This window comes from Equus przewalskii, chromosome 30 (genome assembly GCF_037783145.1).
Source record: "Equus przewalskii isolate Varuska chromosome 30, EquPr2, whole genome shotgun sequence".
Lineage (NCBI taxonomy): Eukaryota > Metazoa > Chordata > Mammalia > Perissodactyla > Equidae > Equus > Equus przewalskii.
In genome coordinates, this window is record NC_091860.1 from 16,629,824 (window position 1) to 16,699,056 (window position 69,233).

Consider the following 69,233-nt stretch of genomic DNA (forward strand, 5'->3'; position numbering starts at 1 on the left):
TATATAAGTCTACATAAGTATATATATACACATATAAATGAGCTATATACGTAAACACACGTAATCAAGTACATTGTTGCTATTATTATTTTGAACAAACTGTTATCTGGCAGATCAAATAAGAATAAGAAAAATACAAGCTTTTATTTTACCTTCACTTATTCATTTTCTGATGCTCTTCTTTTTTATGTAGATCCCAGTTTCTGACCTACATATTTTTTCCTTCTCTCTAAAGAATTTCTTTTAACATATCTTGCAAGACAGGGCTACTGGCAACAAATTCCCTCAATTTTTGTTAGTCTGAGAAAGCCCTTATTTCTCTCATGTTTGAAGAATAATTTCACAAGGCACAGAATTCTAGGTTGGTAGTTTTTTCTCTCAACCCTTTAAATATTTCACTCCTCTCTCTTCTTTAGATGGTTTCCAAGGAGAAGTCAGACACATTTCTTGTCTTTGTTCCTCTATAGGTAAGGTGTTTTTTTCCTCTAACTTCTCTTAGGATATTTTCTCTATCTTTTATTTTCTGTAATTTGAAAATGATACACAAAGTGTTATTTTTTGGGCATTTATCAGGCTTAGTATTTTCTAAGCTTCCTGGATCTGTAGTTTGGTGTCTGACATGAACTTGGGGAAATTTTCAGTCATTGCAGTCGTGCACCACATAACAGCATTTCAGTCACCAGCAGATCACATACAAGACAGTGGTCTACGTAAGATGAGTACCATATAGCCTAGGCGTGTAGTTGGCTATACCATCCAGGTTTGTGTAAGTACGCTCTATGATGTTTGCACAATGATGAAATCACTAACAACACATTTCTCACATCATAGCCTCATGGTTAAATAACATGACTGTGTTGTTCCTAATATTTCTCCTACTCCTTTCTCTCTTTACTCTGCTTCTAGTTTTCCTATTACTCATATACAACACCTTTTGTAGTTGTCGCACTGTCCTTGGATAGTCTGTCCTGTTTTTTCAGTCTTTGTTTTCTTTGCTTTTCAGTTTTTGAAGATTCTATTGCTATATCCTCTAATGCAGCAATTCTTTCTTCAGCCATGTCCAGTCCACTAATAAGCCCATCAAATGCAGTCTTTATTTCTGTTACGGTTTTCTATGTCTAGTATTTTCGTTTGTTTGTTTTTTCTTGGCATTTCCATCTCTCTGCTTACATTGCCCATCTGTTCTTGCATACTGCCTACTTTATCCATTTGAGCCCTTAACATATTCATCACAGTTGTTTTAAATTCCTCATCTGATAACTCCAACATCCCTGCCATGTCTGATTCTGATGCTTGTTCTGTGTGTTCAAATTATGGGTTTTTTGCCCTTTGTAATGCTTTGTAACTCATTCTTGATAACCAGACATGATGTCCCAGGTAAAAGGAACTTCTGCAAATAGGCCTTTAGTCATGTAGCGGAGCTGTTGGAGGGAGGGGAAGTGTTCCACAGTTTATGACCAGATCCCAGGCTTTAACGAGCCTGTGTCTTTGGACTGTGAAATTCACCAGAGTGTCTCAGTTTTTTTCTCCTCCCCACCTTACGTGAGACAGGATGGTTAGAATGGGCTGGACTTCGGTATTTCCCTTCCCCAGGTCAGTTTGGCTGTAATACCCCAGCATGGTAGGTTCTAATTAACTAGTTTCGCTGAGGGCAGACTTTGTCAAGAACAGAGGCTCCCCCTCCCTTCCCACTGGTGGAAGCCTGAGGGGATTTTTCTCCTCTATTTACTATGGAAACCTGGTGGAGATCCTGGAGGTCAATCTCACAGTATTGTGGGGAACCCTTATGACTAGGTCCCTCTACAGCTTTTAACTCAGAGTTGTCCACACAGAGCCTCCAGCAATTAATCCATTACAGCTGAGGTTTTCCTACCAGAGTGCTGGTTCCATGGAGGTTTCAGCTGGCGAGTCTCTGCTCCAGGAAGCTGTGACTCCCCGTATTCACCTGTCTGTCCACTCTTGGGGGTAGCAGTTTGCCCTGTGTCCTCCCCTCTCTTATGGATCCCAAAAGAGTTGATTTTTCAGGCTGTTTAGCTTTTTTCTCATTGTGAGGACAGAGTGGTGACATCCAAGCTCCTTGCATGTAAAATGGAAACAGGAAATAGCCTAAACTGCTCTTTAAAGTAATTTTGCCAATTTTGCCAAGACCATTTTTGTGGATTACTTAATCAAAAAATCATACTTAGTCTATAATAGGTACTCAAATTTGATATGTGAATTAATGAAATGGTCGAAAAAATAACCTTCAGAATAAATATGGGAATATAAGTAAAAGCTCTTGTAAATAGTCAGTTGTTTACAAATCTTTAGTGTTACTAAAACTACTAACCACAGGTACTTCAGTTTCATATTCTTGGGGCCACTGCATAAGGATGGGCAGGTTGCACACTGCTCAATCTGAAGGGGTGCCCTTCCCATAGGCTACGACAATCATATACAGCAGCCCCAACAAATACATGGGGCAGCATAATTTAGAGTTCATGAACTAATGTCTCTTTGTGAGGCACTGAAACACCTATCTAATGCAAGTGGATTTGGCCTTGAATATTTCTGTGTGTGCAGGTGTGCGTATCTCTGTGTTTATTTTTTTCACCTCTCTTGACTCTGCTGTTTGTGTGCTCGGATCAGATTACTAAAAAGCTGTGAAGGTACTTGAGAGATAGATGGCTAAGAAGCTGAAAATTGAGCAAGCATAGGCTTCCCAATGAAAAAGGCATCACAACAAAAGATAAGCTTAAACGCAGAATTTTAACTGACGTGTAAAAACAACCACTTTGCAAAATAAAATGGCTTCAGCTGTATGTATTTGATGGTTTTTTTCATTTATTATGTACTACATCCTTCTCTGTGGAGTATAAGTAGCTATTTTAAGTCCTATTGCTTCTAAGTAGTATATTGTTCTTTTTGTAAATTTAATTCTATATATATATTTTTTTCAGGAAGAGTGAAATGGGGCCCAAATAAGAAAAACAGGACTATAACTTTCACACATTTTAATTTCAAACATCAACTTTTAGAAAGAAAAGGCACTAAAAGGTCTATTAAAGGTATTAGAATTTTATTAAAAATTATTAGGTGTTACAATAATAGGGTGAACATAGGTGAACTTTTTTAAATGTATCTTTCCTACAGCGAACTTTATTTGAGCCTGACATTACATGAAGACAATTATCAGTTGGGCTCCAAATTTTACTGGGAATAAAATACCACATAGCCTATACATATCCTGCCATTTTTTGCATGTATACTTTCATACAGCAGAAAAGGAAACTTTTTATAAGGACTCAAATGCTATCTGGGCCTTAGTACCAACAACCATTAGAAGCTACGAAAATTGCAATCTAATTTTAATACTACAACTTTTAATCACACAGTGTAGGGCCATCCATGTTTCATTAGCATAATTTGCTGCAATGCCTATTAAATGTCATAGACTTGAACTTTATAAACATGTGTACATTCTTAAAATAAAATATTAAATTAAGCTAGGTGCTCAATAATTTTCCTCCTACATGTGATCTTTTGTACGTGCCTTCATTATTTGTATAAAGTGTTGTGACTTCCCAAATTATCAGGCACATCCATATAGATACAGAATACATTCTAAACACAAATAAGTAATACTTTTCTGTTTATCTGAGCACTGTTCACTCATAAAACCCAACATGAAGATAAATATAAATGTATGTAAAATACTTTCCTATTGCAGAATATTACAAATCAACTACTTGGTGACAGGTTTTTCTTAATAAAAAAGATTATCATGGCATTATTTGAAAGAAATTATTTGTATTATAAGTTTTTTAGAGTTATAAGTATTGTAAATTCCTGCTGGATTGACAGATGAAGAGAAAGATGCATTGTTAAACAAGATATGCTCAGGCCTCACTTTAAGGAGTGTAAAGATTAACAGGGAACTCAGGAAAGTAAATGCAGAATGAAAGTCTTCATACAGTGTTATGATTAAGGATCTCTGAGAACTCACAGGGAGACATTTGAATCCCTGATAAATAAATACCTCAACTCTAATCGGTGTATTCATTAGACTGCTCACTTTTGAACATGATACTACTTAATGAAAAATTATAGTCTGAGGTCGCCTTAAGAGTTTACATATTATTTTTCACCAATGCACGGTTTAAATGATTATTCCCAGAGGGTCAGCAGGGACGCAGAAAAGAATAAAACAGGAACATTAAAACAATGCATTTAGCTACTTGTTTCTCTGGGACTTGGTGCAATTAAAAGACTTGGCATTTATCAAGTTATAATTGTTTGCCAGACAAAGGGATGAGAACACTGCCCATCTCATTGAATCCTCTCAACCGCATTAAAGTGCGATTTAACCCTATGAAAATACTACTACCCTGCTCATCTCCTGGATGTGGAAACAAAGAACGTGCCCCAAGTCATAAAGGCAGAAGTCAAGCTTTTAACAACTGTAAGTAGAGCTTCTCTCACAGTGCGAGGAAAAGCCGCCAAGCACAGGGGTGAACGATGTGGGCCGATCTGTGGACCGCAGGGTGGCGGGAAAGATGGGTTATCCATTCTTAAGCTATTTGTTCCCGCAGATCATTGAAGAGACTGACTATATAAAAACATTACTCTGCACCCAATAAGCCTCTTACAAACCTATCCAGCATCTGAAAAATTCATATAGAATGGAAAGCCCCTGGTATGAATATCCGAGAATGTCCCAGCATAGCAAAGGCAAATTACATAATTAGGTACCTAATTATTTAACATCAAGGTATCCATTATATGTTATCACGTAAGACACTAAGGCATATGCTGTTATATTTGTAAGTGTAACTTCTAACTTTAAACTGGTTTTAAAATGATTATTCTTATGATGGTTTCAAATTCCACAAATAAAATAATCTTTTACTTTGAAATGCACAATTTCAATTCATGGCTTCTTATTATAAAACTGTATGTTGGGGCGGGGGGGGGGGGGGGCGGGCAGCCCAGGGCATAGTGCTTAAGTTCACGCACTCCACTTAGGAGGCTGGGGGTTCACAGGTTCAGATCCTGGGTGCAGACCTACACACCATTCATCAAGCTGTGCTGTGGTGGCATCCCACATACAAAGTGGAGGAGGATTGGCATAGATGTTAGCTCAGCAATAATCTTCATCAAGGAAAAAGAGAAAGATTGGTAACAGATGTTAGCTCAGGGCCAATCTTCACCACCAAAAAAAAAAAAAAAACCCCACATCTTTATCTAGGTTTTACTAATGTACCTTGACTTCATTATATTAAACAATATTTATGTTAATACTTCAGTGCTGGGAAAAGAACTAAACCTTAAACTGAGCCAAATATCTGTTAAACTGACTTGTCTTTATACTGAAATCAGTCAATTACATAAAGGTCATTTGCAACAGTGGAATTAAAAATATAATTCCATGTTTGAAGGAAACTCTAAAACTACAATTCAAATTTCCAAAAAGTCTAATCTAAAAATTATTCAATAACTTCAGGTGTATTTCCTAATAATTAATTTTAACTAATTCTTGTAATGTTCTTTAATTTATATAAATGATAAAAATCTCATTCTTGGACTAACTTAATGGGAAAACACATTCTCATTTCTTTTAAAGGCTTTTTTGAAGTGTTTTCAGAAAAAGTGCAGTATACATAACTAACTAAAATTAACTACTAACATTTTCTAGAGATCCAGCGGAGCCAACTTGTAAGAATATAATTGCTTAGATTTAGCACCATTTGTATACATTAAAAAAATAATATGCTACTAAAAATAGTAATTCTCTACAATCTATTTTTCATTTCTTTATATAATGCAAAAACTTATGCCCTAGAAACAAACAATTAAAACGTGCGCACATGCATAATAAAGAGGTTTGCCTGTCTTACATTTTCCTTTTAAAATGAAGATACTTCAAAGGTAGAGAAAACCCTGAATTTGGTTAAGTAATTGAAATAAACATAAGAGAGAGTCACTAGTATGTTTTTACAAAGGCCCAATACGGGGGTGACAGTGCCCAGGGCAATGATTAAACTAAGTCGAACAAAAATAAAGGGTAAATCCTGGAGCAAGACGCCCAGGAAACCGAGAAGAGGGTTCTGGGGGGTGAGTATAAGTCGCAGGAGAGAAATATAGCTGAATATGTAGACCGGGTACAGCCAGCGTGACTTGTAGACGGCGGGGTGACCGGCCACGCGCACCATTTCTATGGTGTCAGACCACAGCAGAAAGGCCCACAGGAAGATGTCGGCGCGGACGTCCCTGCGGGCCAGCATTCCCAGGACTCCAGAGTGAAAGGAGGGCTCCTGGGGTCCCGCCAGCCCAGGAGCAGCGCTCTGTGTCTCGGCTCCTGGTGACCAGGACGCCTCGGTCCTCCCGGCTGGCTGCGGAGGCACGGGGCTGTCTTCATTTTGCCTCCCTTGGTCTGTCACAGTTCTTATCTGTTGCAGAGTGGTCTTATGGTTATGCCTATCTTCGTTACCTGCAATAAATCGATTTATTGAAATTTTTAAAATTTTACTTAAATTTTAAATTTTTATTTAATTTTTTTACTCGTTAGATTTTATTTAAATTTTTTGCTAAGTTTTTATTTAAATTTTACTCAAATTAAAAATTTTTAAATTTTATTTAAATTTAAAAATAAAATTGCAAGTGTTCTCTATTTGAGGTCTGTTTTACACGTGGAACTTCAATGGAAATCACACTGAAAAAAATACACAAGCAAAGGAGGCTCTTTATGTCTTTCTATTTTCCTGAATACAGATCCTAAGTCATTTTTACCATTTCATAGAAATAGCCATTATTGGTTACTGAGCTAAGCACTGTCACACATTATTGCATTTAACCCTCAGAAACAAGCTGGGAGATAGGGGTGACTATTCTGCTTTATAAATATGGAAACTGGGGCCCAAAGAGTAGATGACACCCAAATTCAAAACCACAGTTAGTAATGGGCAGAGCTGGAATTGACATCCAGATTTGTTTGACCCTAATTGACAATCTCTTAACTTTATGGCTGCTATTACCTGTCTAGAGGCAATATAACGTGGTAATTAAAAACTTAGGAATACCATAAAATTAAATCAATCCAAGAGGTCAATGGTCCAATCTTGTCATTTTATGAGAAGCAGAGGCCCACAGGGATCACTACAACCCAGACCCCTAAGACTGGAGTTTGGTGCTAAGAAGGAATCTTTTGACCATGAGAGAGTCTTGGTGAAGGGTGACACACTGAACCCAAGATCTTTAAAATGTTCTTTCCCCAAAGTTTTTGAACTGGTCAATGCAATTGGTTAGCATCTTCTTTGTGGCCACGAGGCTATGCTTGGTCAACACGCCAGTCATCGGAATGAGTAGGGCATTTTCTTATCAACATGTTGTGTGTGTTTGTGTGTGTGTGTGTGTGTATGAGAAAGAGAGAGAGTATATGTGTGTGCCTCTCCATGTACGTTTGGGTGTTGAAGTTGGAAATGACGAAGGAACCCTCAAATATCATGACTTACTAACAGTATTGATGGTATGGTTTTTACACATGAGAGGTTTAGCACATTATTTTTCAAACATTTATCCACTTAAGCACCATTTTGGTTGCTAAGAATTTATCAGACCTTGACAAAGTTTATGCAGCAAATGTGCTGAGCTGCCATATTACTTGATAAGACAAAATTTAAAGAAAGTCATTAGACTAAATAGCTCTAAAGGTTAAAAGTCAATAAAAATTTGTTGAATTGTATTGAGCTGAAGTGAAAACATTTTAAAATAAATGTTATTGTGATTAATGACTAATAAAATGATTACTATCAATAGAAGTTATTAAAAGATAAATAAACCTTGGTTTTCTTTTTATACAATTAACTATTTCAAAATCTTAAGTATGAATTGAGTATATTTAGAAACTAAAAAGATAATCTAATTCTTGATGAAATATTACTTGCTTCTGGTATAAATCATTCATAAATAATTGGTAGGACCCATAACCCTTAGAAACTTCTTTACCAACTTTACATGCCACAATGGCATGAATGAGTATCATTTTAATAAACAATACTCAACCCAGCTCTGATGACCTAGTGGTGAAAATTTGGTGCACTCCACTTTGGTGGCCCAGGTTCAGTTCCCGGGCACGGACCTATACCACCTGTCTGTCAGTGACCATGCCATGGTGGCTCACATAGAAGAACGAGAAGGACTTACAACTGGAATATACAACTACGTACTATGTGCTTTGGGGGTAAAAAAAAAAGAGGAAGATTGGCAACAGATGTTAGCTCAGGGCGAACCTTTAGCAGAACAAAAACCAAACCCACAAAGCTTAATAAATATTTTTAAAAAAACAATACTCAAGTAAAAGAGAAAATTATATACTAATTGCTATTATTTTAATACTGACAAAATCACCTCTCTTAAACTCAGATGCTCACTGGGTCAATTATATCTCTCATTTTACAAACAAAAATTCAATATTGAAAATATGTTTCTTAGTGTATGTTATGTCCTAGAAAACTCTCCTTCACCTCTCTTAGTAGATAAAGCTGCTTGAATGAAAACTCAAATTCCTTTGTCAACATGAAGAACACACTGCATAATTTGGGCTTTCGGAGAGATTTGCAAATTCAGCATTGTTGCCACGCCAGGAAGTAACAATCTAAGAAGTGACACATTAACATTTTTAAACAGTCAGTAAGAATCTTAGTATCTGTGGATTCGCACTGTGGGATGAACAATGAATTCTTAGCCAGAGTATTTTAATCAAATACTAAGGCCTCAATCCATGTGCATCTGGTGAAATCAGGGCTGGGAGCTTCCCATTTCTTCACAGCTCAATAGAGACGAGTTTAGACTTGGGGGTACAGTGACTCTGCTGTCCTCTTTCCAAGTAAGAAGCACTAGAACTCTTAGCCGGAAGCCTCTGCTGACCTCTCAGAGGGCGAGATGGAGTTGAAGCTGTTGAGAAGTCATTCGGTCATTAGACAGGACCCGCAGATTCATCTCTGAGCAACGTAAACATCATGGATTCAATACTATTCTCTTTGTCTCCATGATCACTTTCTCTCCAAATTTATTTTTTAAATTTCCACTTGCAGCTGGAACTCTTTTTTGTTGTTGTTGTTGGTGTTAGTCGTTAGTGTTCTCTTTGGGTAGAACGATACTTATTTGTGCAAAATCCATAAAAGATAGAAGCATGAAGAAAGAGATCCACTCACTTCCTTAGAGGTTCACATTGTGCTGTAAAGAGTAAAAATAGCAGCCGTTCTGTGCATTTCCCCACAGCTGACGCCCGTTGCTGAAACAATTTTTTCCCTTCACTGTGCAAGCTAAATAATTAAGGAAATGTAATTTCCATCGCAGATAAATGTTTAAGTAGGTAACTCATACCTATTTTACTTTATTATTTCTTTATATTGATGTATTTCTCTCTCTAACTTGTTCCCCAAAAGTTTTAGTCAGCTTACATAAATCAGTACTGAGGAATTTTCTAGAGTGAGCACATATTCCTCTTGCAGAGAGAAAAAGAAAGCACTAAAAGTTATTCAAATGAAAAGAGAGAGAAAAAGAAAGAAGAATCACAAACAAAAGCACCTAAAAACAAGACTGAATTGACACTAAAAATTCACTACTTAGGGTCCCAACTGTCTGTTATGAGCAGGCAAATTTTAGAGTGCTGTATCAGGCTTAGTCTGGACATTGAGAATGGTGCGGCCAATAAGGGGGAAATGGTCCCTGCCTTCACCGCTCTGTCTCCCTGACCACATCAATAAATACAGAAGAATCAATTGTGGCAGGGCTTTAAAAGGAAGGTAAGTTCTGTGATAAGAAACTGTCACAGGGGGTCTAAATTCGATTCAGAGTCAATTCGGGTCATCTGCGAAGTGACAGTTAAGCAGAAACCTGAAGAATCAGTAGGAGTGAATTAGGCAAAGAATGGAGAAAGGAACTTTCCAGGTAGTAGGAAGAGCATGTGGAAAGCTCCTTTAAAAATAAAGAACACGGAACAAAAAGACACCTGTGGCTCTGTCCTGACACATTGGTTCATTCTTTACTGGACTTCTTCCACGAGATTTTACAAATCCTTTACTGGCAATGGATCATCACAGTGAAAACAATAAAAAGCTACCATTTATTTAGTGCTTTCTTTATGCCAGGCACTTTGCACATATGTGACTAAATTCACTCAATGCAATATAAGTGAAAGTGATTTTTGCAAATTAGGAAGCATTGGTAAAGGAAGGGGATGTGCTCTTTCTCTTTGCTCCTTTCATTTGACTGGAATGTGGGTGTAATGGCTGGAGCTTGAGCAGCCATTTCAGTTAATAAGGAGAAAGCCTCTGTTCAGAAGCTCAGTGCAACAAGACAGAAAAGGTCTGAGTCCTTGATGTTCAGAGTCATCATATCATCCTGAGCCACCATCCTGGACTTTACATGAGAGTGAAATAAACTTCTTTGTTTAACCCCCCCCCCCCAAAAAAAAGAGATCTTCAGCCACAGTGAATTGAAATAAGGAGAGTTTGGTGAGGGGATGGGGCATCAGAGAGGGAAGAATAGGAGAGAAGGTAATATTTATTAAGTGCTTTCTGTATAGGAGACCCTGTTCTAAGCCATTTCTATGCATTAATTCACTTAATCCTTAGAAAAACACTATGATGTAGATACTAGTATTTTCCCATTTTAAAGATGAGTAAACTGAGGTACGGGGAGATGAACAATTCTTTCAAAAGTGACACAGCTAGCAAGGAGAGAGACTAGAACTTGAACCTCAAAGACTTAACCATTAGACACACTGTCTGTGGCAGGGTCAGGCTATGTAGAACCTATGGGCCATGATAAAGGTTTTGGACTTTATTCTAAGTTCAGTGGAAAGCCACTGAGGGTGAGGAGAATGGAAGGCAGAGGAGCCAGCGAGGATGCGGAGACACCAGCAAAGAGGTTCCTGAGGCCACAGGGCGCTGATGCAGAACGAGATTGCTCCTCGATTCGCAGCAGCCAGAAGATCAAATTAAAGAATTATTCAGAAAACGTAGGACGAGTCTTGATTAGCTGTCCTTGAAATCTGTTTTTCCCGACAAGAAAATATTCTAGAGAAAGCAAAATGCTAACGATTTAGACAAAACATTCTCAGAGAAAATCTGGAAAAGAAGAAAATTCACAGTCATGAAGATTTTTTTAAAACATGTTAAGCACATGAAGCACATTTAGTCATAATACTCTTAGAGAATAAGAGAAAAAATGTAACAAATTAAAATACACATCAGGGCACATTATAAACGTTATTACTTTGACACTATCTACTGGGTAAACTCACCTTACTATGTATAGTTTATTTGCTTTGAGCAGCAAATTTGGGGTGGGGAAGGTAAGTAAGGTGATTGCCAAGTAATAAATGACAAAACCCAGCACCCATCTGACAGGTGTTTATGATGTAGGAATGAGTCAATATTTGTAAAACATTTAAAATGGTGCCTGACACATAGCAACAGCCATATGTGTGTGAAATAACTAAAAAGTGGCCATCGCTAAACAATTATTGTTTTAAATGAATTAGAATAGAAAAGAAAATATCAGCAGGCAGTAAGTAGTACTAAGGGATTACAGTTGGTTAAATTTTTATTATAATTCCTCTTGCCCAGTACCCTATATTATCAGGAGAGGTCACAAAGTTTGAGAAATAGCGTTAGACTACAGAGTCTTAAGGTCATGAGTTTAATTCTCATATTTGCCTGTTGATATCGCAAAGAAAAATGCCACCGCACAGATAAATCCTGTGCGGGCAGAGACAGCTTGCACCAGCTGACAAGAGCCTATCGTGTGCACCCCTTCCCAATGCCATGCCGCGTGTGCAGTGACATCAACTCGAAAGCTTGAAAATTGTCATGCTAGCATTATTTACACCAATGCTACAAATCAGGGCTCCAAGCCCCCTGAGAGACAGCTGCCTAAACACTGACCCGCATACTATTGCCTGTGTCCAAAACAGGACATAAGTTTCCACCAAATAATAATAGTCAATAATATTAATGAGTATAGGACAAATATTTGATTCATCATCAGTTCCAGAAAAGCCTGTGGGCATACCTCCCCAGCCGTGAGTTAGTTTTGCAACTTTATGAAAGGCATTATGTTTTCATCCATTAAATTCAAAAGCCTATCAGTTTCAGTTCCCCACCAGGCATTCCATAAATATGGCAATAAATAAGAGAATCATTTCTGGATCTTAGGCAACGTCAAATATCAAGACTATTCTTTTGTCTGACACAACTGGAAGGCTAGATAGTTTAAAAACCATCTTCCCCTCCTCGTTCTTCATAAATTCATCTGACACTGGACAAGAATTGCTAAAAACTGATAACATTATCAATTATAAAATATTCCATTTTTGAATATTGAGAGAACTTTCTAATCTAAATTTTCTAACCTTCAGCTTTTCATTTGGGATATTCTGGCCCTTCTCCTTAGTTGAGATATATTTAGACTAGAGAATGTGATTTAATTTACAATGTATAAATAGAAAAATTGTTTTCTATATTTACATTATTTTATAGATATAACATACAATTGTATATAAAATATAATTTATATTATATTAATTATACTAATACTTAATTTACTAATACTGCAATGAATAATTATATATGTATTAACATATATGATAATTATATAGTATATATATATAATGCAATAATATAATATTGAATATATTTAAATAAAACATAAATAGTAAGGGAAAATGTTGCAAAGCATACAGTTATCTTATTTCCAAATATTAATAATTCTAGACTTTGCAGTGGTTTAAAACACCTCTACTAATAAGCGCTTGGATACAGACCAGGGCTAGAAATGCCAGCATGAACCCAAGCTGGGTGACAGAAGTGGACACGTAGGAACGAGCCAGACTCATTGTCTGCAGAGCACCCACCTCAGCTTTCATTGTACACATTTGCTAGTGCCGTTTATTCACGTGCTGTTTTGCCCACTAGACCTTGAGTTCAATGAAAGGGCCAGTCTGCCTGTTTTGACTCACCATTGCACCCCCAGCACCCAGCGGAGTGCCTGGAATGGAACAGATCCTACAAAAAGATCTGCTGAATAAAAGATGGCAGGAATTCCTGTTCTGGAGTCTATTAGCATGAGGCAGCGATGGGCATCCTGGGAGGAAAATCTGCACCAAGCAAGTCAGCCAAAGCATAGAACCAGGCCAAAGAACACCCACCCCTGCCAGCCGCCCCCTCCCCCATTCAACGGGAAGAAGGACTCTGGAGTCTACCACTCAGATGGCCGTCTGGCCCGGGGCCTAGAGAGAGCCCTTTAAGCAAGTCCATTGGACTGATTCTGCTAACAAGCCCTGCAAGATATTAAGAGCTCTTGCCTGCACAGGCTGGGGCCCTGCATAGCTCAACGGTAAGAGAAGACGTAACATGGCTTTGGGCCCAGCAGAGCCACCAGTGCAATGTGGCCCTTGCCTAGCCCAGCAGGACTTGGGCAGACGTCAACAGGATGGCACCCACAGCAGCAGCAGTGGTTCAAGGCATGTCAAAGGCTTCGCAGGCACAGCAGCATCAGGAGTCACCAGGCAGGGGACAAGAGCGCAGGTGTGTGATTCTGAGCTAGTTCATAGGGTACCACCCCCACCCAGAAATGGGGGGACTGGGGGTCTTGATAGCATGTGGAAGCAGAGTCTGGGCAAAATGGTGTTCCTATACAGAGGAGCCCACTACCACCAAAAATGACCAAGAATGGCTGCACGTTATGCAGGCCATCAGCTCAACAACCTATTTCACTCTCTTCAATTCTAGACAAGGAAATCTAGTTATTGAGGGGCCGGCCCAGTGGCATAGTGCTTAAGTTCACACACTCAGCTTTGGTGGCCCAGGATTCATGGGCCAATCCCAGGCACAGACCTACACACCTCTCATCAAGCCATGCTGTGGCGGCGTCCCACATACAGAATAGAGGAAGATTGGCACAGCTGTTAGCTCAGGGACCATCTTCCTCAAGCAAAAAGAGGAAGATTGGCAACAGATGCTGGCTCAGGGCCAATCTTCCTCACCCCTCAAAAAAGTAAAGAAAATCTGGTTATTGAAAATCAATGACCTACACCTTTACATTCAACCTGGGGCCATAAACTTTTGCTGGTTAATAATGATATGGAGAACAAGGCTTGGTATTATAAAGTAACGCATCCTGAATTCTTTATGTTCCCTTATTCCTGTCAATCTCCCTGAAATATCTATTTTCAAAATATCTTGCAACTCTCAAGAATCTCTCTTTATATACTAAAATTGTCCAGAAATATTTTCCCCCGTGGAAAAAAATTAACCATTAAATGCCCAATTGTTGAAATCATGTAAAGCTGTCATAACGAAAGGGAGCCCTAACTCGAGATTTGATAGCACTTGATGTCCTGTCTTTTGGCACCAAGATCACTGCAATATAATTTCTGGCCCAACCCTCAGTGACCTAATCCTGACAGCTGGTACTTCATTAGAAGGTATAAATCAGAAATTCTACCCCTCTCTTACACACACTGATAAATGGTTACTCATTTCTTGAGAAGGGGGAAAAATCCTATAACTGACATACTTTCCTGAAACTTCCTTCTTTTAAAAACCAAGAGGAGGGTATGAAAGGAAATGCTCCCCCACCCCCCTTGGCATGGCCCCAAAAGTCATGTTCCTCTTATGTGCTCTCTAAATACATTGCAAAACACATTATGGAAACCCAGCTCGCACACAGCCTCATCTTGTATAATAAGCTGTTTCTTAAAAAGAAACAAAGGGGAACTCGAAATGCCATTTATTTTATTCTGAGGAAAGCAGCGTCCCTCTTTTTTTTTCCTTTACCTTCTGTGACATCGCTTCCACTCTATTTGGCTCAAGGGTGATGAGCTCCATCTCAAGGAAATCTGGAAGGGAGGTTCCTTTGGGAATTAGGACGTGGTCTCTCAAGCCTCTAACTTGCTATTGGTCTCAGTTCCTAATACTTCCTGTAATCAGAGGCTCTCAATCCGAGTGGGCATCAGAATGGCTTGTAGAACTTTAAAAATATTACAGAGGCCAGGCCTTAAAACCCTGCATACACTTTGAGCAGAAATGGCACATCCAGGCATTTAATCTAAAGAAATAATCCTCTATGCTGCTGGGGACCCTGCAGCACTTGGCCCAAGTCCCTGGGTATTAAAGAGACTGCACAGAAGGAACTGGACTAGGGCCACTGAGAGCAGATTTATTTGAAAACCTGATGCTGCCAACATCATACCTGGCACCTCTCACTGATATGCAGTGGAAACGACCTCCTCTGCAGAGCTCTGCTGTTGTCCACTCAAATAGCCTGTTGATCTCTCTTCTAGCAAGTCGTCTCTGACTATGCAGACACCCCTCATATAGGCAAAGCATCTCACCACCCGCTTTGTCCATTCCCTGTGACCTCTGCATGTGCCTGCGTGTGCAGCCCATCCATAACAGGCCCTTTCTTCTGGCAAGCAATGTTGCCAAGGAGGCCGGGCATGTGCAGATGCTCAGGGTCTTCTGAGGACACTCTGCAGTCATCATCCTGATATCATTCGGCTGTCATCCAGTGGCAGTTAACTCTCTCTGTCCTCAGCCTCTGCTTGGCTAGTCACCTCACTGAGAGGCTTCTGCCTCTTATACACAGCGCAGAGTTCCCCTAAACACGGACCACCTGCATCATCCACGTGCGTGTTCAAACCATGGCTTGTCTCCCCACCCAACTCAAACACGTATGGCCTTCCTCATTCTACCCACATCCTTGTCCTTTTCTTCACAACTCTTTTCACTTCTGAACAAGAGTCATAATGGCAGTGTTTATAGTAGTTAAAATCTAGGGGGAAAATCTAGTGGTCCAACAGCAGAGGGTTCGTTAATAAAACATGATTCATTAACATAATGGGATATTATTCAACCAATAAAAATGATGCAGGAGAAGAAGACGTAATAACAAGAATGATACCCATCATATGTTGGTAAGAAAAAGAAGTTACAAAATAGGTTTTCTTTAGTGAAGAACAGCCATCAGGATGCTATCAGTTATAAATCTCTACTGTGTAGGATTATGGTTGATTTCCATTTTCTTTTTTGCTTCCGTCCATTTGATAACTTCTTGAAATAAACATGTATTATTTTGGAAAAACAGAGACCAGTAGAAATAAAACAATTCAAAATGGAATGTTACAAATGTTATCTGGTTTTTATATCTGTTGGGCCTCAAACCTGTGTTTACTCTACGTGGATAGGCCTGCTCTACCCAAAGCTGAATTGTATTGTATTGTATTGTGTCGCATCCCATCCCATCGAATCCCATCCCATTGCATCCCATCCCACCGCATCCCATCACATCACATCTCATCTCATCCCATCCCTTCCCATCGCATCCCATCCCATCCCATCCTATCCCATCCCATCGCATCCCATCACATCCCATCCCATCCCATCGCATCCCATCCCATCCCATCCCAACCCATCCCATCCCATCCCATCGCATCTCATCCCATCCCATCCCAGGGCAGCAGCCGTCATAAGACTTTGAGCACACTTTCTCTCTAGGTGGTGCAGTGTCATGATTCCTAGGGAGTCAGGGGCTGGAGAGGTTGAGAATTGGCCACCTGAGTTACAGCACTGCCCTGGAAATAGATATAGCCTACAATTCTAATCAAAGGCCTAGATTAATGATTTTCAGACATTTAGCAGAACCAGTTTTTCAAATGCAACCTTATATAAAATACTAAGTCCTAAGCAAACAAAAATTGTGTTGATCTGGTTGAAGTAGGAATTGGGGCATCCAGAGACTCCAATTCAGCCTCCCCTTTCTGCATTCCCCACCCTTGGAAGTTTTCACAGTAGCTCTTGAAGCAGCTTTGTAGGTTTCCAAATTGACTATTTGAAAAACAAACAGTAGTTGGTTTTAAGAAGGCAACTTCCATTCTGGCAATAGGTTTGTCCATTCTGGGTGTGAAATCCAACTGAAGTTATCTGGAATTCCCAAACATGCCCATTTATTACATGTCTGCCTATGAACGCCTACAAATTCCAAATACTCCCTTTAGTCTTTTCTGACCTTCAACACCTTAGATAACACGAAATGTTCCTTCACCTGCGGCCCCATCGCACTTTATTACAGTCTATTATACCACTTTGCAACATGGCGCCCAAGCTGGGCTCATGTGACTCAAATGAGTCCTGCAGGGGAGACTGGATGTTCACACCCTAACTGTGGACTTCCTTATGTGTCTGTCTGCATTCACTTGTTTATATGAGGGTTAAGGAATCTAGGCGGGGGCAGGGAGGGGAATCTAACAATGATCATGATTTGGGATTCAGATAATAAAGGTAAGGCTGATGTAAGGAGAAACTAGGAGAGCCCAAGGATTAAAGCCACATCAAAAGAAGGATTCTAGCTCTACCAGAATTAGCCACAAGATCCAGTGGTGGGAGGGTAAATGGTGGTTTCCAGTGGAGTAGAATGGCCATTACTTGAAATCATTAAAGCCCAGCTGATCTGTTAGTACATATACGTTCTGGAAATAAAAGGCTTGTGTTTCCTAATGAAAATAGCTATTCTGTTACTCTGTTCAGGACCTCTCTAGAAAAGTAGAACTCAGTGGAGTGAAGTCCATATTCCAAATGGCAGAAGAAAGGACATCAGTGTAAAGCATCAGCAGAACATCAAACTATATCCCACAGCTAAGTAACAGTGGTACAAAGAGTGTTGAGAACAGAGTCTAGCAGGAGTGGTGGGAAATAGCATGCCAAGTTGTTCGTGCATGAGAATGAGGACGGAGAGGAAAGCAGCAGCACTGGGACATTCAACAGTCTGGACCAACAAATGAGACCACAGGAGACCCACCTTGGGTCTGGTTTAAAAATGGGAGAGAGAGGGAGAGGCAGGACCAAGATGGCAGAGTGAGTGGTCTTCTTTGTCTCTCACTCTTCGAATCTACAACTAATTGGACATTCACCGATTAACAAAGGATATCCAGATAGCATCTCAAGACGCCTAAGAGACTTACGCTGCTATACATCGGAAGGCAGACGGACTTCCCCCTGGAAAGAGGTGGAAATAGGTGAAAACTCTCGGACCCCCAACCCCCAGACAGCCTAGTACCTGCAAGAGGCTCTCTTCCAGCAGACTCCCCCATAGCATTGCCACACACCAAGGGCGGGAGAGTGCACTCTCCAGCAGAGCGACGGTGGAAACAGGTGACAACAGCGATTACATCCAAGGCCAGGGGGAATCTCCAGGGTCCCCCACCCACCAGCAGGGAAGGCCTCTGCTCGCCATTAGCAGGGAGGCGCCGCCCAGAAACCAGAACAAAGGGAAGCTCCCAGCAAGTGGATTCCCCGGCTTGGCACCAGCCCACCAGCTGCTGCTGGGCCCATGGTCTCCGGCCACGCACGGGTCAGTGCAGGGGGTGCCCGGACTTCCCATGGACGTGCTTGGGGACTGGGTTGGAGCTCCAGTGCCTGGTTCTGCAGCCCAGGGGGAGGCTCCAGGGTCCCGCACCCCCCTGGCAGGGGAAGCCTCTGCTCGCCATTAAGAGGGAGGCCCTGCCCAGAAACCACAACAAAGGGAAGCTCCCAGCGAGTGGATTCCCTGGCCTGGCACCAGCCCGCCAGCTGCTGCTGGGCCCATGGTCTCTGGCCATGCACAGGTCAGTGCAGGGGTGCCCGGACTTCCCGTGGACATGCTTGGGGACTGGGTGGAGCTCCAACACCTGGCTCTGCAGCCCAGGGGGGCGCTCCAGGGTCCCGCAGCCCCCCAGCAGGGAGGGCCTCTGTTCGCCATTGGCATGGAGGCACCACCCAGCATTCAGAACACCAGGAAGCTCCCTAGAGCAGAATTCCCCACAAGGCAGCAGCTTACAAGCCACCACCAGGCCCACAGACTCTGGCCATGTCCCAGACAAGGCAAGGGGCTCCCAGAGATCCCATGAGAGTGGAGTGGGGCAGAGTGGAGCTCCGGTGAAACGGCTATGTAGCCCAGGGGGATCTCCAGGTTCCTACAGCAGCCTCAGTGAAAGCCTCTGCACAGCACTAGTGGAGAGATCCCAACTGGCAATCGCAAGGCAGGAAGGCCCTGGGGCAAAAGTAGCACAGCTAGGTGAGCTAATGACAGACTGCAGAAGATACTCATAGCTCTGCTGGGACCTATCCAAGTGTGATCTTGTGGGCTCTGTTAGGGACAAACTGGCAATTATAGGTGATCCTGCTCCAGGCTGCTGGGAAAGCCGACAACACCGCTGCAGACCACAAGGAGGGAGTACGTCTAAGTGGGCTGCAACAGAAGGCACCAGCAGCCTGAGGGACCCCACAGGACCACTGTGACTACGAGGAGGGGTCCAGGTCCAGTCAGTAACAGCTGACAGGGTTCCTGGTTGGTGCAGTCTAAACAGCTGCCCCCACACACACACCAGTCGCAACAAGTGGAAGCAGCAACTAAACCCTATCTCTATGCGGAGGCACAAATCCATGCCATCAAGCAGTATGAAAAAATACATTAAATCTCCAGAACAGAAGGAAAATGATAAGCACCCAGAAAACAATCCCAAAGACAATGAAAGCCATAACCTAAATGATGATGATTTCAAAACTGCCATTATTAAAAAACTCAACGCGTTAAAAGAGAATTCAGATAGACAACTCAATGAGTTCAGCAGCTACGTCACTAAAGAGCTTGACACTATAAAGAAGAACCAATTAGAAATACTGGAGATGAAGAACACAATGGAGGAGATTAAGAAAAACCTGGACTCTCTGAACAGTAGGGTTGATAATATGGAGGACAGAATTAGCAATTTGGAGGATAGGAATATAGAAATGCTGCAGAGGAGGAGAGAGAACTAAGACTAAAAAGAAATGAAGAAACTCTCTGAGAATTATCCAACTCAATTAGGAGATGCAACATAAGGATTATAGGTATACCAGAGGGAGAAGAGAAGGAGAAGGGGGCAGAAGGCCTGCTCAAAGAAATAATAGCTGAGAACTTTCCAAACTTGGGAAGAGAGATGGAACTTCATGTGACATAAGCCAATAGATCTCCAAACTTTATTAATGCAAGAAGACCAATCCCAAGGCATATAGTAGTAAAACTAGCAAAAATCAACAACAAAGAGAAAATACTAAGGGCAGCCAGGCAGAAGAAAATAACTTACAAAGGAAACTCCATAAGGCTATCAGCAGATTTCTTAGGAGAGACCTTACAGGCTAGAAGAGATTGGAATGAAATATTCAAAACTCTGAAGGACAAAAACCTGCAGCTAAGAATACTCTACCCAGCAAAAATATCCTTCAAATATGATGGAGAAAGTAAAACTTTCCCAGATAAACAAAAGTTAAGGGAATTCATCGCCACAAAACCTCCTCTTCAAGAAATGCTCAGGAAGAACCTCATTCCTGAAAAATCAAAAAAAGGAAAGGGGTTACAAAATCCAGAACAAAGGAGATAAGCAGAAGGACAATAACACAAAGTAACAGCTCTCCATCAGGACAGGTTAGCAAAAGTTAAATAAAACATTAAAGATAAATGGAACGGAAACACCAAGAATAAATATAACCTAGTCATTTTAACCACAAACTCACAACACAAAAAAGAAGAAGAGAAAAAAAAATCTGACAATAACAACTTAGAAGGGGAAGAGAAAAGCGGTGGAATGTTTTAATTTAAGGAAATAAGAGGCTATCGGAAAGAGGAGTATCTCATCTACGAAATGTGTTATACAAACCACCTGGTAACCACTAAACAAATAACAAGAATAAAGAAACAAATTACAAATAAGAAGAAAGCCAATACAGAAATTTACCTACTTGAATTAGGAATCCAAAAATCATGTGACAAGAAACAAAGGAAATGCAAAAGAACCGGAAAACAAGCAATAAAATGGCAACAGTAGGCCCCCACGTTTCAATAATCACTCTAAATGTAAATGGATTGAACTCTCCAATCAAAAGGCACAGAGTGGCAGGATGGATCAAAGAACAAGATCCAACAATATGCTGCCTCCAGGAAACACACCTCAGCCCCAAAGACAAACACAGACTCAGAGTGAAGGGATGGAAGACAATACTCCAAGCTAATAATGAACAAAAGAAAGCAGGTGTTGCCATACTTATATCAGATAAAGTAGACTTCAAAGCAAAACAGATAAAGAAAAACAAAGAGGGGCAGTATATAATGATAAAAGGGATGCTCCACCAAGATGACATAACACTTATAAATATATATGCACCTAACACAGGAGCACCAAAATTCGTAAAGAAACTATTAACAAAACTAAAAGGAGACATCAACAGCAATACAATAATAGTAGGGGACCTCAACACCCCATTAACACCAATGGACAGATCATCCGGACAGAAAATCAACAAGGAAGTTATAGAATTAAGTGAAAAATTAGATCAGATGGACCTAATAGATATATATAGGACACTTCATCCAAAAACAGCAGGTTACACATTCTTCTCAAGCATGCATGGAACATTCTCAAGGATAGACCATATCTTGGGAAACAAAGCAAGCATCAATAAGTTCAAGAGGGTTGAAATAATATCAAGCATCTTTTCTGATCATAATGCTATGAAACTAGAAATCAACTACAAGAATAAAGCTGGGAAAGGGGCAAAAATGTGGAGACAAAACAACATGCTACTGAACAATCAATGGATTATTGAAGAAATTAAAGAAGAAATCAAATATTATCTGGAGACAAATGAAAATGAAAACACACCGTATTAACTTATCTGGGACACAGCAAAGGCAGTCCTAAGAGGGAAATTCATTGCAATACAGGCTCACCTCAATAAGCAAGAAAAATCTTACATAAACAACCTCAAATGACACCTAACGGAATTAGAAAAAGAAGAACAAACAAAGCCCAAAGTCAGTAGAAGGAGGGAAATAATAAAAATTAGAGCAGAAATACATGATATTGAAACAAAAAAGACAGTAGAAAGGATCAATGAAACAAAGAGTTGGTTCCTTGAAAAAATTAACAAAACCGACAAACCCTTAGCCAGACTCACTAAAAAAAAAAAGAGAGAAGTCTCAAATAAATAAAATTAGAAATGAGAGAGGAGAAATCACAACAGGTACCGAAATACAAAGGATCATAAGAGAATACTATGAAAAACTATATGCCAACAAATTGAACAACCTAGAAGAAATGGATAAATTCCTAGACTCATACAGCCTCCCCAAACTGAATCAGGAAGAAATAGAGAATCTGAATAGACCAATCACAAGCAAAGAAATAGAAACAGTAATCAAAAACCTCCCCAAAAATAAGAGTCCAGGACCAGACGGCTTCTCTGGAGAATTCTACCACACATTCAAAGAAGATTTAATACCTATCCTTCTCAAACTATTCCAGAAAATAGAGGAAGATGGAGCACTCCCTAATACATTCTATGAAGCCAACATCATCCTGATCCCCAAACCTGACAAGGACAACACAAAGAAGGAAAACTACAGACTAATATCACTGATGAACATAGATGCAAAAATCCTCAACAAAATTTTGGCAAACCGAATACAGCAATACATCAAAAAGATTATATGCCATGATCAAGTGGGATTTATACCAGAGACACAGGGATGGTAATAAAAAAAAAACACAAAAAAAATGGGAGAGAGAACAATATGGGAGAGGAAGAAAGATGGAGGTCAAGTCATTAATAGGTTGGGACTGAGCTAGCAAAATTCAGAAGAAAATGTTAATGTGTTCTCATCTGTACCCACACACTAGAAAGAGCTGGGCACACGCAGGCTCTTACAATAATAAGAATCCTACGATAATAAGAATATTGTACTCTTATATTTTGCTCTCATGATGAGGGCTTGACATTATTGGGCACCATGTATACCTGTGAGACTGCCATGCCTCAGAGATCTATGTACCAGAAAATATTCCCAAGTGAAACGATGCACTTAGATGTTCTGGCAGGGTAATCACTTGATAAGAAGGTATTTCAACTGTTAATAGGAAGTTAGCAGAAAAGATTCCTTGGTCTGGTGAAGATTGTTTTAGGCATAAGCATATGTCATATACAGAATAACTTTTATCTAAAAATTTAGAAAAGGAAAAGCTGCATAAAGATCAAACTTTGGTAGCTTGGCATTAGGATGGCAGGACAGTGCAAGAGTATTCATAAATCCAAGCACTGTGGATTTCCTTAGTTTCATCTAGTTTAAGGTCAAAACTGCTACAAACCGACAGATGTATATGCATTTCAAACTATCTGGATAGAGCACAGAACAGACTATATTCTCTTTCCCAACATTTTTGAAATGGAATCAAATTATTCTAATATCTTGTTCATCATCCACCCCTACCTGAGCTCTTTGATTCTGCCATACCTCATGCAGTGAAACCATGCATACTTGCTTTATGTGTTAGGTTCCAGAGGATAAATGAGAATACCGCATGCATTTAAAATTCCCATAATTTATTTCATTAGTATACATGTTAAAATGAGTATAGGAGACTATTTGAGTTCAAAGTTTGCGTAAAATTAACTGCACGTATAATTAATACTTACAAAGGTATTTTGAGTGAATGCCAGTTTTCTAAAGAGTGACTTTATTAAACAGTGGAGTTATTAAACCAGACATTAACCCTCCTAAGTTTGGGCAGAGAAGAACTCAAGAAAGAGGGTCTTCAACTAAGAAGCAGCAGTTGTACGAGATGTTCTAGATTCTTCCCCCAAGACTCACTTCTTCTTTGGGGTTGTTTCATTTTGATTCTCAATGTCATTATCACTTCTGGATACAGGGAAAATTCCTCTTTAAAAATCCAACTCATCTTTTAAAAACATAAGATGCCAATAATTTATTCCCAAAAATATATGTGTGCATTTTTTTAAAGAGGGAGCTTTCACTAAAAACTTGGACAGAAAGTTCACGTGAACATGGAAAATACAGACTCATTAAAGGAAGGCCAATTTCTAAATAGCTTTGTGTCATTAAGGTGTCTAGAGAAGTAGCAACTGGTTTGGCTCCTCAGTTTAAGACAAACACACTTGGCTCTAGACTGCAGAGGTTACTAACAGGGGAGTGCCTTTTCCTCAACAGATGGCCGCTGGCTGCCGTCATCTCTACCTTGTCACCTGTGTTATACTAAGAAGAACAGCTCATCTCCCACCCAAGGACAGAGTGCAAACATGAAGCTCACAATCTCAGATTAACTGGTGGCTGCCAACTCAATTTTGCTTTTCGATTTGAGGAGCAAGGGTAACTGGAAGGGTGGTGGCTTATGGTCCATAAATGGTCCTCTGGTGTTTTCCTTCCTGCCGATAGTAGTCATCTCTGTGACTACAAGGCCCTCTCCTATGACACACTCAATATATGCCATCCCCTCCGTTAGGAAGTAACTAGACAAAACCTACTCATTTCATATGAAAAATCTTAGTAATACATACAATAATGATTGCATGCAAATGTTGCAAATTAAACACGGATACTCCCACACGAAATTAAATTTGAGGAAATTGATGACTGACCACCTAAAATATTCAATTAACAAAATACTTTTTTTTAAGGCCAACCTATATTTAGTTTTGACTGATGCCTTTGAAGGAATGTGGCATACCTTGGTTTATCAGTGTGATCTTTAGCTTCTTGACAACTCACAATTAAAAACGCACCATTCACGAGGACATAACTGCAGTAGTCATATTAATTCCTGTAGCAAAGGTATCCAAACTAAACTATTTATTTATTTATCTAAATTAAGGTTTTAAGAGGCCAAAACTACAAATCTAGAATAAATTACTTAGATAATTTTCTTGCTAATTAAACATTTAGTAAACATTAAAGTTTTTGGTATTAAATATTTGGTAACTTCATTCATTTATCAGTGCTATCAAAATGCAAATAAGAAATAAGAACAACTGTCTAGCTATCAAAGTAGGTTTAAAAAATAACTATATTTAGATATCTTCATTTGTGACCTTCTATCTCTAATGTTAGCTCTAAGAAAAGGTATCGTTAAACATATCAACAGACAACATGGTGGCAGAAAGGTGAAAAATATGTCAAACTTTAAAAAATATTTATATTTAAAAGAATACTTACTCTTTTGCTTGCCTCTAAGAGGATATATCCTGAGTTTTTCAATAATATCAACCATGATCAAGGAAGTCACAACCAGAGAGACTGCCAGGTCAGGTAATGTATCAGGTAAAACATCAGCGGAACCATTAATACTCTTTTGAACCTGTTTTCAGAAAGCCATTCAGAAGCATTACATTTTTGTGGTTTCTTGTTCAAAATTCTTTTAATAGTCTGAAAGTGGCACTAAATTAATTATCAATACATTTGCTAAAAGACTAGAAGCTTGGTTTTCAGTCTCTCAGGTGTTCATCCCCACAAGGTTTTGAACTATTTCTAAAGAAGTAATAAAGATTCATACGAATGTAAGAGCTTTCATTTGAAATAGAGCTTGGTAAATGCATGTAAAATATAACAGTAGGCTCCTGGAATGGTGGGATGGGGAATTCCTTCCAACCCCGCTGCTAAGCGGAACCTCTGAGAGTCCCAGCTCAAAGAGGTAGGGGGACAAATACTGGAGTTTAGGATCTTTGAAGAAGGGAGAGCCTGGGTAAAGCCAGCTAAGCTTTGGAGTACTTCCTTCATCTAATTAAGGTATCTACAAAGAAATCTATGGAAAGCATCGTGTAAATGGTGATACATTGAGAATTTCCTTCTGAGATCAGGAACAAGACAAAGGTGCCACCATGACCATTTCTATTCAACATTGTACTAGAGATCCTAGCCAGTGTAATAAGGCAAGAAAAAAACAGTACATGTATTAGAAGAAAGAGAAACAAAATATCATTATTCATAGACAATATGATTGCATGTGGATAAAATTCAATGCGTTATTTCTACATATGAACAACAAAAAGAAAATGAGATTTTAAAAAAGATATCTTTCAATTAAACCTCAATCAGAATTCCAAGTTTTTGTGGAAAATAACAAGCTGATTCTAAAATGTATATAGAAATGTAAAGGTCAAGACATTACAGAAGAAAAACAAAAAAATATGAAGATTTACTCTTCCACATGTAAAAAGCTATTATAAGACTACAAGAATTATCATAGTGTGGTGCCAGCACAGGAACAGAAAAGTAGACAATAGGATAGAACAGAACTCAGAAAGAGACCACACATATACACACCTGATTTATAACAAGGGCAGCACTGCAGAGAAATGTGGGAAAACAGACTTTTTAATAAATGGTGCTCAGTCCATTGGATGTTATTTGGGGAAAAAAATAAATAAAACTTGACTCCTTCCTGCACAACATACACAAAAATTAGTTCCAGATGGACTGTGAATCTAAAAGAGAAGGGTAAAACAATATTGGCTGCAAATTATAATATAGGAGAATATCTTCAAGACTTTGAGGTCAGGTTCACAATATATAACATCTTCTCAAGCAAGTTACCAAAAGAACTATCCATAAAGGACAGAAATTGATAAATTGGACTATTTTTAAATTAAGAACTTCTCTTCATGAGAAGAAACCAGAGTATTAAATCACAGAGTGAAGATGTCTGTAATGCATATAATTTACAAAGGGCTTGAAATTTGAATATATAAATGTCTTCCCAAATCAATTTTTCAAAAAAAAGCAACACAATTTAAAAAAATGAGCAAGATGAAAAAATGCTCCATCTCAATTATTAGAAAAATGTAATTTAAAACTACAGTGAAATTCAAGACTATACACACCAAGATGGCTAAAATAAAAAGACGTACAATGCAAGCACTGGTTAGGATGTGGAGCAGCAGGAATGTTCATTCTCTGCTAGTGGAAGTCTAAATGAGTCTATTCTCTTTGGAAAACTGGCATTTTCTATTAAAAGTGAACATCTGAATATGTTATGACCCGTCAATTCCACTCCTGCATATTTAACCAACTAAGATGCTTGCACGTGTGCCCCAAGAGATATATTCAAGGATTCAGCAGCATTACTTGTAATAGTAAAAATTGGAAACAACTGAAATGGCCATCAAAGGGAGAGCTGATAAATAAATTGTGATATATTCATAAAATGAAATACCCTACCAGAATGAAAATGAAGGGAATGCAGTTGTTCACAAAAAACATGAATGAACCACACTTTTGAATAAAAGAAGTCAGACACAAACTAGACAGACAGGTAGAGACATATTATATATCATTTCATTTCCCTTTACAAAAGGTTCAAAAACAGATGAACCAATCTGTGGTCCTAGAAGACAAGGGAGAAGTTACCTTTGGGGAGGAAGGAAAGGCAGTCATTGCACAGAGTATGAGGACGGCTTTTAGGGAGCTGGCGAAGTTCTATTCTTTGACCTGAAGTGTTAACATAGGGATTTGCTCGGTGGTCTTCCATTCATATTGTATATTTTATGTTTTGTGTACTTCTCTGTTTCTGTGTTATACTTCAGAGAAAAATTAAACTAAATTAAATTTTAAAAATATGCAACAGAGGGTGAGACATAATGGAAAAGAACCAAAAAGGGCGATCAAACTACAGATACACCATCATTTTATGAGTAGTCTTCCTTAAAGGTTGTAAACTGAATTTTTAAGGCTCTTGGGAACCTCCAAGAACTTTATAAGGTATTTGTGGAGAGGGAAGAGAAAATGATACATCTAGATGAAAATATTCATGTACTGCCGCTTGATACAAAGCACACATGTGTGGCCTTCTGAGCTTATGCTATGTCTTCATATATTGTCCTAATGTAGCATCTAGGACGTATTCTAACAATTACGTCGTTTCTTTCTTTTTTTTTCTTTGGCGAGGAAGATTGGCCCTGAGCTAACACCCATGCCAATCTTCCTCTATTTTGTATGTTGGATGCTGTCACAGCATGGCTTGATAAGCAGGGTGTAGGTCCGTGCCTGGGATCCAAACCCACGAACCCTTGGTTGCCAAAGTGGAGTGCATGAACTTAACCACTACGCCACCAAGGCAGCCCCTGACAATTAGGTAATTTCTAGTGATATCTTATATTATCTCACACTCACCTCTCTCACAACACTTATCATACTTGTTCTAAATGACTGTTTATTTTTCTGTCTACTGTCAATAAATAATTACTGAAGGCCCTAAATTTCCTGAGCACTCTATCCCCAGTACCTGCTCCCTATCCACTAGCATATAACATGATCTTAGTGAATAGCTCCTCAACACAGAAAAGAAATATCACAAAGTAACTCAAGTTGTGCACTTGGGAGAAGTGAAAATTACATCTTTCACAGGATCTTGCAAATTAATAAGATTAGTAGGGCATTCTTCTTTGAACTTCTTGGATAATAAAGTTTTTACAGCCTGAAAGTTCTGCCTATATTATTCCTGTCCTTCAGATGTCCACCCACCAGAGTCCTTTTGAAGCTACAGTTACTTGAAACATAAATTCAAAGTTATTTTCAAATAAATACCATGTGCAAATTATTTGTCAAAGGATATATTATCAAAGGTCTTAAAGTGGAGTGGTTGCTCCCTAGGATATTGTTCTATTCCATTTAGAACTAAGGACACTCATGAATAACATCAGGATAGAAGAAACAAATGTGGCTCTACATTCAAATTCCTTGCTTTTTTATTATTTTGAAATAACATTCTCATCTCTCACATACAAACATATAAGCAATTTTTTAAAAATCGGCTGCTGGACTTTCCTCCACAATCACAGAGGGAATAACGATTTAGTACTTTAAATATATATACTGCAACATGGAAGAAGACCGGACAAAATAAACTTTAAGATATTTGTTTGGCATACTGCTCTATCAAACCCCAATAACAGAGGAAATTTTAAAATCTCAAAATCTTGCAGCAGAAGAAATTAAAATTCCATACCTCAGTCACTGCTATAGAAAAGCTGAAGCTGGGAAGCGTTGTGAGTACTACACACATCATCGTAACAGGTCTCCTAGCAAAGGAGAAAAAATAAGCAAAAGCAATAATGTACCAGATCAACAGTTCCTGTTATTTTGCTAATTTTGCAGTTCCTCTTCCATTCATCTATAGTTTTTCTAAGAAGCTACTGCTTCCCTATTTCCATTTCCCAAATGTTCGAGTATGGCAAAGGGCAACACGTGCAAAACCCAGAGTCCTTTTCTGGAACAAAAGGAGGAGAGATTTCCAAATAGTTAACAAACCATAGATGACTAAAAGCATCACAGGGCACAGTGCAAGACAGTCAACATTTTCACGACTCATTCATCAGAATCCTGCCAAACAGGTCGGGATCTGAGGACCAAGTGGAAGAACAGAGGGACTTTCTCAAGTTCTACTATGCCCCATGTTATAAAATGAATTTTTCAAAAAATACATTTAGAAGTGATATATTAATAGGTACTTTAGGATGACAAAGTGAAAACATTTGGATATTTTTGACTTGAAGGAAAAAAATCATATGTACATAAAAATCAGGTAATTTTTTAAAATTTGGTTTGGGGCTACTTCTTAAACCTTGCATGATCAATTAATCACATAGTTATTGAGATATAATGTGTATATAATATTCTACCTTACGACAGAGAGAATTAAAATGCATGTTCAGCATCATCAATTTAATGGGAAGACAAAATATACTCCAAGGTTTTCAGTAATGAAATATTTACCTCCTCTTTCCTTAATTGAATACATATTATATGAATTACATTTATGGGATAGTTTGTGTCTAAGTACAAAGAGTGTTGGAGTCTCTCAAATAGAATTTCTCCGTGGTCCTGCCATGCCTCCCTGCATCCCAGCCCCTTCTTAGATGTTCTAGGTACAGGTACAGACATAACATAGGGGGTGGGATAGCTACTCTCACAGCCAGACCCTCTATGACCTGCTAAAACCAGAGGTATCCTGGGATTTAGAATGGGTAGCTCTGCCTCCTTTTCTGAGCCCAGATCCAGGTACCTACAGCAGTTGGCTCTGTAAGATGGCTAGAGCGTCCAGAATCCTCTTCTCACCTTGACCTTGAAAAGATGACAGTAGAGTGCCCTTGCACCTCTTCGTCATCTATAGTATAGTATCTCCCTTGATTATCTCAGCCAATCCCATGTCTTTAAATACCACCCACTTGCCCATGACTTCCAAATATATCATTATATATAGTATATATATATATGTTATATATATATAATGGCCTCTATCTTGAGCTCTAGACTTGTACACCCAGCTGTCCATTTGACATCTCCACTTGGATATCTAGCACACAATTCAGACTTAACATCCCTGAAAAAGAACCCACATCCTTCTCCATACCTGTTCCAATCATCATCAATCCTGCCTGATTTACTGCCAAAATACATTTCGAATCCTTCCTCTGCTAACACCATGGTTCATCCACTATCGTCTCTTGTCTGAGGTTGTTCCTAACCGGTTTCCTCTTAGTGTTTCTATTCTTGTCTAGCAGCATTTTCTCCCATGAACAAACCATCATATTTTTAAAATGTAAAACACATCTGGTCACACCCTGCTCAAAAATCCTCAATGCTGGGAGGAATGGGGAACAGGGGGTTATTGTTTAATGGGAACAGAGTTTAAGTCTTGCAAGATGAAAAGGGTTCTGTGGAAGGAGGGTGGTGCTGGACGCACACTGATGTGAATGTACTTAATGCCAGGGATCTGGATGCTTCAAAACAGTTAAGATGGTCAATTTCGTGTTATTTGTATTTTACCACAAAATACATGTATTTGTGTATTTTAGGGATTTGTAAAACGCTCTAATGGTTGACTAATTGAAAGCTATTACCCTAGCCTACGCGCTCTACATGATGTGGTTTTTTTCATTTCTCCTACTGTCCTAACTTGGAATGACCTTCCTCCCCCCCAACATCCACTTAACTCCAGCCATACTGGCCTTCTGGTTATTTCATGATCACACCAAGCTTGCCCCACCTTTAAGTCGTACACTGGCTATTGCTTTTGCCAGGGGCTCTCTACTCCTGGATCTTCAATGTCTGGCTCCGGTTGTCATCCAAATACATATGTACATATATATTCTTTTTTTTTTTTTTTTTTTTTTGCAGTCCAATGACTACCTGAAATTCTGCTGCTGATTTCTTTACTTGCTGTTTGTCACATCCCTCTTTGCCCATCCCCAAGGTAAGTTCCATGGAAGCAGGGACCTTATTGGAGTTGTTCCCTACTTAATCTCCAGCATTCAGAACAATGTTTCTGACCCTTTTTTGTGCAATAAACATTCTGGGGATCTGGTAAATCCTATAGACACTTCTCAGAATAGAATTTTTAAATGCATAAAATACTTAGACTCAAAAAAACCAAAGCAATTATGTTGAAATACAGCTAATTCTTTTAAAATTGTGATATAGAAATATATATGCCTATCTAAGAATACATTGCCTTCTTATTTCCTTTAGAGTATTCAAGATCTAGTGGAAACTGTAATCATTCATAATTTCAAAGTATTGAAGATTATAAACCATATTCTGAAGTATCTGCAACAATTACAATGTGACATAAAAAGATCTGTGACATGCAATATGAAAAATCTATGTAATAAATTTACCGGTACTGCTTATACTAGTGTGGTTTGTTACCAACATTCATAATGGAAAGAAGTGTTAGCTCAGTTAGAGATTAGTGAAAATAGAGATGTAACTTGTTTCTCATCCATTCAAGTTCAAGAACCCCATAACACTAGAGAATGTCTGGCACACAGTAGGAATTCAATAAATACTAAATGAAGGGATAGAATAGTTAATAAATGAACACTAATCTAAGCCTGCATTTTATTTAACCAGAAATGATAACCTGCATTTGAAAATTTTGACTTATTGCTAACATATGCTTGTAATTAATGAGTGTCGTGGGTTGAATTGTGTCCCCCCAAAAAGATATGTTGGAATCCCAACCCCCGGTGCCTGAGAAAGTAACCTTATTTAGAAATATGGTCTTTACTGAGGTAATAAGTTAAAATGAGGTCATTAGGGTGGACTATGATCCAATAAGACTGGTGTCCTCACAGAAAGGGGTAATTTGAGGCAGATTTGTATAGAAGGAAGATTATGTGAAAGACACAGGAAGATGCCATGTGAAGATGAAGGCAGAGGTCAAGGTAATGCATCTACAAGACAAGGAATGCCAAAGAGCGCCAGCAAACTGCCAAAAGCTAGCAAGGAGACCTGGAACAGATTCTCCCTCACAGCCCTCAGAAGGAACCAACTCCACCATGACCTTGCCCTTGGACTTCTAGCCTCCAGAATTATGAGACAATAAATTTCTGTTGCTTAAGCCACTCAGTTAGAAGGACTTTATTATAACAGTTCTAGGAAACTAATACAGAATTTGCAACAGGGAAGTGGGGGTACTGTTGTAACAAATACCTAAAAATGTGGAAGTGGTTTTGGAATTGGGTAATGGATAGAGTCTGAAGACACACGATGGAAAAGGTTAGATTGCCTAGATTGTCAGTGGAAATATGGACATTAAAGGAGTTTCTGGTGAGAGCTCAGAAAGAAAAGGAAGAGCAGAAGAGAAAGCCTCTCTCACCCTAGAGAATACATATATTGTCGTGAACAGAATGTTGCTAGAAATATGAATGGGAAAGGTGCTTCTGATGAGGTTTCAGACATAAACGAAACTGGAGGAAAGGTGATCCTTTCTATAAAGTGGCAGAGAACTTGTTTGAATCGTGTCCTGCTGGGTAGAAAGGAGAACTTGTAAGTGATGAACTCAGATATTTAGCTGAGGAGATTTCTAAGGAAAGTATTGAAAGCACTGCCTCATTTCTCCTTGCTGATTAAATTAAAATGTAAGAGGAGAGAGACAAATTGAAGAAGGGACTGTTAAGCAAGAAGGAGCCAGAACTTGAAGATTTGGAAAATTCTCAGCCAATCTCCATTGCAAAAAAATGAGAGAGCATGTTCTAGAAAGAACCCTAAGGGTGTGGCTTGCGAATCCAATCAACCATCTCAGCAGAAACACTGACAGCTTGCAGTGAAGGGGAACAGAGATGGGACAAAATGAGGGAAGGCTGCCAGACTTCTGGGATACAATAGGCAGGAAACAGGCTGATAGAACTCTTTGCTGCAAATACGTATTATCCTTCTAGAAAAGGGAAGAATGACTTTGACAGTGCTACAGAGGCCAGGGAGGCTGCCACTGCTACCGCAGGCCCAGAGGTTTCCTCTTCAGATCCAGAGGGCAAGGCTGCTGCCAATCGCCAAGAGGGTGGAGCTCTCATTCTGCTGAGCCCAGAGGACAGAGTATCCAGACACAGAGGATTATTCTGAAGCCTTAAAATTTAATGAAATTTGCCCTGATGGGTTTCAGACTTTCTTGGAACTCATGACCTTTCATCCTTCCAATTTCTCCCTTTTGGAATGGGAGTGTCTATCCCGTGACAGCCCCACCATTCTATGTTGGAAGCAAATAACTTGTTGCCTGGTTTCACAGGTTTACAGATAGAGAGAAATTTTGCTTCAAAATGAATTGTACCCCAACTCTCACCCATAACTGAATTGGATGGTTTAGTGATGAGTTTGGGGACTTTGAGTTAACGATGTTTAGATGATATTTTGAGCTTAGAGTTGATGCTGGAATGATTGAAACTTTTGGAGCTGTTGGGATGCAGTGACTCTATTTTTCACGTAGGAAGAATGTGAATTTTGAGGGCCAGAGGGCAGACTGTTAGAGTTGAATTACATCTCCCAAGAGACATGTTGAAGTCCCAACCTCCAGTACCTCAAATGTGGCTGTATTTGGAAATAAGGTCTTTCCAGAGGTAATAAGCTAAATTGAGGTCATTAGGGTGGGCCCTGATCCAACACGACTGGCGCCCTATAAAGAGAGGAAATTTGAAGAACCTGCCAGTCTTTCAAGGCTCCCCATAACCTGGCCTTAACTCTCCAACATGTTACAATAACACTCCTACTCTACGCTAACCCTCGTGAGCTCCCACCACACGCTAAGCACTGTAGGAAGGCATTTCACAGATGTTACGCAAACCGCACAACGACCCTCTGAGGTGGGTATCATCCCTATTTTACAGATGAAGAAACTCACAATGAAGGTTTAATTAATTTGCCCAAGATCCCACAGCTAGAAGGAGAAAGGTGAGTTTTAATCCAGGTCTTTCTGACTCCAAAACTCAAGATCCTATCCATTCTGCAATACTGCCCGCCCGATTTCTCTCTACTCTCTCCTTTCTCAGGAAGTTGGTCTGCTCCTGCTCCTTGAAGAAGCCGTGCTTATTCCTAACCTCAGCTCATTGCTCGTACTCATCACCCCCTCTGGAATGTCTTCCCACGCTCATCCTTCCACACTTGGCTTAACTCCATCTTTCCTTGGGAGACTTTCTCTGACTACTCCAAGCACAGGACTCTCCTGATAGACCTGAGTCCACAAACCCCATGTATTGAACAACTGCTGAGTACAGGCCTTTGTGGTGGGCTGATGGGGTGAGATGGGGGGTAGCAAAGATGAATCAAAAAGGGCACCTTCCCTACTGTCAGTACTAAGTTTTGATGACTCTCTTCTCTGGGCTGACAAAGGACTTGTGGTGGGTCACATACTATTTACTGATTTAGTGTATACTGTTTTATATTACTTTCTAATTTTTTCATGTATAACTGTGCAGTCTCCACAGCTCCCTGGCAAAGGAGACAAAGCCTAATGTAGGCAGATATTCTCCTACAGTAGCCTGTGAATAACGCTGGTTAGAATGAAGCATCTGTGTATGGAGGAAATTTGGAAAAGTAAATAGCAGTCATAGAGTGGACGGTCTTTAATGAGTCCTAAGATGTGGTAACTAGTATAACTGATGTCCACATGTGGATAGGTCTGCCACACAGTCAACAGCTACTCAATAAATGTTTATTAAAAGAGTGACCAAGTGAATGAGAAATGGGAACTGGAAGGGAATTCAAATAGGTAAAGTCATAGCTATTCTAACAAACTCTGAGAGTGAACTAGTGGAGCGCTGTTAATCTGGAGGATTTCTAGTAAAACTGCACCATCTAACACATTTACTAGTACCTCCAGGGGAGACAGGAAAGATATGCTTACCTTATTTGCAGATGACACAAAATCAAGTGGGACAGCTAGCACTTTGAATGACACAATCAGGATTCAGAAGATTACAACTGATTAGAAATATGACTAAAACCAATATAATGATATTTAATAGGGATAAGAGAAAATTACTGAATTCAGGTTTAAAAAAATTGTTCAAGTATTCCTCCATCCACCCATTCATCTAAACTGTTGTTAAATGTGTGTACTATACTCTGTTCTGAGGCTAGAAAGGCACATAAGACACAGTCTGACTTTTAGGCACTTACAAGCTCACAGGAGTTGCCTAAGCGCAAGATGAGGAAGCCCTGCACTGAAAGCAAGTTTTTCCAGGAGTTTTACTCAATTGCACCCTCAGTTGTGAAACAAGTGACATAAGTTGCAATTGAAGACAATAGCATCACATCAATAGCTGAAGTCAATAGCTGCATCACTGGGAAATCAGGGTACCAATGAGATCACATCTAGACATTAATGGGCCAGGCAGCATCTCAAGGAGAAGTCCAAAAGAGTAAAAGGTACGCAAAGCACAGGACAAGAACGACTGATGAAACCTGGACACTGGAGAAGAGAAAACTTAGCAGACTGGGATGGGACGTGGGTGAGATGACAGAGTGACATGGCTCTCTTCAAACATATGAAAAGCTTTCATGTAGATACAGTGATCTCAGAGAAGTCTCGCTTGGAGACACAATTTTGGGAGATGTCATCACACTAGTGACATTTTATATTATGAGAACAAAGAGAATGCTTGAAAAGCAATAAAAAGAGGAAATTGGAGGCATTGGGTAGAGCTCCTGGCCATGGCCAAATTCACTGGCATATAAGGGAGGACCGGGGAGGTGAGTCTACAAAGAAGATGGGCAAGAAGTTAAACAGTGGCAGCTTTTATTTCGATATAAGGAAATAAGGAAGACGAATAATTAACGAAACAAAAAGCAGTGAATTTCCCTTAACATCAGAGGCAGACTATCTATCCATATTGTGAGAAATAGTGTAGTAGATGACCTCTAAGGTGCCGTCCAGCTTTAGGATTCTGTGGTACCGTCACCACTGAATCCTACAAGTAAAGGGAGGAGTAGATTTTTAGGAGATGGAAATGGCATGCAGAAAACTTTTTTCAATAAGCTTATTACTCTGTCAATGAGGACTGGGAGGGAATGAGGGGGACAGAAGAAGCAAAGGGCAAGACACCAGTTGGTGAAGGTGTTCAGAGCCCCAAGTGTTAGTTAATAAAATGCTCTTCATGTTTCCTTGAACACAAACAACCAGGACAAATGGTCTGATGCTGGATTTGAATATATGAAAATTTGGGGAATCATGCCAGAAACTCAAGTGTATGGTGGCCCTGGAAATGAGTGAGGAAAACAGTCATGGAGAACAAGGAGCTGATGCAAAAAAAGATGACAAAGGAAGAATTAATGGAATCTGGTGACTTATGGCATATGATGGGAAAGAAAAGTAAAAGGAAGTACACTCTTGCTGATTTACTGGCATGGAGGGGTACAGAAGAGAAAGCCTGCAGTGAAGGATGACAAAATTATTGCTACTGAGTGTTTAAGAAGATGACAGACCCACTGAGAGAAGCAGGAGTGTTCTGGATACAAGTAACTGTTAGGCATCAGTGTTTAGTTCATGGTAACTTGCCAATGACCTTCTCAGAGGCTCAGAAAAGAGCGAGCTCTCTTTCCTCTTGGTTAGCCAATCTGCACAGTGGTGCCCAGATGTTACTGGTCATGTGTGCTGCTGGGGCACAGTGAGGTGTGCAAGAAACCAGGATCTGGAGACACATACCTTGGGGTCTGTGTTGGCTCCACTGCTCACTGGCTGTGTGGATCTTTAACCTCTATGCCTCAATTTCCTCACTCGTCAAATAGGCACTATAGGTGTTCTGATATTTAAAGGTTAGAGAATTAACTAAACTAACACCAGCAATGTGTGTACAACTATGCTTGGGTGGGTAGTAACTGTTCAAAGAACATGTGCTCTTATTTTCCTACAACTATGACTACAATCGCTATCACTAACCACTCCCTTAAACTAATCAACAGCAAAGTCTTGTTGACTATGTCAAGGATTTAAGCAAGGGATGATGTAGTGCAAAATACTGGCGTCCTTCAAACGTGCCACTGCCCAGGATTCCTGACATGTCATGGTCTAAAGTGATTGTCCTCTGAAGGACCTGAGAGAATTCCTGGAACATGCCTGGGTCCATGGCAGTCTGGGAACCCCCACAAGTCCTCCAGAATTACCCTGCCCCAGGGTCCCCTCTCCATGGAGATCTGCTCCGGTTTCAGGCCAGCCTTGTCGCTCAAGGATTTCACACATTCACTGATATCCCAGGAAAGGATTTCTCTTATTTACTGGGATATACAATTTGGTGTGTATATAAATAGCTTTTCTTCATTCCTCAAGCCACCTCCCCAGTCTATTATGAATTATGACCGACATTCCTAAAAAGGAACGATCATTCTAAAGGAAAGAGGAAGTGTTTAACAACAGTGAAGGAAAGAGCACTGGATTAAAGTTCAGACTTCACTGTTGATTTAATGTGTATGTCTTAAGCTCCCTGACATGGTCTCCTCCCTTATAAGATGGGAATTATAGCCACATGGTCAACTCCACGACACTGGTGTGCAGGCCAAGTGAGAAAATGAAACAAAAGCACTGTGTGTATGCAAAACGGAAGACATTCATGACATCACTCTGTTGGCCTCCATTCTTCTCAAAGAATAAGAGACAAATGAGATTCTTCAAACTCAAAGAGTATCACTTACAGCATCTAATTTTCTTCAGTTTTATCATCTCTTCCACTAGTTCTGAGAGTCATTCTGAGAATTAAACAAGATCATGTTTTAAATGGAAATACTAAATTCAGCCGGAGGTCGTAACTCATCTAGGCCTCACTATGTGCCAGGCACTATGCTGGGAACTTAACGCACATAATCTCAAGTGGGTTCTCAAGACAACACTCCAGTGAAGAAACTAGGTCGTCCCTGTTTTGCTTAGGAGAAAACTAAAATTCAAGCAATTTAAAGAACTCACACAAGGTCTCACAGTCAGTGTCGAAGCTGGGACGTGAACTCAGGTCTGTAGCTCTCAACTGTGTTGCCAGGGCACACGCTTTACTACCTGGGTGACTCACTTTCTCCTGGAGACCAGCCCCATAGGACTCATGACGCCATTGTGGACCTACAGGGAGGTTCTCAAATAAACTCATCAACTATATATCTGACACTAAAAGAGTTGCATTTTTCTTGAAACACTTGGCATTCAAAGTCAGAAAGAATAAAAGAAAAGTCGCACAAGAGAGAGGAAATAGCACAGAATCAGACAAATCTGGCCTCACAAATTCCAGCTCCACCAGTTTTTTTTTTTTTACAAGCTTTATCACAGCTCGTAAGATTGACAAAGTGAATCGTGTCTTTCAGTTTCCATTTCTTCATCTATAAAACGAGAACATTAGCACCCACCTCACTGGATTGTTGTAAAGTTTAAATTTAATGGTACAGAATGTGTAAAGTTCTCAGAATAGTGCTCAGTAATGATTTCTCCTCTTCTATACCAGTAAGATAACGATATGATAGTGCTCATGAATGAGGCCATGAAGAAATAGTTTTAGTTTCACTGAAATTACTGATAACCTGTCCTATATCTAAAACCATTTAGAACACTGTGGCCAGGCACACCCCAAACAGAAATGAAAGACCCAAAGGGTATTTCCCAAAAGAAATGCCTAAAAGATATATTGGTGTGACAGCCCAAGATACCTTAGGACAAGGGAAGTACCTGGACCAGATGTACAAAAGGAAACATGTGCCCTGGGGAGTAGAAATGAAAGACTGCTCTCTTCCTTATTCTTGATTACCCCAGGAGATGGGGACCTCATTCTTCAAAGAGGCAGTTTAGGGTAGTGGTGGAAAGTACCAATTATGGAGTCAGATGGACACAGGTCCAAAGTCTGGCCCTTCCAGACTTTCATTAGTTAACTGACTGGGAAAGTTGCTTAGCCCCTGTAATCATCAGTTTCCTCTTAGAACTAATGATAAATTCATGAAAATACCTACTTCACAAGATGGTATAGAATGAAATGAAATTCATACATAAATCTCAGAGCACAGAATAAGTGATCAGCAAAGAAGCAATTATAGCTTAATAACAATAAATATTAATAATAATAATAAGTGGCATGCAAAGGTTTGCTGCCTGAATGATATTCAGAACCTAGGGTCCTAGGGATTTGAGCCAACATTAAAACAAATCAAAGAGTGCCTTCCTGGGTTGGCATGGGCCAGCTTCCCATCGGTTTATGCCTGTGGTCATTTGGACCTCTCACCGTTCCCTCAAAACGTCCCAACCCGGTCAGGAGTCTTGGACAGTCAAAGCAACGCCCAGGCAGTATGAGGGGTGGAGCGCCCAGCTCAGCTCCAAAACCACCCCTTTGGTGATCCTGAGGCTTTGGGTCAAGGTTTAGAAAACCCCAAAACCTCACTGATAAACGTAGTGCCAACCAAATGGGTTATTTCCCAAAACCCCTCAAGAGCTCTGACTGTGGGAAACTAACAGTTCCCTGGTAAGGTTCACGGGGCCACATCCCGTACCAGTACCTACAGAGTGCTTCCTGAACGCCACACTTCAGCTCTCCCCTTCTGCACCCTCCCAACAGTATTTCTAGCTATTTTAGCTAGCTATTACATCTATTTTTTTACATTTCTGTCCTTGCTTGTGTTAAAATTCCCAGCTCCTTCCTTTTCGAATGTGCTCTAGGTTGTTCGACTTTAAAATGAAAGCCCAGTGTAAAAGAAAATTTAACGTATCAAAGAAAACAAAGAAATCCCAGATGCGTAAGAATCAGACCAAAATAAATTAGCATCTGGGATTATTCGTTCTCAGTGCCTTTACATGGATCAACACAGTCACTAGGTAAACTGTTAGCCAAATCAACATTAAATCTTATTTAAAATATTTCTGTGTTATTATTGAAGTATTTCCACACCATATCAGGGTAACAGAACCAACATAGTAACCCACATAGTAAAGTTTTACTATGTTTTTACCAACACAGTAAAGTATTATTTTTTAAAATCTAAATAAAGGAATCAGTTGCTTAAAAATCTCGGTTGGGTGATGGTCAAAGGATACACTAGACCTGAGAAACAATACAGTGCAAACATTGAAGAACAGCATTTTCAGTTTTGCACAAAAGTAAAATTCTATACTATAATCTTGCAATTACAATTCTGTCAATTACCTGTGATAACCTTAGGCAGTTTTGTGCATGGAGGAATTCGGTCCAACATTTGCTACTCAGGGTATGACAGACTCATGCTAACTCCAACCTAATGAACACATGTAATTTGTTATAATCAGTAGTAAAAATGACGCCATAAAAATATAGAAGATACCATGATATCAATACATCTATAGAAATGGTGTTGATTACTTCTCAATAATCTCGCGTTACGTACATTTGCACTGTTCTAATATCCTTCCACATAGTACATGAGAAAGTATCCCTGAAAGCATCACAGGGATTCCCTGCTAAAGAATTCTTTTACTTACCACCCTTTAATTTTTTGGTAAAGATGATGCTTCTTGTATAGGAGAACTTTGACAGGAATCCAAACCAATAGAGTGACTAAAGCCACGTAGGCAATCGAACAGGAAACGATCAGCCAATAATGAGTTCTCCAAGCTATGTTCGAGGTCCTTTGATAGGCAGTGGCAAACTGTTCCATAACCACGAGCGTGGGAACGGAGAAAGCAGCAAACTCAAGGAGCTCAAACACCAGGAGCTTGACTAGTTTTCCAGAAGCCATCCCGAGGAAGGACGAGCTGCTGAGGATCAAACGCTCCCCCTCGGATGGCGAGCAGCATATGGATCCAGATACTGACCTAGGATCAAGTTCCTTGTACTCGAATCACTAAGCAGTGACTTTTTATTCTTTTATTGACCCTCCTATGGTTCAGTGATCTTCCAACTTAACAACCGAGGCCTCTTAAAGAGACAGAGCAGTTGTGGAAGTGATCACTTAATGTGTTTGCACATCCGTAATTAAAATCAAACGAACTTCGGGATACACTTTGGAGCACTGGTAAAAGCAGGTCTTTTAATGTAGCTTTTATTGCTAAGTTGAGCACAAAAAAAAAATTTATGTAATATTTAACACTTGTTAAACAGAACCGTTAGCATAACAAAGTTTTATAGTTGAAAGAGGAGGACTAGATGTAATCCACTCCCCTCTTTTTACTTCTAAGCAAATTCAGAAGAAGAGAGAGATCCAAACCCTGAGTCTTCATCTTAGAGAACTACCTCTCATTTTTCTTCAAAGTGCTTGAAAAGGGGTTTGGATTCACTTTGCCAACTTCCTAACCAGACTTCTTCCTGGTACTTGAAATATTTATTTGTTCTTGCACATTGATTGCTATGTAACCCAGATTAATGTTATTTTTATTTTTACTGTTCAGGAGACTAACACGGTGATATTAGAAACCTGTTATCAAGATTAACACATTAAGAGCTATCTATATCTAGTCGAAAAGCATATCAAATATTTAAAAGACAATTGTCTCCGTGGATATTCTTCTTTGAAAACCACTTTTTAAGCACCTGCGATGAGCACTTTGCTAGGTGATGGGGTGTGAAGATGAATGAGCGACAGAAGGTTCTTGCCTGAAAATGCTCACAGTGAACGGAGGAAACAAAACTATGAACAACAACCACCACAATAACTGAGGTCAGAAGCATAACCTAAGTGCTATGGTAACAGAGAGAGCTTCCTCTTTGGGTTGGGGGATGGGGAGGGAAAGGACGATGAGGACAGATGCGAGGTTGGGGTGTCAGTGACAGTTAAGGCAGAAAAGAGCAACAAGGAAGCTGGAATGGTTTAGGAGACCCTGGTGTGGCACGGCAGGAAAGAGGGGAAGGTGATGTTGGAAAAATCAACTGGAGTCGGAACATAAATGCCCCGTGAAGGAGTGGGGGCGGGCAATGAGAAAGCAACATTTTTTGAACAGAGGAGTCACTTGGCCATTTGAAAGAAGAGTGAGTGCTGCCGTGGAAGAAGGACAGTAGCGTTAACCTGGAGGCAGGGAGGCCAGCTGGGAGCCGCAGAGGAGCCTGAGCCGGAGGTGAGAGCCTTGGCTACAACAAGCGGAGCGGGAGTGATGAGGAGAGCACTGATCAACAGACACTGAGTCCCATCCCTGCGACACGCTTGCTTCTTTAGACGGCTGCCCCCGTGCCCGCTGCAGACGGATGCAAGCCCATCTCTCTCTAGGCTCCTCTCTCCCAAAGCCCTTTGCAGAAGGGGCCCTGTGGCTGCCTGGCTCTCAGACGCACCCAGGATTCTCGCTGTGGCTCTGAGGATTCACGCCTCCTGTCCTCCCACCGCAGGATAACTAGTCAATTTTTGTCAATTTTCCCTGACAAAAATTTCTATTTAAAAGATACAAATTATATTCTTACCTCCTAACCCTCTGTCTTGAGTCATCAGCACTATGTTGTATTATCATTTCTTCTACGAATTTTGTGTATTAATAGGAGTTGTGACCTGAGCATTTAAAGACAGTTGTTGAATAAAAATAGCCTGGCTCCCGGGAAAGCGTCTCTTGCCCAGGTCAATAATTCCCTGTTAAATGCTCGATTTTTATTTCTACATATGGGAATTTAAAACTGACACTCGCTTCATATTTCTCACCTATAGTTTTCCTCTGGTTCCGAATCTCTCTTCACCTTTACCTGCAAAGACAACACTGAGAGCACTGTCATTCACGTGATGTGCCCTGCGGTTCTGGAATGTGTGATAACTAGCTGTGCTTTCTCTGAGCAGGAGGGAGGTTGTGATTCTCGCCCTCTGCCCACAGCAAGCCCAGCTCCTTGTGAAGGAAAGATGAATGGTGTCAACATTGTTCACTGAACACCTACGATGTGCAGATCATAGTAGGGACACAGTTCTTACTGACTTCCACCCTGGTTGGGGAGATGACACAAACGCACAGGTGAGACCCAAGAAAGTTCCTGGAGGGAGGTGCACAGGTTAGGGCTGTGAAGGGCCATTCTGCCCACAGTCCCCCAGCCCCTTTCTCCAGCCACATCTGTCTGGAAGAAAAGGCGCTGGGCCACGGAATGTCCAGCCACCTACGTATGGCTTGGCATAACCTGAGGCAATCACTTTCTCACCGTTAGGAACTTGAACTAAGAAACATGGGGAGAATTTGATAAGTGCAGTTAAAAGAGGCTATGATTTTGAGTCAAGATGAGAGCAACCCAAACTGTATGTGCTAGAACCACCCCTGGCATGTTGTTAACACCCAGATTTGCTGGATAAATGAATGAATGAATGGAAGCCAAATGGTGGAGGAACAGAAGTGTCAGTAGAGTGAGGAGGCCAACCCAGAGAGTGAGAAGACTGGAACAGACCAAAGGGAGATGCAAGCACACCAAGAAAGACCAGTCCCTCGGGTGTCGAACTTTCCAGTTCACGTGTACTCTTACAAAACGGGGTCTTTGTTCTTTGCAACCAAAAGGGTTTGAGTATAAGACCAAGGAATATGTTTATGAGCGGGGGCCAAATATTATACAGAAGCAATATGTAAAACCTCTGGATGATTTCAAGGAGAGTATTGAAAAGACTCACAGGAGAGTTGATCAGAGAAGACTTCTCGGAGGAGGTTCCTTTTGGCCTGTATTCATTTTTCTATTGACTCAAAGCAGTATCTGTATATTGCTACAGCAATCTTCTCTGTATCGCATAATGACATTTTCTTTGAAGAACAGTTCTAACAATGTTCATGACGTAGTGAGTTGAGGAGGGGGTGGGAGAGAGAAGCCAGTTGCAGATGCTGCGTACAACAATATGGATGGCACAGTTTCATTTTCGATTTAAAATATTGCAGGTGTAGATTTAAATGCAAATTACAAATCCAGAAATATACTCATCAAACTATTAACAGCACTGTTCCTGGGGAATGGGTGAGGTGCAAGGGAGGGGATTTTCATTTTTTGTTGATTAGTATTTACAAGCATATTGTAAGCCTGTAATAGTTCACAAGCATATAAGTTAGAAAATAATTGGGGCCAGCCTGTTGGTGCAGCGGCTAAGTTTGCATGTTCCGCTTCGGCAGCCCAGGGTTCTCCGGTTTGGATCCCGGGTGCGGACCTATGCACTGCTTGTCAAGCCATGCTGTGGCAGGCGTCCCACATAGAAACTAAAGGAAGATGAGCACAGATGTTAGCTCAGGGCTAATCTTCCTCAAAAAAAAAAAAATTAGAAAGTAATTTTAGACTAACAAAAGTCAACTAAACAAAGCAATTCTAGCTTAATAAAAAGTTTGTCTGGGGGGCTGGCCCCGTGGCCGAGTGGTTGGGTTCGCGCGCTCCGCTGCAGGCGGCCCAGTGTTTCGTTGGTTTGAATCCTGGGCGCGGACATGGCACTGCTCATCAAGCCACGCTGAGGCGGCGTCCCACATGCCACAGCTGGAAGAACCCACAGCGAAGAATACACAACTATGTACCGGGGGGCTTTGGGGAGAAAAAGGAAAAAATTAAAAAAAAAGTTTGTCTGGGGGCCGGCCCCGTGGCCGAGTGGTTAAGTTCGTGCTCTCTGCTTCGATGGCCCAGGGTTTTGCCAGTTTGAATCCTGGGTGTGGACATGGCGCCACTCATCTAGGCCATGCTGAGGCGGCATCCCCCATGCCACAACTAGAGGGACCCACAACTAAAAATCCACAACTATGTACAGGGGGGCTTTGGGGAGTAAAAGGAAAAATAAAATCTTTAAAAAAAAAAAAAAGTTTGTGCTCTATTTTTTTAATCTTTCTTCCACCAAATTGTTTTCCCTCTTTTCTCAGCAGAAGCAAAATAATTCCACTTACACCTTTAAGGGTAGTACCAAATAGCAGTGAAATAGCCAGGAGGCAAGCAGAGACAGGGGAAAGCCTTGCGTAGCTGTGTCTTGACTGGGCATTTGGGGTTGCATTTCATCACATTCTCCTGATCTCACAGGAGGATAGGAAAAAGTGCAGCCTTCATCTTTCTGCACCCAGATTAAGGGTTTTCTCCTCCACGAAACTCTTCCTTACTCTCCTTCTCCAAGCAGAAGTGGGCATTTTCTCCTTTGTGTTAAAACCCCTGTTGAACACCTTTACTGCAGCACTTCTGTCCCTACGTGGTTTGCACACTGGGTCCCCTACAAAACCTACGCTCCTTGAAGGCAGAGAACACCTGCCTTCATCTTTGTCTCATCCTTTCTCAGCACAGTGCCCAGCACATAATAGGCCCTTCACACATATTTGTGGAAGAAATGAGGGAGCGGAGGAGGCATAAGAGAAGTGGTGGGCAGCAGGGGAAATGCACGAGGCTTTGATAATGGCTAACTCGTCTTTCATTCCAAGGTTATGTGTTCCCTCACACCGACCTTTCAGAAGGCGAAATCGTGTACTACCTTTCCCAAAATAATCGGTTCACTCAGCCCACGAGCTTCGATTTCCTTGCTCAGTCGCCATTACAGCCACCGGGTCCCCTTCCTCCACAGCCCTGGCTCCTTAGAGGATCTAAGTAAGAGAGAAAAGACAAAACCTCTTGGGGTCACAGAGTTTCTTAATCTCAGGATGCTTGTTAGGAAAAGACTATGGCCCTTTGCAAGCATTCAAAAAGACTTTATAGGTCCCAGCATCACAATATCTTTCCCAACTTTTTCTAACCCATGAGCCCTCAAAAACATATAATCCGTAATGGATTCGAACCATTAAGGAAGAAGGCTGGAGAGGACTGTCTGGTATTTGGCCCAAGGCATAGCCTTCAATTATTTCAGTCCTCAGCCCTTCTAAAGTGTCATTTGTCTAAATTTTCCATAACAGACTGGGAAGCAGGCGAGGTTCTTTCATGAAGAAACTAGCCAGCTTGGCAAAGAAAAAGAATGCCATTATGCCATGATGCCAACATTAAGCTCCTGGGAGGAGATAATGCCAGAACCCTGACTTGGAGACGAAGACAAAGGGAGATGACAGAGGGTTTAAAATCACCTACCCTTCAGCTGGGGCCAGTTAACACCAATCCTGCTCCTTTCCCTTCCAAGTCCCCTGACGAGTCTGCCGTGCAATTGCACTGCCAGTAACTGGAAGGACACAGAGGGGGACATTTTCAAACCACCTAAACTCTTTTCTTGGATTCATCCAAGACTGATTCGAAGAACTCTGCCCCTGAGTCCGCTCTTTACTGCTGGGTTTAACAACTTCCTGGTAGGAAACAGATTTGGTTTTCTGAAGTTGGGTCTGTGGTGGAAAGACTGAGTCTTGTGGTTAGAACTCACTTCCACGTAGGAGTGTTGATGCAGTGTTTTTTATTTTAGTAAGCAGAAGATATCATGCTGTCCAGGGTAACACCTGTTCTCCGCACTTCCAACTGTCATTTCCTTCCTGCAGGCAGGAAGTCAAAAACTGAAAGTCTCTTAAATTGTTAGTAAGATCATTCATAATCTCAAGGTTTGTTCATTGTTTTCGGTGTAGGGTCTGTGAAACAAAATGTACAAACTGCCAGGAATGTTCTGGCATATCCGTGCTTCGTTTCCTGTGATCCTGTCATGTTGATGTGCAAAAAGGCAGGAGCTGGTGCTGGTGAAACTGCTTTCGGGATCAAGCTGGATCTACGGAGAGCCTAGGGGAGGGGGAAAGCGTGTCCCTGATTTACTGATTATTTACAATTTCCAAAGAGTATTTCCAAAATACACTACTGATCCTCATAAGCAGGTGTCACCAAATAAATCACTCGAAGTGAATTTAGTAAGATTATGTTGCCATCTGCCATGTGCCCCTGTACCAGTGTTATGCTATTACAGTCCAGACTACACTAAGTTTCTATTACAGGAAGAAGTATAATTTCATCTGTCTGGCTATTAAATAAGTAACTTCGCAAGAGCAAAGAAGATAGCATATTCACTTTTGTAACCCTTTTAATATCCACTATTTACCTAGTGGCTCTATTCTTGAAACTAATAAAATATACGGAATGTCCTTACTTTTTTAAAATAATGATGCTTTCTTGTAATATGCTTTTTTATTATGATTGCCCAGATCTCAAAAAAAAAAAAAAAGAAAAAAGATTAATTAAGACTTCCCACACCACTACATAACCATCACAGAATTTGTGTGTATAAGTGAGAGCTAAGATTTAGAAATAGAATAATACAGCAGGAAGTCATTTCATTCTTTACACAATTCTCAGATTTTATTTTTCAAGGGACGAAAATAATCTAGTTGGCCTTTCATTATTCCAAAGTAACAAACTTAAGCAAAGAAATAAAATCTATGTAAATGTAGATGTAGCCCTAGCTAATTAGTTAATTAATTCATCCCAAAGTTCACACGAATTTTTCAACCTAAATTTCCCAAATCTTTACTGTTGAGGATTTGTAAGTTTGAAGCTCTCTAATTTTTCCTCACTTAAGATAAAATAGCTTGAAAACAATGTTAATAGACATGCCCATATCCTCACAAAGTACACAAAAATGACAAATATCCAGTTATTTTGGTTAACGTAGATATAATTTCCCGTTTGCCTGCATGCAGTGCTCCCTAGCTCCACTGGGTGGCGCAAGTTTACTGTTTTGCTTTAATCACAGTTTTCAAGAGGATTTTTTTTTTAAGATTGGTTCAGAGCTAACATCTGTTGCCAATCGTCTTTTTTATTTTTATTTTTTCTTCTTCTCCCCAAAGCCCCCCAGTACATAGTTGTATATTCTAGTTGTATGTCTTTCTAGTTGTGGCATGTGGGATGCCACCTCAGCATGGCTTGATGAGTGGTGCCATGTTCTCACCCAGGATCCGAACCAGGGAAACCGTGGGCCACCGAAGCAGAGCACGTGAATGTAAGCTAAATGGATATTTTTTAAGTGGATATTTGTCCTCCTCAATATTCTTCAAACACTTCAGGCATGAAGGATTCACCCTGGTGTTGGCCATTGCTGCTCCGTCCCCGAGATCCATCCAAAAAGCCAACGACCTCACTTTCTTTAGGTCTTTACATAGACGACACTTTCTCAGTGAGACTGCTTATCCAGATTTCAACACATCCCCCCTTTTCATCCTCCTATTCTTCTCCTTGCTTTATTTTTCTTCTTATTACTTAACAATGACATACTGTTTATTTGACTTATTTATTATATTAACTGTCTGCTCCCCCAAATAGAAGGCAAGTTTCTTTAGGGCAGGAATTTTTACCAGTTTTGATCTCTGTTATATACTCATACTACACTAGTGCTTTCCACACAGGGACAGCTCAATAAATATTTGTTGAATGACTGAGTGACTGAATGAATTTACAAATGCACTGGGTGGACTCTCCATGCTGGCAACTGTGCTAATGCTGGGGTACAAAGACGATCAAGGCGTCACGCTGCCCTCACAGGCTTACCGTCTGGTTGAAGAGACAGACATATCCATGAGTAATTTCAATAGAAGAGCAATGACAGATGTGTGCCCATTATGGGAGCAAAAAGGAGAGACACGGTCAACCTAGAACCTCAGGTAAATTCTCCTGAACAAAATCGAGCTCATTCTCTAGCTCAAGAACTAGTCTAGCTAGAGAAATGCAATACTCTTTCAAAGATCTTAATGGAAAATACTTTTAAATTTGCTCCAAGGTGTGACATCAGCCAGATGATGGAATAGGAGGTCCCCAGCCCTAGTCCTTAAACAGAAACACCAATTTAGCAACAATCCATGGACAATAATGCCTTCGTGAGAATTCCAGAACCCAGGAAAGAGGTCACAGCTGGGCAGTAGAGTAGGAAAACTGAGAAAAATCACATCAAAAAGGATGGGAAGAGGGGGCCAGCCTGGTTACACAGTGGTTAAGTTTGCATGCTCCACCTAGGCGGCCCGGGGTTCACCAGTTTGGATCCCGGGTGCAGACCTATGCACCACCTGTCAAGCCATGCTGTGGCAGGCATCCCAGATATAAAGTAGAGGAAGATGAGCACGGATGTTAGCTCAGGGCTAATCTTCCTCAAAAAAAAAAAAAAATGGATAAGAATAGTTTCACTTTGTCAACATTGCCCCCTCCCCCAAGCCGGCATAGCACAGCGCTGAGAAGGATCCCCTTGGCCCATGATTTTTTCAGTGGAGGAAAGGGAGACTGAGGCAGACATCCAACTTCCCTAGTGTTTTAGTGCACTGCTTAAGAGGTCCACTTTGTATTGCCTCATGCAGAAAACTGAGCGAACTGGCAAAGCTAGACCATCTGGGGACAATTAAGGACAAAAAAAGGGTGAGGGGTTTCACAGTGCTTAGTGCACACACAGTGCACACAGATCACAGAGATAGCCCTGCAGCTCCCGCCAACAACCCCACCTGAACACAGACGTCCACCAGCCAGCCCAACCCAACAACAGACCATACCAGCCAGTCCTGCCCAATTGTGAACCCCACAGGCTGTCAGGCCACAGACCCCAAGGGCCCTGGCAGTGGACCCTGCCTGCCTGTGGATGCCACCAGAATCCAGAATCCCAGGAGCCTCGGCCAGGCTAACTGATGAGGGTCTTTCCCTGCAGAGGTCAGCCTGTTGAGACCGTAAGAGATGACCACTTCTTGAAATGCACAGACGCCAATACAAGGATACGAAGATCCCGAAGAATCAGGAAAACGCAACATCACCAAAGGATACTAACAAAGTTCTCGTAAGTGACCCTAAAGTTATGGAGATTTACAAACTGCCTGACAACGAATTCAAAATAATCACCATCTTAAAGGAACTTAGTGGACATGAGAACACAGATAAACAACTAAAACAAATCAGGAAAACAACACATGAACAAAATGAGGAGGAACGTCAGCAAGATGGCAGTGTAGGAATTTCCAGTGCCCATCTTTTTGCAGAAATATCAATTTGAACAACTATCCACATATAAAAATATCTTCACAAAAGCTAAGGGTTCCAGTTGAGAGATTACAGCACTTGGGTGGAACACAGAAACAAGAAAAGAGGCATTGAAGAGGGTAGGAAAAATAACTTCAAAAATTATGCCCCCTGACCCTCCTTCAAACCCAGGCAGCCCAGAGCTGAAAGAGATACCCTCCTTGTGGGAGAAGAAGAGTGAAGTGAGCACTCAATATCATAGCAGACCGTAGCAGGCCTGCTCCAGCACCAGACCAACGCCCACAGCCCCGGGCTCCCAGTGGGATCCTGCAAACAAAGGCCTCAGCTCACCCCAGCACCTGCCAGCTCTCACAGCCCCAGTGGCTCCTGTGGTACCAGGCTCCTGGCCCATCCCAGTGCTGCTGGCTCCCACAGAGCCAGGCACCAAACTGGCCACCACGAACGCAGGCTCCAGGTATATTCCTGTGAACCCAGGCTCCCAGCCCTGTACCAGATCAGCCCTTATGGACCCAGGCACTGGGCCCAGCCAAGATGCCGAGCACCTGGTCAGCCCCATGAAACCAGGATCCAGGTCTGTCCAGACAGACCCAGATCCCAGGCTCCCAGACTTGAGAAACAGGCCTACCTCAATGAACCCAGGCTCCAGCCCCAAACCTGTGGACTCAGGCACCAACTGGTCCCCATGAACCCAAGCACCAAGCCTGTCCATCTGCTGACCTAGACACTAGACCCACCAACCCAAGGACTCCAACAGCAAGACTGACCATAAACACCAACAGACAGCCCACCCAGAATGGCTGGACAGGCTGACTGGTGAAGGGCTTTCCCTGCTGAATCTAATCTATAAATATTAGAAGAGGTGCCTAATTCTTCAAATGCACAGGAGCCAACACAAAGCCACAAGGATCCTTAATAATTATGAAAACATGACAAGCTCCAATGACTGATCCTAAAAAAATGGAGATCTATGAACTGTCTGACAAAGAATTCAGAATAATCCTCTTGAAGAAATCCAGTAAATTACAAGAAAACACAGACAACTAAATGACATCAGGAAAACGAAGCATGAACAATATTGAGAAGTTCAACAAAGAAATAGAAAGCATTTAAAAAATTCCTAGAGTTGAAAAATACAATGACTGAACCGAAGAATTCAATAGAGAGCTTCCATAACAAACTCAACTATACAGAAGAAAGAATTCATGAACTAGAATACAGGTCATTTGAAATCCCTCAGTCATAGGAGCAAAAAAAGAAAAAAGGAATGAAAAAGAGTTAACAAGGCCCCCACAAACTAGGGGATAGCATTAAGAAAAACAATCTATGTATTATTAGAGTCTCAGAAGGAGAAGGAAGAGAGAAAGGAGCAGAAAGCTTATTAAAAGAAAAAATGGCTGAGAACTCCTCAAATCGAGAGAAATTTGGATATCTGGGTTCATGAAGCTAATAGGTCACCCTAAGATTTCAATCCAAAAAGATCTTCCCCAAGACACATTATAATAATCTAAAATCAAAGACAAAGAGATAATTTTAAAAGCAGCAAGAAAAAAAAAAGTCCTCACATACAAGAGAACCCACATAAGGCAATCAGCAGGTCTCACAACAGAAACTTTGCCAGCCAAGAGAGTGGGGTGGTATATTCAAAGCACTGAAAGAAAAAAATTGCCAAACTAGAATACTTTACCCAATGAAGATGTCTTTCAGAAATGAAGGAGAGATAAAAACTTTCCCCAAAATCAAAACCTGAAGGAGTTCATCACCACCAGACCTGCCTTACAAGAAATATTGAAAGTAGTTTTTCAAGTTTCCTTTATCAAGAAAAGGATGCTAATTAGTAATATGAAAATGTAAAACATACTGGTAAAAATAAGTATATAGTCAAATTCTAGATACTCTAATATTGTTATGGTGGTGTATTATTCACTTTGTTGTTAGTGGCATCAAGTTGATTCCAAATCCTAGCACCCTGTGTACAGCAAGGCAGAGCCCTGTTCGGTCTTTTTGCACCATCCTCTCACCTTCTGGCACTATGTCAGAGAATGCTCTGCTGCTATTCATAGCACTTTGGTGGCCAGCTTTTGTGGAAGTGGTGGCCAGGTCCTTCTCCTTAGTCTGTCTCGGTCTAGAAGCTCTGCTGAAACCTGTCCACCATGGGTGCCCCTGCTGGTATTTGAAATACCCGTGGTAGAGCTTTCAGCATCACAGCAACTTGCAGCCGCCATAGTAAGACAATGACGGACAGGTGGTGTGCTTCCCTGTCCAGGAAATGAACTCAGGCTGCCCAAGCAAGACCATCAAATCTTAAACACTAGACCACCAGTTAATCACTTAGGCTAGTATAAAGGTTAAAGGGCAAGAGTATTAAAAATAACTATAGCTAAAATAATTTGTTAATGTATACACTATATAAAAAGAGGTGAATTGTAACATCAAAAATATAAAATGGGAGGGAGTAAAAACGTAGAATTTCTGTAAGTGAACAAAGGTAAGCTGTTGTCAGCTTAAAATAGCTTGTTATATCTTTAAGATGTTTTACACAAGCATCAAGATAACCACAAAACAAAATCCTACAGTAGCTACACAAAAGATAAAGAAGAGAGAATCAAATCATACCACTATGGAAAATCACCAATTCACAAAAATATATAGCAAGAGAAGAAGAAAGGAACAAGACACCTACAAAACATGAAGAAATCAATTAATAAGATGACATTAATAAGTCCTTACTGGACATAATTAAATGTCAATGGTTTAATTTTCCAATCAAAAGGCATAGACTGACTGAATAGACAAAAAACAAGACCCAACTATATGCTATCTATAAGAGACTCACTTTAGCTTTAAGAACACACACGGGTTCAAAGTAAAGGGACAGGAAAAGATATTCCATGCAAATAGAAACTAAAAGAGAGCAGGGGTAGCTATATTCATATCAAACAAAATAGACTTTAAGTCAAAAACTATAACAAGAGATAAACAAGGTCACTGCATAATGATAAAGGTTTCACTCAACAAGAAAATATAACAATGGTTACTATATATGCAGCTAACATCAAAACCACAGTGAGATATCACCTCACACTTATTAGAATGCCTACTACCAAAGAGATAAGAGATAAATGCCAGCAAGGAAGTGGCGAAAAGGGAATTTTTGTGCACTATTGATGGGAATATAAATTGGTACAGTCACTACACAAAACAGTATGGAATTTCCTCAACAAATTAAAAATAGAACTACCATATGACCCAGCAATCCCATTTCTGCATATATATCCACAGGAAATGAAATCATTATCTCTGGAATGATTATTCTCTGGAATCTAAAAAAGCCTAACATAGAAACAGAGAATATGATGGTAGTTTCCAGAGTCTGAGGGTTGGGAGAGATGGGCAGATGTTGATCAAAGGGTACAAATTTCCACTTAAAAGATGAATTAGCTCTGGAGATCTAAAGGAAAGCACGGTGACTACGTAAACAATACCACATTGCATATTTGAAAGTTGCTAAGAGAGTAGAACTTCCATGTTATCACCACAACAAATACTGTAAAAATGTGAGGTGATGGAGGTGTTAACTAAACTTATTGTGGTAATTGTTCATTTAGCAACATATACATATCAAATCATCACACTGTATACCTTAAACTTATACAATGTTATATTGTAACTCAATAAAGTTGGAAAAAATGTATCTCAATTGTATTCCAACAAAGCTGGAAAAAGATCAAAATAAGAAATTCACAAAGAAATTGATGAAATAAAAGATAGAAAAATGATACAAAAAAAGACAAAACTAAGAGTCAGTTTTTTGAAAAAACAAAATTGACAAACTTTTAGCCAGACTAACTGAAAAAAAGAGAGAAAACTCAAATAAATAAAATCAGAAACGAAAGAAGACATTACAACTGACGTTACAGAAATAAAAAGATCATAAGGGACTATTACAAACAATCATACATCAACAAACTGGACAGCTTAGAAGAAAAATAAAACCTACCAAGACTGAAATAAAAAGAAATAGAAAGACTGAACAGATCAATAATAAATAATGAGATTGAATCAATAATGAAGAACATCCCAACAAAGAAAAGCTCAGGACCAGATGGCTTCATAGCAAATCCTCTCAAACATTTAAGAAGAATTAATACCAATCCTTCTTAAACTCTTCCAAAAATTAGAAGAAGGAGCACTTTCAAAATCTTTTTATTAGGCCAGTGTCACCCTGATATCAGAGTCAGACAAAAACACCACAAGAAAAGAAAACTTCAGGCCAATATCCCTGATGAACATGGATGTAAAAATCCTCAAGAAAATATTAGCAGACAATTCAACAGCACATTAAAAGGACCATACACCCTGACTAAGTCGGATCTATCCATGGGATGTAAGGATGATTCAACATATGACAATCAATCAATGTGACACATCACATTAACAGAATGAAGGACAAAAATTCCATGATCACTTCAACAAATGCAGAAAAAAGCATTTGACAAAATTCAACAACTTTTCACAATACTCTATAAAAAAAGTATAGAAGGAATTTACTTCAACACAATAAAGGCCATATGTGAAAAGCCCACAGCTAACACCATACTCAATGGTGAAACGTTGAAATCTTTTCTTCTAAAATCTGGAACAAGGCAACACCTGTTGGAATAGCTATTACCAAAGAAAAAAAAGATAAATGTTGGTGATGATGGATATGGAGAAATGGGAACCTTTGTTGTACACTGTTGATGGGAATGTAAAATGGTGCAGCCTCTGTGGAAAACAGTATTGAGTTTCCTCAAAATATTAAAAATAGAACTACCATATGCCCCAGCAACCCCACTTCATTTGGTATACATCCAAATGAACTGAAATCAGGATCTTGAAGATATCTGCATTCCCATGTTCACCGCAGCATTATTCACAACAGCCAAGATACGAAAATAACCCAGGTATCTGTTAACAGATGAATGGATATGGAAATGGTGGTACACACATTCAATGGAATATTATTCACCCTTAAAAAGGAAGAAATCCTACTCTTTCCAACAACACGGGTGGATCTGGAAGCTATGCTAAGTGAAGTAGGTCAGTCACGGAAGGACAAACACTGCATGATTCCTCTTATATGAGGCATGCAAAATGGTCAAACATACAGCAGCAGATAACAGAATGGTGGTTACCAGGGGGCTGAGGGAGATACGGGGAGTTGTTGTTCAATGGGTATAAAGTTACAGTTACACGAATGAGTAAGTTCCAGAGATCTGCTGTACAACATCGCACCAATAGTTAACAATAATGTATTGTGCACTTAAAAATTTGTTAAGAGGGTAGATCTCATGTTATGTTCATACCACAAAAACAAAACAAAGCAAGACACAGGGACACGGGGAAACTTTTGGAGGTAATGGATATATTGATTCCCTTGATTGTGGTGATGGTAACACAAATGTATACATATGTCCAAACTCACAAAGTGGTATACATTATGCGCAACTTTTTGTATACCAATTATTACCTCAATAAAGCTCAGGAAAAGAAATTTTGTTTCAAAGCATTAAAATGACTAAAGCCTGTATCTAACTTCCCAGTTGCAACATTAGCCCCTCTCTTCTTGTGGTACTTAATGCATTACTCAACTCTACCTTGTGCTGTCGTTTTAAGTGGCTGTTTCACTTCCTTACACATTTATGACCTCCTCAAAGGCAGTGAGCGTATCTTACTGTGCTGCAGGGACCCTGATACCACTCCACTTCAAGGACCCACTAGGAGGACTCACACAGCTGAGCCCACTGTACTCAAGGCTATGATTTGTTACATCGAAAGGATTCGAAGCAAAAACCAGCAAAGGGAGAATGTACATGGGGTGAAGTCCAGGGAAAACCAGGTACAAGCTTCCCAGAATCCTCTCCCCATAGAATCACACAGAACGAGTTGAATCCCCCCAGCAAAAAGTTGTGACAACACGTGTGAAATGTTGCCAGCCAGGAGCGCTCATTAGACTCAGTGCCTGGCGCTTTTATTAGGGGCTGATCACGTAGGCACTCTTTGCCCGGCACGTACTCAAATTCCAGACTCCCAGAAGGAAAGCAGGTGTTCAGCATAAACCATATCGTTTGTGCAAATAGTTTGGGCAAACTGAGCCACTCTTATCCATTCCGGGAATGGCGGGAACACTCCCAAAATCCGAGTTCCCAAATGCCATCCCAGGGCCAGCCTTGTAAACAGGACTTTCAAAGATAGCAGTCGGGCCTGCTGTGCTAACTTTCTCCTGCCACTAAGTCATCGTGAGACCCCACTAGAGCTGCAACATCTGCTGAATTCTCTTTCCAACTTTACACTCTTGCTAAACTGAGACAATGGCAATTAAAGAAATGAAAATTTCATACATACAAAGAATTATGTTTGCATTTTAAAAATGCCTGCTTGCATTTTTCAAAACTGTCTTGCCACTTTATATGAGCTATATTTTTTTTCCTATATTACTTAAGCTTGGATAAACCAATTTCATGTAAACAGCTAGCTAACCATTATAATACATACAGAAGTTAACAAAACGTAGTGGTTAAATCCCCACCACAGAGGTAATGGCCCAGACATGATTTCTAGTTCTAATATCTACTTGGGCTGTAACCTAAGGCATTTAAATTGACGTATATGACCTCCCTCTGAAAGATAATAATACTTTGAACTTACATTACAGTCAGTATCAGATTGCTCATAAATTGATTCAGACTAGTAACAAACCTATTAGTCTCAATAATTAAAAAACTGTGAGTGACTTGACAACTCTAACTGCCGGTAGGATCCAGGCCTGGTGATGCTATACGATGTTTTGGTAAAAGATTGGAGAAGTCTGCTGTGGGTCCTCATGCTTCACCATTGTGCTGCCAGAACAATTTTTGCTGTGGTATACTATGGTTCTGAAATCACGCTCTTAACAAGAGGCTTGTCTTCGAGAAGCGAAGAAAGTGGCTTCACAGATCAGCACAATCTCCTTTATCATTTTTTTTCCTGGAAGATGCCAATGACTGCAAATATGAAGTCCTGCCTAGAGTATTTCTTTAATAGGCTCTATTCTGTATTTTGAAGAACTCATATAGGCCTTAAGGAAACCATATAGGTTTCTTTGATTTTAATTTTTCCATGTGTTCAGGAATATAATCTGTAGAATCTGTTCATCTTCACAGCTCTTGACTATGATGGGAATAATGGGGCAAAAGGGTCCAGATGGGCCAAGATTATGGGAAGCCTTGAAATCTAAGGCTGGGGAGTTTTAAACGATTCTGTAGGATAGAGGTTCACAAGACACAAGATAGGCCACGGAGATGGACTCGAAGAGGCAAGGGAGCACCTGAAATTTTATGTAAAACTCTGGGTAGGAGCATTTTTACTGGGGAGAGGGGTCCATAGCTTTCTTCAACTTTTCAAAGGTGACTGTGACCCCAGAATGTTTGTGAAGCTTCAGGCCAAGGATGTAAGGAAACTTAGGTCAAAAGGACAAGGCTGCATAGTATCTGTTTCCTAAATTAGTGCAACCACGAGGATCACCTGGGGCACTCGTCAAATTGAAGATTTCCAGCCCCGCCCCAGATCGGCTAACACAGAAGCGCCAGGAAAATGGCCTGGGAATCTGTATTTTATCAAGTGTCTTCATGACGTACTTTGGGAAAGACTTTAGCATCTTTAAAATCCATGCCAAGCTAGACATTTTCAACTCCATGATTGCTATGAGTCTATTCCTATTGGTAAAGGCCTGTAGTACCCTGTTTCCTGAAGGATGAAAGGAAAGTGGTACCTCAGGGGTTCACCAAATCATTGCTCATATTTGTCTCATGAGATGAGGCTGTCAGAAGATAAAGCTGTGAAGTCACTTCCAGGTAATTCTCTTCTCCAGGAAATTCAAATTGAATCACTTTTTAAATCTTGGTATACACTATGATTCATTGTTTACATCTCCAAAAGTAAATTAGAACAAGACAAAATTACTCTCTCAGTACAGCATGTGAGAAAATTACCAATAATATATGTTCCAGAACATGCTCATCCTTCAGATTCTGTAGAGATACATCCACTGCTGCTCCTTTGATTATTGAGTAAATCCATAATATTCCACATATTTATGCAAACCAAATTTTGAAAATCAATGCTTTACAGATGTCATGAAAAACAACGAATCAGAAATTGACTGCCCTGTAACATTCCTTCCCAAATCAGCTGTCTGAATCCTAGACAACCTCCAGTTAAATGTCTGCTTCAGAGTTTTCAAGATTCAATTTCAGCAGCACTACCTACTGATAATTCAAATTCAGTATTTTATTGAAATCCGTAGCAATATGAATATTAAACAGTTGGAGAACACCCAGAACATGCTTGGCTTTTCATAAAATATGTGTGATAATACAATTGATAGAGGAAATATTTAATATTTTCGCAAGTGGTGAATCAAACTGCATTAAATGACAATGCATGTCTCAATTATGCTATAGGCTGACCGTCCACGTCCACCCCAATGCCTATGTTGAAACCCTAAGCTCTAGTGTGATGGTATTTGGAGCGGGGACTTTGGCAGGTGATTAGGACACGAGGGCAGAGCTCTCAGGAATGGGATTAGTGCCCTTATAAAAGAGCCCCCAGAGGGCTGCCTACCCACTTCCTTCCGCCATGTGAGGATACACTGGGAAGACCTTCTGTGAACCAGGAAGTGGCCCTCACAACTGAATCTGCCAGCCTCTTAACTTTGGAGTCCCCAGCCTCCACAACCGGGGGAAATAAATTTCTGCTGTTCATAAGCCACCCAGTCTATGACATTCTGTTTTACCAACCTGAATGGACTAAGACAAATCCAGATACGTTTCTAGTATGTTGGCTGTTCTCCATTTGTCCCCCTCCCCAAGATATATTCCCATCATTCTGTACTCCAGTTGGCTTCAATGAGAGGACTGGAAGGAGATCAGAGGGCAGCAGGAGATGCTAGGGCATTTATTTCCCTTGTCCCTCTTCCCTGCCTGCTGTGCCAGTCACAGCTCTGTCAGCCTGTCCCACCTCTGTAAGTCCAGCTCTCAATGGGCTCCACGCAGTTGCTGTGTAACACTTGACCCTTTTGGCCTAGGAGTCGTAACAATAGAGGGTATCTCAGCATCTGTTTGTTCCCTTAGTCTTCAGTAAGTAGTTCTTTCATGAAAGCCTGTTCAGTTGACCTCCTGAGTGTAATTCTACTTCCTGCCAGGGCCCTGACAGATACACAGAGCTCTCTGGAGAATCATCATCTTGTACACTGTAAAATTGAATTGATCACTTACCCAACACTTAAGAGATTACAGTGACAAAATATTGTTCTAGGTACAATACAGCCAACCCTGGTGGTCCAGTGGATAAGATTCAGTGCTCTCACCTCTGAGGCCTGGGTTCTTCTCCCACACAAGGAACCCCACCACCCATCTGTCTGTTGTCACACTGTGGTGGCTGAGAGTTGCTGGGATGGTGAAAGTTCTGCCACTGGTATTTCCAATGCCAGCAGGGTCACCCATGGTGGACAGGTTTTAGTGGAGCTCCAAAACTAAGGCAGACTAGGAAGAAGGATGTGGCCACCCACTTCCGAAAAAATCGGCCATGAAAACCCTGTGAATAGCAGCAGAGCATGTCTGATAGAGCAGTGGAAGGTGAGAGGATGGCGCAGAAAGACCAGGCAGGGTTCTGCTCTGCTGTCCACAGGGTGCTAGGGGTCAGAATTGACTTAACAGCACTAACAAGAACAAGGTCCAGTATAGACAAAAACATGAAAAAGACTGCATCATTATCCTCAAGAAGCTCATATCAACATAAATAAAGGGGATTTGGGGTGACTAAAAACTTTTAAGGAAAAGAATTCAACATAACTATTTTAATTTCTACACTTAATTTTATTATTCTTAGGTATAGAATAACTAGGCCTTTTGGCCAATTATGTCTTCACAGTTCCCTGCAAGAGTCTCATCTAGTTTACCACCATCTAGTTAGCACCCTGAGGTTTATATCGACAATCTTAAATAAGCCAGTTAAAAACCTGGAACAAATTACTTAACCTAAAAATGTATACTTTTACATTCTAATGAGGTGTTATCACATACAAATGCTTACCTTGGAGTTCTGTGGGATCACACACACACACACACACGAATACAAAATTCTCCCTTAGTGTGAAGATTCTGGAGAACAAGGACCTGCCTCATTCTCCCCTGTGGCTTCCAGAGTTCTCACGCGTTAGAGAGTGAATCAATTTTTCAATGACGAGCGGGGAGCAGCTCAGCGTGGTGGATAACAGTACAAACTTTATCTAGGTTTGAACCCAGCTATGCCACCTTCTAGCTGGATGACCGTGAGCAAATACCAAACTCTCTGCCTCAGTTTCCTCATCTAAACATCACCCCAGTTTAAATGTTATTTAAAAAGCACTTAGAGTGGTACCTGTCCCATAGTAAGAACAATGTGAGTGCTTGTTAAATAAATAAAATTAAAGCGACACTGCTTTTGACATCACCTGGAGGTACTGTAGGTGGAAGGGACCTTAAGAGCGATAATCCTCTCATTTTACAGATGATAAAACTGAGGCCCAGGAAAAGTTAATGCAATAAGCTAGTGTAGAAGATGTGACCATCCCAGGTAACCTCACTCCTAGGAAGATCGGCTCATTAATACAGCATGCTTTAGAAATAAATGGAGTTATTTTATCCAAAACAAAAAATTTTTTTCCAGAGAGTAGAAAAACATAGGGGTACCCAATCCATGCTGAAAAAGGTTTAGTCATGAGTGGATTAATTTCTGTTCCACGAGAAATATCTTGATTTTATTATTCTTATCCAACAACTGTCAAGACCGATGAAGGCTCTGAAGTTTTACCTTACTTCCCAGCTAAGAGGTTAGCCTGCATCATTTCACGAATGCTGACAGAAGACACAAGATGCATGGGTCCGAGTCAAAGGACTGTATTATTCACAGCAGTAGCAGTAGCCAGATATCAGCATTTTCTTGTGCCAGTTCCCTGATCACAGGGAGATAAGAAGAGGGTCAGGGGACACCTGTGCATGCAGCGAGTTGCAGAACAAAAGATGAACTCTTGGGTTTAGGGAACTCCATCCTTTATAATGGTAAGCCTGTCTACCCATTGCTCCAAAGGGAGATGCTAACTCTATTTCCAAGGCTGTAAGGAAACCTGCTCTCTGCTCTAAAGGGAGATACCGTCTTTCTCTTGCAAGACTATTTGCTATACAAACATCCTTGAAAAGACAGTCTAGAAAAAGCAAAGTCAGTGCCTCTGCTTGCAAGATATGCAGAAACATGAAACAACTATGGAGAATTATCTCCCCAAAATTTCTACTCCTTGTTTCCACACCATCTTAGTTTTTTGGCAAATTTTCATGAATACGCCATTCCATCAATCACTCTGATTCATCTGTCTGACAGAGGCTGGGATCAAAGCTGTTTAATTTGTCTCAAACAGCATTTAATTAAAACAATGGCCAACGGGACACCAAGCAGTAGGATGAGGCCAATTTCAATCACGACCCAGGAGCCTGGACGCATCTGGTTAAACAAATCCCATAAACCACCACAGTTCACCTGGGAAAGTCAGATGGACCTGAACCTCCTCTCCCTGAAGCGGACCTACAAAGGAAGCATGGAATAATCATCAAGCTGTTGTGTGAGCATGAAACCAAAACAGGGGCAGTTAGGCCAAGCAGCACCAAAGCCTTAGGTGTGACCACCTGGAGAGCAGCTTTCAAGGGGCAGGGATACCCAAAACTGAAGATTCACTGACGATTCACTCTCCCCAGTAGATCCCCTTTCGCTAGATTTCCATAGTTCTATGCTGCACACGCAACCCCCCACCCTCTGCCTTTTCCCCAGGTTCTATGGTTTCTATTGATGAAAATCAACTTACCACACATTTAGTGGCTTAAGACAACACACATTTACTATCTCACAGTTTCTGTGGGTCAGGAGCCCGGGCAAGGCTTAGCTGGGTTCTCTTTAAAGCTGCAGACAAGATAGTGACTAGGGCTGGGTTCTCATCTGGAGACTCGACTTGGGAAAGGTCTGGCTCCAAGCTCAGTCTGCTAGCAAGATGGAGCCTAACCTAACAGAGCATCACTGGAGCCGTATCCTATTACCTCTGCCATAGTCTATTGGTTATTAGCAAGTCACGGTCCTGCTCACACTCAAAAGGACGGGATTAAACAAAGGCATGAACGTCATGAGGAAGGAACCATGGGGGCCGCACCCTACGGTCTACCTGCCACATCACGCCAGACACATTCTTGAGGATTACACAATCAGGTCCTAGAAGCCTTAGATCAGCACTGCCCAATAGAAACAGAATGTGAGCCACGTATGTAATGGTTTCTAGTAGCTACATTTGAAAAAAAAACAGTACATGAACATACTACAACAACACTACTTTCTGTGATGCAATGGTTACGGTGAAATACAGTCCTACTAATACGATAAAATTTTAGGTTTAAAGGGAAAAATGTTTTACACTGCTACAGTCTTTAAATTTAAAGTAATTCAAATTAAGTTAGATTTAATATTCAGTTCCTCAATTGCACTAACCCATTACAAGTGCTCGACAGTCTAATCGGACAGTTACGGCCTTAGCTCCACTGTCTCTTTAAAGCATGAATCAAAGCCTGAAATATCTCCAGGGGTCAGGCAAACAATGAGAGAAGTGGTGACAAGACCCTCTTCTTGAACAAACTTTAATCAGGCTCCTCTAGCCTTCTTCTCCACTAGGCCCTGGTCCTTGCCAGGTGTGCACAGTCCAGTTTTAGCAAGAACCCTGCTCAGTCAGTTGAGAGCATCCACCCCGCCCTCCTTGGTATCAGATCACCGTGGCCTGCCCCCAGCAGGAACCCCCTCTGCCCGTGATGTCTCCTCGTAGCAATTTTCCATCTACCCTCCCTACTCTGCTCCTTGGCTATAAATCCCCAGTTCTTTACCGTATTTGGAATTGCAATAATTTCTGATTGATTGCATTAACCAGTGTCTGGCTCTGCTTCTCTTTGACAGTGGGAGGGTGAAAAAATATAAGAAATGGAGAGCTCAGTGGTAAACTGGAGATGGCAGGGCCAGCTGTGGGAATGCAGGAGTCACATTGTTCGATCACCTGATTTTTTTTCTGAATGCCAAAAATCTATATTTTCCATGGGAAATCACCTAGTCATAAAATAACATCTATTTTTAAAAAAATTTTTAACTCTATGCCAGCTAAATAAAACACATCACACTGCATCTGGCTGAGCCACCAGTTTTTTTTGTTTGTTTGTTTTTTTGAGGAGGATTAGCCCTGAGCTAACATCTGCTGCTAATCCTTCTCTTTTTGCTGAGGAATACTGGCCCTGAGCTAACATCCGTGCCCATCTTCCTCTACTTTATATGTGGGACACCTCCCACAGCCTGGCTCGACAAGCGGTACGTAGTCCGCACCTGGGATTCGAACCAGTGAACCCCGTGACGCCAAAGCAGAACCGGCGAACTTAAACTGCTTCGCCACCAGGTTGGCCCCCATGAGCCACCAGTTTTTAGCTTTCACTTTAAGGTAGCCATCTTTCTACTGTGGTTTATTCTGTATTTTCTGTTTTAATCACAAGGGATAATCTTACCTCCTTTACTTCCAAAGTCTTAGGGAGCCACATCACTGTAGTCTCTAAGAACTAACCACATACAGGGATAACCACCCAGGATAAAAGGCTTCTTTTGCACTGTAGGAATCTCTCCTCCCCAGCCTTCCCTTTGCGATCCCAGCCCACACCTGCTTATTGTCTCCCTAAAGGATGGTCTGAGAGGGAAGCAAGGAAGATCTCTTTTTTCATCACACTCTCTTCCCCCAACTCTTAAAAGTCAAGATGACAAATAGTATGTTTTTGTGGTTACTTTTACTTCATTCTTCTGTACATCTGCCATTTTCCCCAAATACAAATGAAAGGCAAGAAAGGGAAAGATGGGAACTAGTTTACTTTGGTGCTTCCAGGAGCTGAATTAAGATGTAACATGTCTAAAATTTCTGGAATCATAAATAAATGAAAACATGGTATTCATCTTGAGACCCTCAGAGAGGGTATCATGGGGAGATTGGTTGGTAAGGTGCTTGGGGGGGGGGGGTGGGGAGGAGAAAGCCACCCCCTTCCACTCCTCTGCTCCCCGGCCAAACGCCATTCTCCAACAATACATGGTTCTAAGGACGGGGGCAGGGTTTGGGATTCCCTGGATGAGTAGACAATTTGCAGTCTCTCTACGAAATAAAGATAAAAAAAATTTAAGGATTACCATGTTGAACAGACATCATGGGGCCTCTATTTCAGTTCGTCCTTGGTGCTTCCAACTGTAGCTGGAAAACCACAAAAAGTTGCTTTGGGGAGAGAAAGGGAGGAGCTGTGAGCTGTCTTTAGTCTTCCAATGGGCCAGGAAAAGAGAAAATGTGGTAACAAGCTCAAGGTGTGAAAGTGGGAAAGAAGACAAAGCAGATTTATCCCTGGAACTCTGAAAAAGGACAGGACAGCAACCTGGCCTTGATTGGGTATTCTGAGGGCTGAAATGGGGTAAGCCCCACTGCTTATGGGTAGATGGAAGAGTCTCAGAACTCACTGCTCAGCACTAGGAGACATGCTCCTGGCAACCTAAGTTTGGACTCTCGAGTGTCTTCCTGTAAAAGCACCCGTGGCATTATAAACTCCATTAACACAACGCTACACTTCGGTACATCATGGACTAAACTGGGTCTAGATCCCAGCCCCGCATCCTAATCAGCAGGTTCGACACTGTTCCTCAAACGCTTCCCAGGAGTAAGTTACAAATAAGTCCAGGGAATGACGTGTGTAAAAGACCTCAGAACATACCATGGAACGATTAAATTTTGACACTAGAGTAGATCCATTACTATGTTTATTGTTTTTTAGTAAGTTTACCTGTTGATATCAAAATGAACTTGTAAATAATCTACATTCATATTTTCTGATTTGTAAAGGTATTTAAATATTTAAATATCTACCATATTCAGTTATGAAATGTAAAAATTTAGAAAGCAGTTAGTAAACCTTGAAAACCTGGTACACACTCAAAAGTCAACCAAATAAAGGACAAATCAATAGTTTATAAGCAAAAATCAATGAAAATAATGACATAATGGCTATGCCCACTTAACTCAGAAAATGATAGTTATCCTTCATTTTCCTCTTTTCTTTCCCTTTTTTTGGGGGGGAGAGAGCAGGATTGTAGGGCATATAATTTCTCATAGACTATATTTAAGCAAAACACATAGTTCTCTGAATCTGAATGTGCTCCCATATTCAATTGGGATACTTTCTGATCTTGTAAGGCAGAAGAAAGTTTTGTATGCTGGGCATCCGTAATTCTTATCAATCATTTAAGAGTACAAAAGGCATTCTTCTATAAAAAGGTATTTTTTTCTATAAGAGGTATTTCTGAAGTCAGAAATAAATGGTGACTAGCCACTCATCCTCCATCTCTACGTGACCTTTAGATTCAGTTTTGAAACAATGATTGGAACACACAGACCTGTTGCAGGAGATTGATATGCCTAGGGAAGAATACGAGCAAAATGGAAATTTCAGGTTGGTTATGCGTGATTTCACCCAGGAGAAACGTTAGGTGAAGGCAGACAACTACACCCAATGACTCACGAGCTACAGCCCTTCCGACACCCACTTCCACGGGCACACTTCAGGTCTTTTTCAAGGTAAAGTGCCATACTCATTGTAATATTCATGTATTTATTAATCATTTAACATGCATAAAGCTGCGCTACTGTTTTTATTAGGTTCCATCTTTATTCCTAAGTGTGTCATTGCTGAAGTTTGGGAGTGTTGTGCCTCTAATCCTGTTTTCCCCATAAACCCTAAGGCTTTTTTATTGTGCAATTATGCACAGCACCGTGAATTTCAGAATACATACGTGCAGTATAGCAGAATTCACTGGATTCTGTTATGAGCTCCAGTTCATCAGAATTACAACAAAGTCCAATATACAACAGTTATCTGCTAGAAACCACACCCATTCGGGTTTCTCTTAAGTTGATTTTAAGCATTCTGTATAGAAATTTACACTTCTCAAACAACAGCTCTTGGAATAAATAGGAAAAAATGAGCTGCAAACAGTATTTGATTAGTAAGCCATGAATTACTAGATAAAAAGAATATTTAGAAACACAACTTTCAAAAGATATCAAACATAGTAATTATATCATGCTACTCAATTTTAACTTAGTGATGCTTACCTCTTGGACAAAAACGGAAAACAGCACATCAAAGTTTTTAATCTCAGAATGTTTACTTTTGACAAAATTGCTAAAACATATTACCTAAACTCAGCTCCTTTAGCTATTAATCTATCCTCTTTTGCTTAATTTTTGAAAACAATTTCCCTAACCATTTTGAACTATACATAAAACAAACATTTAGTATAAGCTGGACACTTACTCAATTTTAACATTCCTCACTGAAAGAACAGACACAATCACGTCCCAATGAGTATTTCTCAGCAAAAAAAAAAAATTGGGGAGTATTTTTTGCCTTTCAAATATACAAGTCAGTATAGTTAAACATATACAAACGATGGATGAAAGTTAAAACAAAAACAGAATTTTGCTCCTGTCATGCTAAAAAACTTAAGGAAATGATTCTCTTTCAAATACATGCAAGGCATGCAGAGAAGAAATACTCCTTAGTTTAATGGAGTAAGCAAAAGCACAACAATTAACTTGCAGCCTAATGTGATTCCACTCCAGTTACTGGAAGTCTTCCTATTTCAAACGCACATCTAACTTAAGCTTCAGAGTATCCATTGGCCTCCCTGCCTCCCTGTGTAAATGAATATTTGGCAATCATGTGAATGAAATGAAATTGTCTGATGTTTTGATATAAAAAATTTCACTAAGACCAATTAGAATCTAAGTAATCTTTTAAAAAGAAAAAAACCCACATTAACTGTATAAACCAAAATTAGTCTTTACTGTGACATACCAGAAAGAACTATTTTTTTGGTAAAAACCCAACCAGTATTCACCCCTGGGACTATTCTTGAAAACATCAGCATGAGAGAGCAAAAAAGATTCCAAAAAGGAAGTGACTATTCCCGCCTACAAAGGGAGAATATGACACAATGAGTGCTAAACAACTGGAAAACAGTTTGTCTTTCTTCCTCTACAAAAAAGAACTAAACTGTAACAAGCTTATCTACTTTATTCAATACTTTACATAAGCCTTCTTTATCGGATTCCATTAAACAACAAACTAACTTAGAAAGAATTTGTTTTTTAAAAATAGCAAGGTATCTAATCTTCTAAAGTGCAAGCAAGAAAACTAAAAACAACTACATTTTATTCTTGGAATTGTTTTATATAACTACATAAAATAACAGATACATGTAACTGACACATAAGAAAAAAGTTGATTAGAAAAAAACCAAGCTTTCTTTAATTTAATGGCTAGTTAATGTCTATTTATATTAGTAACTTCTAACAATATATAATGGCATTTTTCTAGGCCAAATATTTGTGACGTAAAAGAACGCTATAACTGATTTTGTACCTTATTTGAAATATTAGAAAAAGACTCTTAGCACCAAAGGTGGAAACTACTAGTTTCCATAGTTCTCTAACACCTTGGCAATCTGCTTACTTAGTAAACAAATCAGCTAAAGGATGGCAAGGGTAGTACATGGCCTCCGTCCCCACTTTCCCCTCAGTAAGAACAAGGGGACCTCTTTGCCTACAAAGAACATCAAGAACAACAAAATTTGATATAGCCAATGCTACCATCTTCTTTAGCTTAAAACAATATACAAATACAGTATACGTCCCGGAGCTGTAATTATTTCATTTCTTCCCCCAAATCACCAATGGGAGTGAAGCACTGTTAAATGAAAGCACTTCTACCCAGAGCACAGATGTTCCTGGTGGAGTCACTGGAATATAAACAAAGGCTCAGAGTTTAATACTAGAAACAGTCCCCCAGATTACTTTCGGGAAGTATAGTGTTATGACTGCGTGCTAGAAATCACGTTCCTAGTTTCAGTACCACAATACTCAAGCCATTCCCCTCCCTTCTCCTCCTCTCAGCCGGCAGAGGGTAATTTCAGCGGCGTAGGTGCATCATTCAGGCTGAACAGCAGGGATGTTCAGGGTAGACAGAGGTAGAGGACCTGAAGCACGGAATTTCTGCAAGTTTCAAAGGATCACGCAGTTAAACTAACACTACAATTTATAAAGAAGCAGAAGGCCCAGAGGGATTCATGGAATTGCCCAAGATCACCTATCTAGCAAGATAGTCTTTTGACAAAAGACACGCCTGAGTTAAAATCTAGTTCTCTGAATTGCTAGGGCAATGAACTGAAATTTCCACTTTATAGCAGAATAGAACTCCAGTAAACTCCTACAACATAATTTAGTTCTTATTCTCCTCTTCAACCAAAAGTACCACCACTTCCTTTACAAGAAACCCATGTGGTCACAAACTGATACCTTTGACAATGCAAATTAATGAAACAGTTTCATAGAAATGGACTTGTTATAATGAAGCCTCTTTGGTAAATATTAAGTTAATTTACCTGTATTCCTGATTACAATTTCTCCTGTCATTTTCAGAACTCCTTTAGAGTGTGCCATCAGTATATTTTTAAACTACAGAATATTAAAGATACTTATATTGAAATCTTCTTTTCTCTGAGAGAAGAGGAACAATTTCCAAAACAGTATATAGGTATTTTTTTTTCTGTGTTTTTGGTTCTGAGGAAAATAATCACATCATATGCACATTTTGTAATATTTGGCATTGTAACTGGCTAACAGATAATATTACACATAATTAATTGAAAACATTCTCAACTGTTTATATACCATATCTCTTTCTACAGTAATAAGATATATAATGACCCTTCACTTCAGAAATTTCATATATCCTGCCCTGGAAACAATGAATTACAAATATTTATTCTATTATTTTTAAAAGCCATTAACCAGCTGAAATAACGTAAGGTCCTAAACCAATTATTTAATAACCTGACGGTGTACATTATTGTAACTTGCATGTGTTTCTAATTTGACTGTGGTTATAAATTTTACTCTGCCTGATTCCAGTCTGGTAACCAACTTGAGGAAAATAATTAACAATAAGAACTTTTTAAAAAACAAAACAACGGACTTTCCCTCCTCTTCAGTGATTTTAATATCTTAAGAGAAGACATGACTATAAGGTAACGGAAGTCTTTGAAAACAAAGATTCCAAAATGCATCCAAAAATAAAGTCCTATAATTGTTGATTACATTTCTAAAAATACCTAAAAGCCATC

The 69,233-nt window shown here is 40.2% G+C and overlaps 1 protein-coding gene across 2 annotated transcripts; it reads right to left on the reverse strand.

Annotated features, from left to right (window-relative positions):
• Positions 1–3,041: 3,041 nt before the first annotated feature.
• TMEM236 (transmembrane protein 236) lies at positions 3,042–40,963 on the reverse strand. 2 transcript variants are annotated; one of them, XM_070601345.1, is made up of 4 exons: positions 40,589–40,963; positions 28,850–28,922; positions 25,063–25,204; positions 3,042–6,469 (listed from the first exon to the last, which is right to left on the reverse strand). In XM_070601345.1, exons 1-4 carry the CDS (start codon positions 40,843–40,845, stop codon positions 5,886–5,888), a joined length of 1,056 nt encoding a protein of 351 aa, XP_070457446.1. In that variant the 5' UTR covers positions 40,846–40,963; the 3' UTR covers positions 3,042–5,885. The 2 variants fall into 2 exon arrangements, with proteins under 2 accessions (XP_070457446.1, XP_070457447.1); XM_070601346.1 differs by lacking the exon at positions 40,589–40,963 and adding an exon at positions 30,254–30,453.
• Between the last annotated feature and the right edge of the window lie 28,270 nt (positions 40,964–69,233).

What these genes read in the sequence shown, in the direction of transcription:
- TMEM236 (XM_070601345.1), bottom strand. Translation starts at nt 40,845, where the DNA reads ATGGCTTCTGGAAAACTAGTCAAGCTCCTGGTGTTTGAGCTCCTTGAG. An exon ending in TACCAAAAAATTAAAGGGTG is followed by an intron (nt 28,923 to 40,588) that starts GTAAGTAAAAGA and finishes CTCCTTTGCTAG; the next exon opens with GAGACCTGTTACGATGATGT. An exon ending in TTTCTATAGCAGTGACTGAG is followed by an intron (nt 25,205 to 28,849) that starts GTATGGAATTTT and finishes TTCTGAAAACAG; the next exon opens with GTTCAAAAGAGTATTAATGG.